The sequence below is a fragment of the Bactrocera dorsalis genome, chromosome 4, assembly GCF_023373825.1.
Source record: "Bactrocera dorsalis isolate Fly_Bdor chromosome 4, ASM2337382v1, whole genome shotgun sequence".
Classification (NCBI taxonomy): domain Eukaryota; kingdom Metazoa; phylum Arthropoda; class Insecta; order Diptera; family Tephritidae; genus Bactrocera; species Bactrocera dorsalis.
This window is the reverse complement of record NC_064306.1, coordinates 50,771,840-50,843,928: the sequence shown is the minus strand read 5'-3', so window position 1 is coordinate 50,843,928 and position 72,089 is coordinate 50,771,840. Positions and strand designations below refer to the sequence as shown.

At 38.6% G+C, this 72,089-nt stretch overlaps 1 protein-coding gene across 1 annotated transcript; it reads right to left on the bottom strand.

Annotated features, from left to right (window-relative positions):
- Positions 1-37,394: 37,394 nt before the first annotated feature.
- Positions 37,395-42,063, bottom strand: LOC105227510 (uncharacterized). Its single transcript, XM_011206870.4, has 4 exons — positions 41,654-42,063; positions 41,440-41,527; positions 37,765-39,416; positions 37,395-37,697 (listed from the first exon to the last, which is right to left on the bottom strand). The coding sequence occupies exons 1-3, from the start codon at positions 41,702-41,704 to the stop codon at positions 38,029-38,031; spliced, it is 1,527 nt and encodes a 508-aa protein (XP_011205172.2). The 5' UTR covers positions 41,705-42,063; the 3' UTR covers positions 37,395-37,697; positions 37,765-38,028.
- Between the last annotated feature and the right edge of the window lie 30,026 nt (positions 42,064-72,089).

Sequence of the window (72,089 nt, the reverse complement as noted above, 5' to 3'; positions counted from 1 at the left end):
GGTGTGATGCCATCACTTTTGTCTCAAATTTTATATAATACAAATTTTTCTTCCAATAAGTTCTTTATTCATAGGTTCTCTCAACACAATTTGAAGAGCAAGCAAACCACGCCTACAAAGCGGAAGCTTAAAAATATCAGGTGCTATGACTACAGTACAAAAATATATATGTAGTTCATTGGATGTTAAAGAAAATATGGAAATTTTCCCATACCTCTCTCTAGCCACTGTATGCACGATATAGGGAAGGACTCTTTCTCAAACAGTTCGTTTTATTGATATGCCTATTTTCTTCCACAGCTTCTACTTAGTAAATACTTTGATTTTTGTTCTATCGATGATCTTTATATGGTATAAGTCGGTCAGTATGTGGGATATATCTAAAAAAATAGAAGAAAAAAATATGATAAAATTAAGTTGTATGTGGGCGCGTGATTTCTTCTGTAGAGGCTACACATGTCATTAGTCTAATTTCGAAGTATGATCTCAACAAATTTGACCAGAATACCATTAAAATAAATTCATTTGCAATTTTTCGTTGTTTTTGCAAAATATTCAGATAGTCACACCTCGTTTCATACCCAAAACATGAACCAAATGTGTTGAATCGATCCATAAGAGATATTGAGATCCCCTATTATCTCTCTGATGGGAACACGACGTTTCTCCAGCACTGCTTCTTTAACTTTTTCGATCCACCTTTGTTAATGACGAACAAAGTTGGATGAACTTCTCACATAAAGCAAGCTTTATATGACTTTACGACCTTTAGTGAATGCTTTCCGTCACTAAAGTACAATCCGATGTAGATATTATATGATCAAATATTATTCGCTTAGGCTTCGTTTGTAAAATATACAGATATAATTTTTACTATACTTTGAAGTAGATATTTAGCGTAAAATATGGTATATAAATCCTCAATGAGAAGTTTTGCAGAGTTATCCCAAGAGGTTAACCTTGACAATTGCCAGATTATTTCATCTTCGATTGCGTCTAAATTCATGAAATTTTTGGTTATTTTGAATAAATTGCTTTATATTCTATATATTGTGACAAAAAAGTAGAATAAAACGCAAGACATTTACTTATTTGTCAATATTTATTTTTTCGCCTTCAAAATAATCCCCACTAGGTGTTGTACACACATGCCAACGATTTTGCAGTTCTCGAAACATTTTTTCATAAGCAATTTTTGGGATGGCCTTCAGCTCCTTCAATAAATTTTGTTTCATCTCTTCGATCGACTGAAAATAAGTTCCACGGAGCGGCAATTTCAGATTGGCTGACACGAAAAAATCACAAGGAGCCAAATCTGGTGAATACGGTATTCATTCGGTCACAATCGTGGTTTGCTATGATGGCGCATCATCTTGTAAATTCATGAGTTATTCTGCCACAATTTAGGTCGTTTTCGACGGATGTTCTCACGCAAATTTCTCAATACGGCTAAATACATATTACTCCTTATTGACCGTCTGTCCTATCGGAACAAATTGCATGATGCATCGAAACACGAATATTGAAAAACCAATGAAACATTTTGGCTGGTTTTTTCCCTTCCATTCCGATGGTGCTTTCCATGAATGTGGGATCAGAATCCGCACGATCAAGCATGCCCTAAGATACCTGTTTACAGTACTCGTTTGAAAAAAAAAACAGCTTTATCGGGTCGAGTCGAGTAAGAACTCGTTTCATACCCAAAATATCCACCAAAATCATCCGAACATATTCGCAAGTGATATCGAGCTCTCTTGCCATTTCTCTAACACTTGTCTGACGACTTTCAAGCACCATATTCTTCATTTTTTAATGTTTTAATTAGTTGAAGAGGTCACAGATCGACCAGAACGGGGCATGTCTTCAACGATCTCTCGACCGTCATTGAAGGCTTTGTACCACACGTAGATTTGTGTTTTTGATGAAACTGAATCACTGTCAGCCTTTTCCAACATTCGTAATGATTCAGCACATGAAATTTGGTTAGAAATACCAAATTTGAGACAAATTCTTTGTTCGATAATTTTATCCATTGAAAATTGCTGCTGTAAACAAACTGTTTGACAAATCGCGCTCATATTTGACATATAAATTAAGGACAGGTTTCTATTGATATTTATATGCATAATTTCCTTCAGCAGTTAACCAAAGCTCCAGTAACCACAGATAAATCATAAAAAAATTCAACAAATTTTCAATTCTTAAAGCAAAAGTTAAACCAAAATACTCACACATTTCTATCGCAGCAGCAGCCATCAATCAGGGTGCACCATGTCGTATGAGCAACACAATAATCAGAGCACCATTTACTTTGAACGCCATGTGCGCGTAACTAACGGGATATTCTTGCACAAATGCAAATACCGAGAATAACATTAAATTGCTGTTGTTTGCTTACATTTTCGCTTGTTGTTGTTGTTTTCGTTTTCTACCTTTTTCCTTTGTTGTTGTTGTTTTCGCTTGCTGCAATTATGATTTGCGCGTGCAACGGCGCATTGACCCGTCGTGGCAAGTCATTGCACCGGTTGCAAGCAACTATTGTTGCCATAATTATGATTATCGCTTTTGTTTTCTAAGCAAATTCTTTTTGTTTCATTAGAACACATATCAAATGCATACATACATACTCGTATGCATATATCCTTATACAGGTATGTGGACGTCTAAGTATGCATGCAAGCGCATAATAAATCGTGGCACTTGTAAAGGAAGTCTTTGCAGTATTCAGGCTGCAGCATTGCGTGGCAACTCTCAACTCGGCGCACTCCGACGAAGAAAATTTCTGCCAGCGAAAGTATTTAATAGAAGAATTTTCCTTAAATATTATATATGGAACTACAGTCTAGCTACTTGCTAGTTGCATAAGTGTAACGCGAAGTATGTGTTTGTATGTGTGTTTGTTGGTGTTTGTGCTTTGCAAATTGTTGACTTTCGTTTCCTGCGTGCTTACTCTTACATGTTCATATATGTGTGTGTAGGGGAGTACTCGTATGTTTTCATGTGTGTATGCGCATATGTTGGTTCGCCGGAAACGCCATGCAAATGCGCTGCAAAAAGTTGACGGCGACGGAAGCGACTCATTCGCCAATTCAAATTTTATTTATTTATTCAGTTTTCCTGCAACTAAGTAAGTTTTAATTTCGTTTGAATTATTGCGACGCTCATGTGAGAAATTCTATGCATATACTATGTACATATGTGTGTATGTATGGTATATATTTAGTTGTTGTTCTAGTTATAAAGCGAAACTTTAATTTAGACAATTAATGTTTTTCTTGTTCGGAATTGTTGTCGCTGTAGCAATTTTAAATATTTCACAGATATGTATGATATTCGTCCAAAATACTTCTAAATGAAAGGGTTAGAACCATTATTTTATAATTTCAACATACTTCTTACATTTATTATTGTAGATATAACTTTGTAACTTATTTATATTTTTTCTAATATTTTGCGTGTGAGGGGGTGTGAAATTCCTTCCGTATTATCAGTGCTGTCGTCACAGCAACGGTATGTGCCACTTGCAGGTCATGTATGTTCAGCGTCGTCTTCTGTCGCATCGTTGTATACGTATAGGCACTACGATTCTTTGACTTTTTCCATTCTGTGGAGGTGCTCTTTGAAGTATTCGTGACCAGATAACAGCTGGGTTGTGTAAAAGTCGACTTTTCTTTACGGCCTGCGCTTTATCCCTTTATTAGTCTGGCCGTCCATCTGACGCGACTCTCATTATACCATCTTATTTGCCACGTTGTTATTGTGTCATTTTTTATTTGTTCTATTGCCCTGTTGTTATTTGTGGATATTTTCTTTAGCTTCCACAGCATTTTCCTTTCGCTGCAGTGCGGTGCACTCTAGCCACTACCTTACACCGTTTTTCCTTTTTAAGCACATCTGCCCAGACCTCAGCTCCGTATAGGACGCTGATTGTCGCCGGTATTAGGAGCTTTCTCTTTCTTGCTTGTAGTCTTTTATCTTGGTCATTAGTCTGCTCAACTGGGAAGTAATTTACACTGCCTTTCCTGCGGCCTGTTGGATTTGTACCCAGAATGTTAGACTGGGGTTCAGTCTTACGCCAAAGTAGTTTACTGGTTATTGTGCCCTAAGAATATCAGTAGTCGTTTGCATACTTATCACGAAGGGTATGCTTATTTGTTAGAAGTAGTAGCTCTGTTTTTTCCGCAACAAGCTGGAGGTTGTGTGAGTCGAGCCATGCTTACGTTCGTAATTTTAGATAACTTAAGTAAAATATGTACACAGAGTATTATTTGAAGCATTGCCTATTTAAAGCTATAACATTTTTCCATCTTTCTGTCAATTTGTTGAGTCCATGACAAGAGAACTGGGACTATTTTAGGGAGGGCATGGTCTGCAGAAGGGGCTAGACAAATTTTCCCAGCTGCTGTTTTTCATTTAGTTTTCTACCGGTCTTCAAATATGAGGCCGAGCGTTGTCATAACGGAAATTTATTGCCTCGTGTCTAGTCGCAAGCTCCAGGTGTTTTTTCTGCAATCGTTTGCTTCAAACTGATGAGTTGAGTAGGAGCTCATAATACAACACGACCTTCTGATCCAACAAACACAGAGCTTTACTTTGGCGTCAGGGATATTCGTCTTTGCCGTTGATTTGGCTGGTTGGGCAGGCTTCTTATATAACTTTTTGCCTTTCGGGTTGTCGTAATGGCTCCATTTTCATAACCACTCACAATTCGATGCAAAAATTACTTCTTTTTGTAGTGCTCTACATTGTAGCATTTCCGCCATGCAAAATGTTGTTTCAATGTTTCTTGGCTTCAATTGATAAGGCACACAATTTTCTTGCTTTTGTATGCATCTAGGCTACTTTTAAACCTTTTGAAATAGGTGTTTGAGTGACTTGTAAAGATTTTGCAAGCTCTTTATCAGTATGACAACAATCTTCATCGAGTCTTGCTTCCATTTCATTTTCTTCAAACTGTTGTGCCCGCTCAGGATAATATTCGTCTTATGAGCCAAAGGGATCACTTTTAAATCGTGCAAACCACTTTACAAGAATAATGTGGCTTTATGAGCTTCTGTGATTTGGAAAGCGGTCTTAGAGAGTATTATTTACAAATATTTACACTAACATTCGTTCAAATTCATGCTCAAAAGCGTCAAGTATGAAAAGATGATCTTTTATCAATCATTTCATCATAGGAATCGGATTTTATGATTCTCTAGTGATAAAGACCATGAGCCATAGGAGTTTTCTGTACCTAATCGATATTACGGTTAACCAAGAAACTAAATTCTATACATGAATGCATTTATTAAATTATTGATTTTAAGGTTATGTCAAATTTGGTAAAGCGATTCAACGTTTCAATATTACAAATTCAGAGCTTACTCCTTGATATCTATTATATAACAGGAGATCAAAAAATGTAGATTTGTGTAAAATATTTTTACTGAGGGCAACAAATAGAAAAAGTTGCATACGATCTAAAAAAAAAATTCATTATTTTGCAATATTTGGCTTTCATAAGGCATTTTATGTGTTGCTTATGTTGGTTGTTTGAGGTTTCGGGCCCCGGCGAAGTCGGTCAGCTTCAACCCATTTGGGTATGTTTCACCATGGAGACTGAATTTACCGACTCTTGTGCCAAATATATTCTTTGCTCACTCTGGCATCTTTAGTCACGCTCATAGAAAACATCTTTGGTCACATCGTCCTTCTCTTCCGTCGAGGCGTGGGCGCAAATCAGCAATATATTGAAGAACTTCGTTTTGATGCGTATTGTGGCTAGATATTCATCCGCCGTGGTGAATGCTAGGACTCGGTGACGGAGTATCTCTTCTTTTTCTTTATATAATCACTTTAGTAAATGCCACAAGGACTTACACGTCTCAGTCCTTGTCCCGTCCATCGCAATTCTTGGACGGCGGTAATGTCAGCTTTTACGAGTATTTTTACGTGGACATCACCAGTCGGACAGCATTACGGACGTTCCAGGTATATGCCCTTAAATCGTAATTGCTTATTTTTGTTTGCTGTGGTCGTCATCAAAAGGAGGTTGTTTTCCATTTTTCTTTAGGAGTGTTTTTTATGTGGCGGGTTCCAAACCCAGCGCACAACCATGTGGAGGGGATGTTTCGCTTTCTCACTTTAGCTCGCCTTCAAATGGATGTTTTCTGGCTACCCAGAGAATACTTGGTCAAACAACGGAAGTTATGAGCTGCTTGAGCCATATGTAAAAGAATCATTTCTGGCCCAAGTGAATGGCAATCAGAGAACTTTCCACACTTGTGTTAACTTCTACACAGGACTCCATCCCCCAAACATATAAAAAATGCATAACCCCAGTTTAAGCATGTAAAACACCTTTTCATCTTTGGAAGAGTGAAAGTTAAATTGAATATTTCTATGAAAAACAATTTATTTCATTCATAAATATGTTATAAGTGTATCGCCCTCACTTACACATGCACAATTCATTTTTATGCATAGACTTGCTTATATACTTTTGAAAGACTTTCACCGTCGCATATTGCGGGAGTTTGTCATCTTTGACGTCGAAGCGTTGTCATGTTAACAATGTAATGCATATTATCGTGCTAAACTTGTTAGAAACTAAGCAAAATAACAAAGTAAACAACAATAAACTGAAGGCGGCCACAATAACTATGTACAGTGACAACAACAATGGAGGCGATAAGGTAAAACTTGGCGAAATTGCAAGCGGTATGCATGATTGTATGTATGTGTGCGTTGCATATTGCGATTGTTGCACGTAAAGGCTTAAAACACACATGCAACCATGCATATTAATGCTTGAGCACATATTTACATATTGCAGTATATTTATGAGTTCGAACATTAGGGGTGTCCTTAATTTAGTAGGTAGTTGAAGGGCAATTAACATAGGGTAGTCGAAAAAGTATTTTAGTATTTCTAATCAAACTTCGACTTATTTTTTTTATGTTTATGACGAACTTTAATGAACAAAGTATGTACCTTTTTGGTCGACCACTTTTTGCCATTTTTCTGCTAGAGAGCCTATTCCATCAGTGTAAAACTTTTCTGGTTTCTCGGAGAAAAACTGCGCAAAGTAATTTTAACAGGCTTCTCTTGAAACCAACTTTACTCCATTACAGGAGTTCTGCATTGACTGACACAAATGGAAGTCCGATGGTGCAATGTCAGGGCTATAAGGTGGATGCATCAAAACTTCTCAGCCAAGCTCTCCCAGTTTTTGCCGAGCCATCGAAGATGTGTGTGGTCTAGCGTTGTCTTCACGGAAGACAAAGCCCTTTCTGTTTGTCAGTTCTGGCTGTTTTTTTCGATTGCTTGCTTCAATTTCATGAATTTTTGAAAGTAAAATGTAGAATCAATCGTTCGACCAGGCTGGAGCAGCTGATAGTGGATGATTCCTTTCTAAACGCACCAACACTCATCATAACCTTCCGCGGCTTCAATCCTAGCTTTACGCCCATTTGTTGAGCTTCACCACGTTTGGTCCATGATCTTTTTCGCACATTATTTTCGTATTTGATCCGCTTTTCGTCTCCTGTTACCATTCGCTTCAGAAATGATTCGATTTCATTTCGTTTCAGCAAAGAATCGCAGAAGTTTATTCGATCCCTTAAATTTTTCACAGACAATTTATGCGGTACCCGAAACATCGAGCTTCTTTTTGTAGCCAGCCTTTTTTAAATGCTTCAAAACCATTTGATCATGAATGTTAAGTTCTTTAGCGATGTCATGGCTGCTTATGTGACGGTCCTAGTCAATCTTTTCCATAATTTCATCAACTTTTTCAACGATAGGTCGACCAAAGCGAGGTTCACACCGGAATTTCCAGAACGAAAGCGAGCGAACCATTGTTGTGCTATACGAACTGATACAGTATCGTTTCCGTTATCCGATTGGAAGCACTGGAGTTATACGACTGCAACGACATCTATTAACAAAATACGAAAAGACTTTTTCGACTACCCTATATTATGTATTATAAGTGTCCCTCCTTAATGTTGAGAAAATTTCCAAGTTATGCTCATACAGGCATGCAATATGCATTTTCAGTTATAGAGCAAGCCTTGCCACATCGTACGGTTGCATGCACAACACGAAACGAAAGTATAAATTCAGTTTGACAGCCGCACGTGAGACGCTCGTTCACACATAAACCTGCATACATTCATTTGCTGCGTACAAATTTCGCATAAGATTAATAAAATTCCTTCGGAACTACCTACATACATATGTACTTGCCTATGAAGACATGTTGTGGTTCATTTGTTTGCGAGTTCGCATATTTGTTGGAAATAAAACTTAAAGGCTCGAAATGCTTACACACAAGCAAAGGTGTAATATTTTGGTATTTCCCTTGAGAATTACTTCTATGTAATTTTCCATCCACGAGTTTCGTTCAATTAAAACATTTGTTTTGATATGCTTTCTTCCGGGTTGCCATGATGTTTAAAATAATTTGATCCAGCTTTAATTCTAATGACTCTTCTAGTCATCGATCTTTTCGGAAGACTTAATTTTTTTAATTCATACCAATGTTTCACTTGGAGATCATTCAGGGCCTAGGATCTTAAAGGTATTTCCATAATCTTGATTTACGTTATAGAAGATTGTTCGGTATTATTCATTTAAAAAGATATCTGTGGGGGAAACACAATTTAAGATTAGGTCGTTTTTATTTTTGATGTTATTCATACGGGGATATAATCCTTTAAGTGTATCTCTTGTTAAAGAAGTTTATCCATTTGCGAACCTCAAAAACTCGATTTTTTGTTTATATAATTACCTATTTACCTACTTGATAATATTCTCCGGAAATTTATACAGCTGAATCTATCGACTTGAAACTTTCACACGACCTTCATAGGCCCTAATCGCCTAACTATTTTTTTTAGAAGATCTCCTGGTGATTGGCTACGGAAACAAAGGAATCTGAAACTTTTGAAAGTGAATAGTAAAGAACACTGATTTCTGTAAATGAAATACAGAAGATAAGATAAATAGATGAGGAATGCACCTCGACCTTAGGTCTATTGTGCCCTTTCCTAAAGCACAACGATCCACTTAGCTCCAGCATATTGATAAATTCCAATATACTAATATACTGCTAGGTGCTAGTGAGGTGATGTGATCCCTATTTGGAACCCATGTTTCAAACAAAGGGCCTTTATGTTGTGTCTGTAGACTGCTGTGCAGTCAATTAGCAGATATTCTGGAGTTTCAGACTCCCTGTCGCAGAACTGGTAATTTGCACAAGAAGCTAGGCCCATGATAAATAATTCCTTCTTGCAGTGGCCAGCGTAGAAGGCGACAAGTAGCTTGAGTTTGTTCCTAGGGAGGTTATAACCCCCCATTAGCAACTTGTCATGGCGCATGACTTCTTCCTTGGATGCTGCGGAGCGGGCGAGCCCATCAGCCAGTTCATTCCCGGCTATAGCTTTGTGACCGGCCACCAAGATGGCAAAGGTATGAAGAGTTTGGTGTGTGGTCCTGTGACTCCTGCATCCATTTCCTCTGAACTTTTCAAGCCGTCAGTGCACCGCTTGATTGTACTATTCCAAAGCAGTAGCACCAGAGTCGAATCATTCTATTCAGCCTTGCTGCTAATGGTAATTCTGTCCTTTGAGAGAAGAGCCAATGGTATTACACCATTTAATTCCTTTATCTGCTGGGATGAGATCATCTCAATTCTGCCACATCCTTCCGCTGTCGCTTGGAGCAGTGTCTGTTTGGCTACTTGACCGATAACTACCTCAAGCAGGTCTTCAAGTGATGCCGTCGCAGCTTCGATATTGGAGCCCTACCGCAGTCTGCGATGCTTTTGAGGCCTAAGCCACCGCCCCATACGGGATTATCGTTCGCACGTTCATGTTGTACAACCATCTGATAATCCTTGACTTGCAGTCCCAGGATTTACCACCTAGTCGATTGCACGTCATTAGTGCTTTAGTCACGTTGAAATCATGCTGCTTTCACCGCAGAGTAAAATCCAACGTAAGACCAAGTTATTTGACCATGTCACTCATCTCTACCTCTCTGCCCCCAAGGGTTAGGTTCCTGAAACCAGGCAGGACCCGCGTCTCGTAAACGCGACGATGGTCGTCTTAGAGGGATTGATGTTCAGCCTAATCCCACTGCACCATTCTTTAGCCAGGTTTTAACCCTTTTGTATTAAGCAGAGAGTGTTCTCGAATTCACCTATGGCTATAATAACAATATCATCCGATAAAGGGCTGGTAAAAGGTAACAGTATATATGTGTATATTAATTGCCATCTGAAATGGGTGAAGGTCTCCAAAGAAAATCTATCTATGAGAAGTTAATGCCGATATCCTACTGGATTCTTCATCGCCCACGGTTAAATTTTTCATCCCTCATTCGGTAGGCGATATTGATTACTTTTCTCAAGTGTTATGGCTGCTAAATGCTTTTATCAAGAGTGAAGCTACGGGATGCAGACTATTACAAAGGGGTCTAAGCTCTATTAAATGGAACCAATATTTCTTCGTAGGAAGCATACATTTTGCTCTTTTTCAATGGATATGCTTAAATTGTAGTGGGGGTGAATAAGAAAAGCCTAGCGCGGACCATGTAATGGCATACTTGGCTCATACATATCGTACCGACGAATGCAAAGCCATCGAATCCCCAAAATGTTGTAAAGAATAACCCGATTTTGAGCGTATTTTATAAGACTCAATTGAGTTTAAAGGCAATCTTCATCGCCTCCTTAATCCTGTTGAAACCAGCTGCTTGAAGTAGCAGCAAATCAGCACATAACTGTCAATATTGTCAATCCCTGCTGTCTACAATATTCTTCCACACACAAACACACATTTCTCCGCCTTTGGGCTAAGCCTTTGCATTGCTAATTTTGACTTACAATGCGGAGAATACAAGGGCCCGCCGCATTCGGGCGTTGCAAACGCAGAAGGAAGCGTAGGCAACAACAACAACGACAAATTGCAAGCTGCAACAAGCAAACAAAGCAATGCCAAATTCGAAAAACAAATTTGTTGCTGGCTAAACAGACACTGGCAGCAACAACAATAACAATAACAACGACAAATCTCCCTATTGCATAGACATGAAATATTTCCGCCTTCTTCACTAGATTTCAAGCTGCGATAAACTGCATATTTATTCGAACTGAGTAGACAAATTTGATTTGCTATAAATATGCATGCAGCAAACCAAACAAACACACATACACATATCCACATATGTATATGTATTTGTCCCTTCATATAAACATGTGAGTGCGGCGCTGAACGTCGTGCAAAGCCACAAAGTGAAGTTTATCAGTAAATTTGGTTTACACAAAGCGCATATATACTTGTTATTGTTGTTGTTTTTGTTAATGCGACTATGAATATCAGAGCCAAGTATATTGTTGTTGGCAGTAATGTGTTGGCATGCAACTCCCTCAGTCAATGGAGCCACAATATTTTCGACTAGTAAGCCTACGTTGTGTTTGCTGTTGTTGTCTGCTGCCTATTCTCTGTTGTAGCACAGTTTGCAAATATTTATTATACCCTGTACAGGGTTTGTCATGAATTTTGTAATAATCGGAAGTGAATACCGCAGAACCTATAAAGTCGCATAGCTTTTAAGATTTTGATTTGAAAATTTGCACATGTTCTTTTCTTCCAAAGAACCTGCTCATTTGTTGAAACTGACAATATCTGATCACTATAGCATATAGCTGTCATACAAAGTGGTCGATTAAACTGCAAGCCTTGTATGGGAAAATTTTGTATTTGGCAAGATATCTCCATGAAATTTTGTATGTATTATTTACTAAAACAGCGCTACATTTTGTCAAAGAAACTTTTTGGATCGGGCCACTATAGCATATAGCTGCCATACAAACTGAATGATCAAACTTAAATCGTTGTATGGAAAACTTTTTTAGTTGCTACGATATCTTCTTGAAGTTTGACGTATATTATTTTCCAAATCAGTGCTACTATCTCCATGGATATTTTTCAGATCGGACCACTATAGCATATAGCCGCCATATAAACTCATCCATCAAACTCAAGTTTTTGTATGAAAAAAATTTTTATTTGACCAGGTATCTTCCCGAAATTTGGCATATATTATTACCTATAGCAGCGCTACAATCTTCCAAAAAAAATTTTGATCGGGTCACTAAAGCATATAGCTGCCATACAAACTGACCGATCAATATGAAAATAAATATATTTTTATATGCTTTTAAGCTTAAGAAATGCACCTGTGAAGGGTATTATAACTGCTGTGCGGTATAACTAAACATTTCCTCTTGTTTTTGTTGCAGATTAGAGAAACACACATCCACATACACACAACTAAATTAATGTGAGTTAAAAATTTCCGGCAAGCAACAATACTTGGCTGTGGGCAGCAGTTTGCAGCTAAAATTGCTACGAAAAATATTCTTTTGTGAAAGTGAAAAAAAATTCAGGGAAAAACTATTCATTTATTCATTTAAGCCGGCACGAGTGCATACTTTTGCGACAAATTGAGAGTTTTCAAATAAAATGTTCATTTAATTTAATCTCTTTGATACCTAAGATTACATTATATTACCTTCAAGGTAGCTGCTGTCAGCTCAAAGCCAACGCTGCACACATATGACATGAATATATGCATGTATGTATGTGTTGTTGCTTGAATTTTTAGTTAATATTTCCACTTTCAATGTTATTGCTTGCCTTTATGACCTTTGCCACTTGCTATTTGCAGTTACTTTGGCCCTTTACCGCTTGTTTCCTGCTCTTTTTCTCCACTCGCACACATGCTTTCCCCCTCTCGTGCACTCGCTTTCCCCCTCTGGTGCACTGTCTTTCCTCCGCTCACACGCTTTCTTTCCCCCTTCGCACTGTCTTTCACACTATATGCATAGATCTGCGCTTTGCTTCGCTTTTTTCCTTTGGTACTACGTGGCGTATGCGCAACATATAGAATTCCAAAGTACCTACTAATATGGCATGCTATATGACCTACTTTGGCTTGACTTTCAAAGCAGACCGTGGCGACGCGTCGCATGCGATGATGCTGCTGTCAAATCGCCCCAAGATAACCAAGCCATGATTGTCGCAAATGTGACTTTTTTATTGACAATAATAGAAAATAAACAGCCAGAATCAGCGTTTCACTTTGACTGCTGAATATTAAAAAATAAAATCGCACATAAAAATGCACGTATGTTTGCTTGTACATACATACACATGTCCATATGTATATATTGTATGTATAAATAACCAGCTATATGCTTTGAATTTATGAATTATAATATGAATTTCTCGTTTTTTGGCACTTAACGCGTTCTTCTTGTGTGTGTATGTGTGTGTGTTTTATGCTGGTCACGATTCAAATTGAAATGGATTAAATGCCGTTATTTGGTCTTTAGTTCAAATTGTCGCGCTATTAGCTTGTTGCGGTTTGTTTTGCATATTGAATGTGTGATACCGTTAAGCGAAGTGTGATTACAATCGATGCGGCGCGTCCAATTCAATGCAACATGACATTAAATTGTAACTAATGTTAGACTCATTTCACTTTGGTTAATCTCCGCCACCGTTAGCGATTACCTATGCAGTTTATAATGGTTTTGGCAAGTCACGTGATTGCATATCACACTTTAAATATTTGATTTGATAATACGTTTTCGCTATAGAGTTTATCTTTTGTAGTTATTAAAAAATATTTATTTATTGCTTCGAATATTTCATATTCTAGGTATAAAATGATTGATTTGTGATAACTGAATACTAATTAATAAAATGTTTTAAATCAAATCTAACGATTTTATTGAATAAAAAATTCTAACTTGGTGGCAACTCTTTTGTATATTCTATAATCTTTTATGGCTTCTTAAACTCTTTAGTTTTATAGCTAAAATAAATTTAATATTAAATGTATATGTAATTGAATTTAGTCGAATAAAGAAAATACGGCAACCCTATTCAAAAATCTTTAACTACTATAAGCCTTCGTAAATCTCGTCCATTTCATACTCAGATTGTATTATTTCTTTCATTTATGAGTTGTTTTGACTGAAGTTTTTTAAACTGTTGGCAACTCTGCTCAAAATTATTTTCTACCCTCATTTCTACTTTAAAAAGCCATAAATAATTTGGAAAATATTGCCAATATTTAGTTATAAAATTAATTTTTAAAAAATTTCAAACGGGTGGCAACCTTTTTCAAAATTGTTTATGGCTTTTTATATTCAGTTATAAAATTTATTTGAAAAATTTTCAAAGTGGTGGCTACATTTATAAAAATTATTCATGACTTTTTAAAACTATTTTTTTTCAGGAAATTAAAAAAATTCATTTATTTTAAAAATATATGGAGCGAGGGCAACCCTGTTTATTGATCTTTTTGAGCTCTTAGTTTTCGTAAATATAATATCTTCGGCTGTATAGCCATATTATTATATTCAAAAATTAAAATTTTCCAACTGTTCCTCTAAAACATGTTTTTTAAATTCTCAAAGTGATGGAATTTTTTTTTTCAAAATTATTATTAAGGTTTTTTAATCTAATTTTAAGCGAAATTGAAAAGTTTCATTTATTTTAAAAATATATGGTATTGAATTTAACTCAAAAGCGAGGGCAATCCTGTTTATTGAATGTTTTGAACTGTTAATTTTCACAACTTTTCGGTGGAATACCCACTTGTTGGCAACTCTTCCTAAATCTTTTTAACACTTTTATTTCTATACATATAAATTTATTTGGCGTTTCTTATTTTTGATATGAAAATTTTATAAATAACTGATTTTATAAATCTCAAAATTGGTGGCAACTCTTTTCGAAATTATTTATGATTTCTTAAGCCCTTTAGTGTATAGTCAATTTGCAATATTTATTTTATTTTAAAAGTAAATGTAAATTATTTAATAAATATAACTCATAAATATTCATTTAACAAACGGCAACACTTTTGAAAAATAATTAGAAACTATAAGTTTTTCTAAATCACCTCCATTTGATACCCAAACTGTTGGTGACTCTTCATAAAAATATTTCAAATTTATTAAACCCACACAGTTTGACTTTTAGTGTTTCTTCAACATTCAAAATGTCTTGTTTTTAAGTTTCGGTACGGTTGGCAACATTTCTCAAAAATATCTCCAACAGAAGTTGTTATTATAGCTGATTTTTCTGTTACTCAATTGAGGTTTTTTGTTTATTTTGAATAAATAACTGAATACAAAATTTTAAACAGGTGGCAATACTTTGAAAACATTTCTTTTTCAATTTTTATTTAACTATAAGTTTCTTCGGAATTACTGGTTTATTTAATTATTGAATTTAACTTTTTAAATCTGGCAACCCTACTCCTAAAAAGACTGTTTGGTTTATTACCTATACTGCAATAATTTATTTATTTTCAATTAGTAATTGAAACACAATTATAAACAGGTGGCAACACTTAGAATTATATTTTTTTAATTTTTATTTAACTATAAGTTCTTTCGAAATTTTTGATTTCATTTATTTATTTATTTCAACTTTTTAAATCTGGCAACCCTGGTCCTAAAAATGATTAATTTTTATTTTTTTGATTTTTTACCAATTCTGTTTGGTTTATTGCCTATACTGCAATAATTTATTTATTTTTAAATAATAATTTAAAAAAATTGTGTGAACAGGTGGCAATTCTATATTTTTTAATTTTTTGCAATTATAATCCCTGAAATATTCTTGGTTTATTGAATTACAATTTTTTAATCATATCACTTTGAGTTCTTACAAAAACTCAGGATACATTATTTTGGGTATGAGCACGCGTAACTCAGGGAAAATTATTGTAGATGTGAATATTTCAAGGATATATTGCTTCATTTACTTATTTTCTTGATTCTTATACCCTGGATTGGGTATATTAAGTTTTTCACGAAGTTTACAACACGTCGGGCACCGTTAATATGAATATATTAGGTGCGCAACTAAGTTCTCGTGTTTGTAAGGTAATAGTTAGAAGTGAATTATTCGATGTGTTGCCCATCCCTAGACACAACTTTTTTCCATCATTCTGGCAAAGCTCGTATACTATTACGGTGAAACTGTTCATCTTGTGATGCTATCCAAGAATAAAACCATTTTTCGATGTCGTCTTATGAGTGGAATTGCTTTTAAGCCAGAGCATGTGTCTGTCATTGAATAGAAAATCGACTTAGCAACATGAGGCCGAACGTTGTCATGCAGCAGAATGACTGGTTCGTGCCTCTCGTAGTATTGAGGTCATAAGGCACCCAAGTTCCTTGTTTTTGAATCATTCCAGCGCACTTAGTCGCTTTGAAATTACTCGGTGAGTGACCAATGCTCAAGCAAGCTCTTCTTGCGTTTGACACGGCACTTGATCGAGTAATGTCTCCATGTCTACGTCTTTGCAGGTTTTGGTCTTCATTCAACTGAACGGTCGTTAATATCGACGTCGCCGTCTTTAAAGTGAAGAAACCAATCACGTCACTTTGTTTCACTCTGTAAGTTCCCACTGTGCTTTAGACGGCGATTTCTTTGACTCAACCATTCCCACGACAGTCTGGTCTACGTAACCGGGACGGACTCGAATTTTTTGCCGGCCAAGGACTGTCAATTCGGGAGTATTCTAGCACAACAACAGCAACAATTGAAAGAAGAAACTCAATATTGATCATTTGACTTTCTCGAGTCTGCAAAAGATTAACGATTAAACTCCACTTTAACCTTTCTCCATAAAAAACTCAAATGATTTTTTAACATTAAAAAACGATTTAATTTTGTGGTTCAAAGCAAAAGCTGACAAGCTGAAATTACACCAGCGATATGATAAAGTTCAATTACACTTTTGACAAAACCAAAGCGACAACAACTTCGTCGTGGCTTTAACCTACCACAACAAAAAGCACAGCGAAGATGTTCTCACACACGCGCTCTCAAATCTAACTGTACAGTCAGTTCGCCACATGTGAATGTTTGTTTACGTGTTTGAGAGTGTTAAACAAAACAACAACTCAGCAAGCAGACCTCCCACTCATTTCGGTGGCAGCAGTCAATTGGGGGCATGTGCGAACCGCCTCGGGCTCATGAATTTTCCATGCTGACTACTTGTATGAGTACTCCTCACAGCAGCTGAAGCCGCTTCATGCGTCCCTGCAAATGATGACTTTTGCGGCTGCGGCTGCGAGTAAACATGCGATATGTTTGTGTCTGGGTGTGTGGGTGTCTGTGTTGCCGACTGCCCTACAGGGTTGCATGTGCAAAAGTGCAAGGAAACCGAGTGATGCGAAAGAAAAGTTAGCCTAAGGAAAGACTTGTGCAAAAGACGCCTGTTTTATATGAGTTTATGCACGTATGTGGGTGATATGTATATGTGTGTGTGTGCGACATGTATGAAACATATCTCGAAGCGAAGTTGTGACGCGGCTATGGCGTGCTGGATCTAGTTCAGCGGGTGGACGAGCGCAGAATAAACTATAGCTGTGGACATGTGGCGCGTAGTTAGTGTGCGGCATGTTGCATGCGCCAGAGTCAACAACTGCTCTAATGGAATTTGACATGCAGCAAATGTTGCACAAACATACATACGTATACTAGATTTGTCTACAAACATGCAACATGCGGAGCTATGGATATCTGTGCGCGCAGGGGTCTTGTGGAAGAAAAAAAAATCTGAGTTGGCTTGTGTTTTTTCCCCTTCTTCACACATAAGTATGTACATAAAGGTTAGTCCTTTCTGCTTATAAAGTGCTCCGCTGGTCGCTGAGACGGCCACTCGGCTTGAGTGCATCAAACACAGTTCTGAACATACATACATACATATGTAAGATTGGTCAATGAGTGAGTAGCTACGCTGAACGCCTTTGGCTTGCATGAAGTGCAGGCCAGTTGAAGTGTTGCCGTTGCACATTTTCATTCATTTTGATGAGTGCCAAGGTGTTCATATTTAAACATCCACTTCATTTGCTGACAAACATCTTGAGGGGGTGCAGCGAACACTTAAAGAAATACCAGCGGGAAGCTGCTAGGAAATGCAACCGATATCGCTTATGTAGAGTAACTGGAGATCACGTCTTTGATTTCTTTTCATAATTTGCTTGGAAATAAATAAATACGAGTAAGTATCCTATTCCACAGGGTTGAAGGCATAATAAGATAAGAGGAACATAAATCGTTTTGATTACTCCTGTAGGAGGGCTAATCTCGGTACTAGCACGGCAATAAAATATATTGAAAAGGCGGCGTGGAAGATGAATATGGTTTTTGTGACGTAAAGAAGTGGCTTTTGAGAACTGGAAACCTTCATGTAAGAATAATTTTGATTAGATGGTTTAATCGAAATTGACCCGGACTCTTCAATTTCAACTGCGCGAAAAAACTAAATCATTAAAAAATGGAAAAGCATTCAGTGAAGATCGTGAAGTTATCGGAACTCATATCAAGTCGCTTATTCACCAGCTTATGGGGTCATTGGTAATTTCTGAACGGGAGAGTTAACTTTGCTTGTTGGTACTAAAACTCTTTAAATTCCATAGGACATATACATATATGTATATATACTACATACATATGTATATAAGCATGCTCTAACGCCCAGCTTACCACCTTCAACGCATGTCTTTCAATATTCTTCGTACAGTTAATGCTGCGATGTGATGACTTCTGGCCTGATTTTCTGCTCAATGCTTTAAAACTATGGCGTTCTTTCGCCAGCAGCAAAACGAAACGATTCAAGCCGACGCACACATGCACACAAATGTACATATGAGCTTTCGTTACGGATTGAGGTAAAAGTTCGCATGTTGCGTTATTTCACGGTTTTGGTTTCATTTTTATTGCCACACTTTCTATGGAAGTCTGGCTCATTTACCTGCCGTGGTGAGTTACTTTCTTATGACCGTGTGTGTGTGTGTGAATGCGCGTGTTAAGTGCTTGCAATTCGAGTGCAACCGTCTGTAAATGAATTTTGCACTTTAAGATTTCTTTTTTTTTTTTCAACTTTATTTTTTGCTCAATTTTGGCTTCTTTTGTTTGCCTTCAATTTGTTGAAAGTGTGGAATTGTTCGGAAGATGCTGAGTGTTTATGACAGAAGTTATGTTTTCTCACTCAGCTGCAAACAACGATGAAGGCTTTTTGAACGTCTAAAGTATTTGAGTAGTTACCCATAGTTAGATCACGTGCAAATCATTAGGTCTATTAGTTGAAGTATGAAGAGTGTTTACTGTTACTCTGAATGTAAATTTAAGTATTTGCACTCTCTTCCATTAAACTGTCTTAGAATCCGAGATCTGCCTTTGCCACTTGCTACAGTACCAATATTTAAATTGTTTTTCTAAGCTCTAATGCTGCTGATTTACGTGAATTTGAATGTAAATTAAATCTCTCTTCTTGTTTTTCCTAGCTCTTATGCTGCTGCATTGCCCAGAAATGGAACAATGACTTATCCAGTAGTAGCCACGCCCTCAAGTTCGCATGATTCTCCTACTGTCCATTTGAAATATTATACTTTTTGTCTAGCTATGTTGAAATTTTTGGTCGATGAGGTCTCAATTGTTGGCTCACAGACAGTGTGTTTGGTTTTAGAAGAGTGATAAGTGTGATTTTAAATAAGACAATACTTTTTTCGGAGTTGGTCCTTCCGGTAGATGTTATTTGATATATACTCAGTTTGGTTTGCCATTTCATTTATGAAAACTTTTAGAGTAATGATAATCCACAAGCCGTTGTTGAAAGTACGTTGCATACACAAAAAGTCGCTGATGGAATCATTGATCCAGATTTCTTCAAAAAATGAATCCCGCCACTATGTTACTGCAAATTGGGAACGTCATAGAGCCATTATTAATGATTTTTTCGTGCCTGCTTCCCGGAGGATGTTGTTGTAGACGACCTTTGGTTCCATTAAGACGGTCATAGAGCCATCAAAACAATCAAATTATTAAAGGAAACCTTCAGTAAGCGAATTTATTCGCCCCATGGATCTGTAAGGTGGCCTCCAAGATCCTGCGATATTACAATAATATACTATTTTTTTGGGGGTCATGCTAAATACGTTACGACCCCAATCGGTGTAAAAACTAGTCGAAAATTAGCCTTTTCGGTCACTTACCCGAAATAATTTTTAAAACACAAGGTTAGGTTAGGTTAAACTGGTAGGCCAATAAGCCACGAATAGACCAGTTTTTGTCCTTTGCGAAAACAGATGGAGTTCTGTTCTTAGGTCCAAAAGAAGTAGTCATTTTTTAGGATGCTTGTGCTTGACGCGAATTTCAACAGACTCTGCGGCCCACTCTCGATATCTCGTGCACAAGAGATGCTCCATTGTTTTTCTGGTGCCCTGCTCTAAACATTTCCTGCAGTATATTGGCCGTATACCATTCTGTACAATTTCGTCCACTATTTCATTACTCTCGGTGCTTTTGTAGCTTGGCACCTTGGTGCTGCCCTGCTTTTCAGGACACTTCTGGCCGATTTGCGATACGAGGTTACTGCCTTGATTGCTGATTGCCTGTAGGTGCATTAAGGGCCATCTCCGCTGCTTTTGCAATAGCAAAGACCTCAGCTTATGCCTTACTCTGGACCGTATATTCCCGCACCAACTCTATCCCATTTTCGAGCCATCAGTATAGATGTTTAAAGTTGTAAACAATAAAGGAAAACTTATTTTCATAATGAATCTAAATTCTATAAGATATATTTCTTCTTGGAAACCACATGTCTAAAAAGCTATAAAATGAGAGGTAAACAGATGTGGATTTTAACATACATCGATTTTTTCAAGATCATGTCATAGGCTTTTAGATTTCATCGTGCGAAGCATCAATTGGTCGCCAAAGGTGTTGTTTTCCTGATTACGAGTTCGTTCCTTGGTTCCGATTTTATTAATGATTGGGAGCCTAACGATTGTCGATATTTATGGACGAGTGACCAAACTTTGCATCGAGCTACTGTGAAGATCCTTTATCAGATATTATCAGGAGACTTCTACTCAATGAATAATGATGTCTTTTAGATAATGGGTATTAGTAGGGATTATTAAAAAAGATAACGCATACACTTGTTCTAACTTTTAATCTGAAAGAAAGACAACTTGGTGAAATACTGTGAATGCAATTGAGGTTTTAGGCATACGAAGTCATCTTAGGTAGAATCCTGTGTCGAATTTTACCCTTTATAGGGTCTATGTATATTGAAAGTAATAACAAAAAGTACTCTTACGACTTAACCTTACTTTTCTTACAACAATTTTAGATGCTAAAAATCCAGATAATGCTGCAATGCGGTTGCCTTAATTAACTGAATACCAAATGTAAATATTTTGATTAAAGGCTTTGATTGGAGAGTACTGCATTAGCTAACTCACAATTAGTTTAAATTCCAAAAGTATGCCGGCATTACTGACGTATGAGTGGAACAGATTTTCTTTGCGCACAAAAGTATGCAGGTAATTAAGAATGCATTGCAGTGTTTTTTTTTTTTTGCAATGATTCAGCTAATTTCTCTTCAACGTTTATTTGGATATGTGTTTTACTTACACTTACTAGTATGCTTGTTAACCACCCTACAGCACTTGCGCAAACACTCATACTTCCACTTAAATAATTTAGAATCGCTTCACTGCATCGTCATCTGTTATTGTTTGCACAGTTGCATGCCACCATTTTTTCATTTATTTCGTTTTTCCTTATATTTTTATTTCGATGTTGTTGTTGGAGCGGCATTGGAAATCGCTATCGTGTAAAATATGCACACAAAAACTGTTTTTTTCTTTCCGACAACCCATGCGGTAAATTTGAGGTATTAATACTTATTTAAATAATTGGTTCTTCGGTTAACCTGAAGAAAGCAGCTGCACACTCTTATAAAAGATTGTACCTTCTTTATTTGGCTCTGCAGCCGCAATTATTTTCTCCAACAGTAGATTGAAGAAGTCAGACGATAGAGAGTCTCCTTGTCTGAAATCTCGCTTGATATCGAACGGCTCAGAGAGGTCTTTCTCGATCCTTGTGGTGTTACTCAGCGGAGCTTGTGGTGTTACTCAACGTTATCTTACACAGCCGTATTAGCTTTGCGGGGATACCACGTATGTGCTGTCGAAGGAGGCTTTAAAGTTTACGAAGAGGTGATGTGTGTCGATCTTCCTTTCATGGGTCTTTTCCAAGATAGTGAAAACCTGGGTAGTAGTAAATTTTCCAGCCACACTGACAAATTCCGATTTAGACCTGTTAAGGCTTTTCTTGACGATGGGCTTTAGACCTGCACACACTACGCTCGATAAGACCTGGGCAGAGCACAATTAAATTCCAATCGGGCATGCTTTCGTCCGACCATATTCTACAAAGAATCTGATGCATGCTCCTTATCTCTTCGTCGCCGTGATGAAATAGCTCGGCCGGAATCCATCAGCTCCCGCTGCTTTGTTGTGTTTCAGACGGGTAATTGCTATTCGAACTTCTTCTTAACCGGGCAATGGAACGTTCGCTACATCGGGTTTCTCAATCTCTTTATACTCACACATTTCCGTCACTTTCTTGTATGTCTACATATGAGTCTCGCTTCCCTCTTCAACTCTCAGTATTTATCGGTGACTTGGTATCGTGTCGGCACCATTTTTCTGAGATTTACAAGGAGTAATCTCTTCTTCTTCTTTATTGGTGTAGAAGCCACTTACGCGGTTATAGCCGAAGGTAAGGCGGTAAGTGAGTTTAATCTACACCGTCTATAAAGACTAGGCGAAGAGGTCACAGGTCGAATTATGGAAAATCAACCCAATTTGGGGAAGAATAGACTGATTTTTCATTATGACATCGCAAGAAATTGGTCGAATTAGGTGATGAACTGCTGAGGCCTGCGGACCCCAAATGTATTTATCAGACTGGTTAAAGAAATCGGAGCAAGACTAAGTTAGGTGTATCCACCTAAATAGAGATTAATTTGAGAAATAAATTTCCACTTTTCCAAAATTTTCGTTTTTCTTTTGTTTGAAAAAGCTTATTAAACCGCCGTGGCATGTGAATAGACGCTCTTCTCACTTACAAATACACAAGCAACCATACACATATTCAACGTTTATTTAATAGTCTGTCCATCTTTGCTGCGCTTTGACTTTTTTCACTGTCTTTTTTCTGATTTCTACTTCAATTTTATTCGCATTTTTTCTATTAAGCTCCCAATGGCGGCACCTCCTCGCCTCTCACTCACGCTCAGCCATTCGCACGCTTTGTCAGAAGAGTAGAAGTATTTCAAGTTGTGTTGCCATTTTTGAGTATGTCAACCCTGACCTGAATGGCAATCAAGCCATGAATAAACTAGAACTATGCGCATTTGTAATTGTTTGTGTTTACTCTCGTATGTGTATGTGTGTGTGTGAGAGTGTAAGTGCGCGTGAGTATGTGTAAAGAGATTTAGAAAAAGGACAACGCAGCGCAAACAACTTTTATGAAAAAGTGGACGTTTAGTGTGAAAAGAAGCAGGCTGCTTTTTGTGTATTTTTTTGTATTTGAAAAAAAACGGGTGTCTAAAAAACGACAAAAAATGTACAAAAAAAAATTATGCAAACAAGAAATGCAAATATAATGAAAAACTAACAAAAGACTATCACATAAAGGCTGGAAAAATACAAAGAAATTAAGTGAGGGCACAGCGTAAAAAAAGCAAAAACAAAAAATGATAAAAGTATGAACTTAAAATGCACGCACACAAACATACGTAAGTGCTTGCACACCTACATATATGTATATATATAGGGTGATTTTTTAAGAGCTTGATAACTGTTTTTAAAAAAAAAACGCATAAAATTTGCAAAATCTCATCGGTTCTTTATTTGAAACGTTAGATTGGTTCATGACATTTACTTTTTAAAGATAATTTCATTTAAATGTTGACCGCGGCTGCGTCTTAGGTGGTCCATTCGGAAAGTCCAATTTTGGGCAACTTTTTCGAGCATTTCGGCCGGAATAGCCCGAATTTCTTCGGAAATGTTGTCTTCCAAAGCTGGAATAGTTGCTGGCTTATTTCTGTAGACTTTAGACTTGACGTAGCCCCACAAAAAATAGTCTAAAGGCGTTAAATCGCATGATCTTGGTGGCCAACTTACGGGTCCATTTCTTGAGATGAATTGTTGTCCGAAGTTTTCCCTCAAAATGGCCATAGAATCGCGAGCTGTGTGACATGTAGCGCCATCTTGTTGAAACCACATGTCAACCAAGTTCAGTTCTTCCATTTTTGGCAACAAAAAGTTTGTTAGCATCGAACGATAGCGATCGCCATTCACCGTAACGTTGCGTCCAACAGTATCTTTGAAAAAATACGGTCCAATGATTCCACCAGCGTACAAACCACACCAAACAGTGCATTTTTCGGGATGCATGGGCAGTTCTTGAACGGCTTCTGGTTGCTCTTCACCCCAAATGCGGCAATTTTGCTTATTTACGTAGCCATTCAACCAGAAATGAGCCTCATCGCTGAACAAAATTTGTCGATAAAACACATTTCGAACCGAACACTGATTTTGGTAATAAAATTCAATGATTTGCAAGCGTTGCTCGTTAGTAAGTCTATTCATGATGAAATGTCAAAGCATACTGAGCATCTTTCTCTTTGACACCATGTCTGAAATCCCACGTGATCTGTCAAATACTAATGCATGAAAATCCTAACCTCAAAAAAATCACCCGTTATATGCATATACTCATGCACTATGTATGTATGTATGTATATATGTGCATAATTGCTTTGGAAACACAAGGTGCAGGCGTCACTTTTATTTGGTTTGCAAATCTGTAAAGAATATCATATATCTACTCTACTCTTAAATATCACGAGGTCCTGTCGGTAAGCCAATGACTTTAAATGTATCGCTACACTCATTATTCACAGCTTGCGAAAGGAATTCTGAAATTTTCATGAAATCTAATTCAGTTTATCCCTTGGCATCAGAGAGATATATATGTAGCAGGGGATCTCAACATTTCTCATGGATCGACTGAACATACATTATTTTGGTTAATGTTTGAGGTATGAAGTATGTGTATGCCAGACTCGTATTATAAGACCTGAATCTGTGAAAAAGCGATCTCGAGTAGCTGGAACACTATATTTATCAAACGCATCATTACTGGTAATGAAACGTTAGTTTAAGATTATCATGTCGAAACTATCCAAAAGTGTAGCGAAAGGCGCTCCAAAAATCAGCCGAAACTGAAACCGAAAAAACCGAAATTTACTGAAAGCCATCACAACCGAAGTTAATAGCAAGTGTATGGAAAATTGCTTTGAGCATTGGCAAGCTTGTATTGGCTCAGAAGCTTATTTGGAAGGCGTTAATAAAGAAATTGTATTAAAATGCCTGAAAATGTAGTTTTTTCTTGTCAGTACGTGTCAAATTTGCATACTTTTCTCGATTTTTTCTCACGAATTCGCATAGGAATTTATCACGCGCATATTTTGCACGATTACCCGACCCTCAATTAAAGCTTTTTAAATTTAGGGTAGGTTAGTTTAGGTTTTTATGAGCGAGTAGGGTAGTGTTAGCGCTAGGACTACTACATACTGCCATTTGTGAAGGCAAAAAAGCTCCCATAGCTATAACTGAAGTTAGGAAAACCCTCTTTGAAGGTGTGATTTAGTTTTAATTTCGCGAAGAGGGAAAAACAAATGAAAAATTGGGATGATACTGTGATGAAACCAAGTTACTTATTTAATCAAATGCTGTCAAGTAGAAACTAGCTTCCAAAATATTCTTTAAGATTGTGGTTGATCAATGAAAGAACGCTTCATTCTTCGATATAGCCTCCATCTACAGTGACAAATTTGTTGAAATGGTTCCTCAACATTTCGTAACCCTCTCATTAGATTTAATTTTCAAGGTCTTAAAAATAGAAGTATGTTTTTATTTTGATCTCCTTATTTGTGTAAAATCTTTTTGAGCGAAACAATTTTTGAATCTGAGAAAAAGGAAACCATCGCTGGGTAGAAACCCTGGAATTTACAGTGTTGCTGGAATAGACTATGGCATAATTGCTTCCATTTATTGGTCGTATCATAAGCTAGCTGTCGAAGTGTTAATGTTTTTTGTGCTTTGTAAAAATTGCCTGATAGATATGAATTGCCGTGAGCTAATTCTCTAAGTTGTATTTCTCTATATTATCCAATATAATTTCATGAATTTTCACGAATTTTTCTGATGTTTCTGGCTCAAGTAAAATACTTTTCAGCCCATGTACTAAGATTTCGTTGACTTAAGTGACTACCCTCGCATTTTTTAAGGCTTTATATATCATAAATATAGTATATGTGCATATAAATACATATGTATATACCATATATATATGTATATACGTATGAAGGAAAAAATATTAAACGCGATTCTTTAATGCCATCGGTCGCATCTCACATCCAATTTTGCCTGACATAGTTTTGCTATACAGACCTTTATTTATACATTTCTATGTACATACCTATGTGTATATGTACAATGTACATACATACATATCTCCTTATCTATACAAATAAAATATATAAAAACTATATTCTTTTTGTATCAAAAATAGTTGGCCATGAAACTGTATAAAAATACTGCATCACAAACGTCTGCTTTCAATTGATATCCAACTTAATTGACGAATATCGACACCGAGACAATGAAATTCTACAGAAACAGGTCGTCTAGTGTTTTCGGTCCACAAAAAGCATATACTATATACATATATGTATGTATGTACATACATTTTTTTATTTTTTTATTTATGTTACACTTTATTATTTATCTTAGATTTTCGCAAGATTTTGTGTTGTTAGTAAAATTTCGTAATGCGACCCAGGATATAGTGATATCCCAGGAAACTGTGAAGCAGTGGAATTGACCAGATCTGATACCTCCCTACAATTGTACTCCGAAAGCAGCGAATTTCTATTCTTCTGGCTACTTGTAAGTATCTAGTCGACATATATGTTATACATACATTTAGCTGAGCCTCGGTGGACTTAATCCCTGACTAGCTCAATAAGTAGGCAAACGTGGCTTGAATGGAATATGGTCCGCACAAACCGACTATTACATTTTAAAAGGAATGATATATAAACCCTACAATCGTTAGCATAAACTTACATAAAGTTGAAATCATGAAGAATTTTTCTATTACTATTTTAACGTGAAAACATCTCTTTTCTACACAATTACAATTGCAAAGCTTTTGAGCTTTTAATAGTTAACTTAATAAGCTCCTGTTATTTATATAACATTTTACAATTTATATACATATATATATATTTACACATTGCTCTTTATTCATTTGGCTAAGAGGTGCTAATGAAAATCCCTTTAAGACCACAAATCTTAAGCAAATAAATTGAAATGAAAAGGATTCGAAAGCACAAATATTTTGTAAAATTGCCTGACACACATGCGTTTGTATTTAGGTACATATGTCATTGAACGAGCATGCACACATAACGGTAAAAAACGTATAACAAACCAGACATACTACTATTTATTCATTCACTCATCTGAGATTTTGAGTTCAAAGCACACGCATTGTTTCGAAAGATATGCACTTTTAGGCGAAAGCTCAACGCCAAATCCATGCAAGCCGTTTGGACAAGCACAGTTGACCTTTCTTGCATAAATATATGTGTATTTAGTATTTTTATGTTATTTAGAATAATATTTGTCGTCTGTAAATGTACGAAAATAATAAAAAATTACTTACTGATAGATATGTATCAACCGTACGTAGGTTTATTATACCCAACACGAAAAAGAATGTTTCAGCGATCATTTTTTTTTTTGCGTTTAGATTTGACACTTTACAATTATTATCTGAAATAGTCTCTCAAAACTTACTGCTAAAATACGTTTATACTCTTTAGAACTTAAATACTGTATTACGGCTTAGGTATGGAAAAAGTTAGGTTATCGTCGGCTTACAACCCTTATTTCAAGTTATTTTAGTTCAGACTATCAATTATTCACATTTGTTCTTAATAAAATATCAGTTTTATTGGTTGAAGCCTTTAAAAGTTCTCACCAAAAGATATTGTCCATACAATCCGTAATACCTGAAGGCCATTTATAATAATAAGTGCGTCTGGAAGGGATATTTTCTGCGCGAATGGAAAAATGCTAGGTCGTTCCTCTCCTGAAGACCGCTGATAAGATCAGGAGCGATTCCCGTCCTCATTGGGCATGAGTCTCCTTCCAGCACATGGAAAAGTGCTGGAAAGAGTTATGGTGGAACGGCTTCTGGTGCTAACCCGGGGTATAAGGTCGGTTAGGCAGTATGGGTTCTGTAAAGAACACTGTATTCAGAAAACATGGTTTTATATGCAGAATGAGAGAATTAGTTAAAATGTCAATATGTCCTTGGCATAGTTTTTGCAGAATGCCCGATAGAGTCGGACATTAGGGATCTGTGTGGTATGGGGATTAGCTGGACTGATAGGACATTTAGATATTAGCGGTGTGAACTCCACTAGTCGGAATGCCGAACAATTCGGGTCGTTTGCGCTTGAATTTTTTAGGCAGCGAAAGCGTTTAACTGGGTATTAGGGTTATCTTCTTGTTTAAATAATATTTGCGTGCAGCGAACTGGGTCCAACCCCTGGAAACCAGCCTATAACAGTATAGGAGCCCAATTGGCAGTAGTTTCAGCTACGATGTCTGACAGGAGACTTTATTTTGGTACCACAGAAAGCAGGAGCTCTTGGAGTTCGCTCCAATCTGCTCATGCGGACTGGTCCCTCGGGGAGAATCAACCTGAATGCGGGAAGACACTTTGTCAGCTGAATGTGTGGAGCTGGATTGCAACCGTGTGCGAGACCCAAAGTACTTTTGATCACTTGAAAATAAACTAGTTTCTAATTAAACTTAAACCTGTTACATTGGAACTAGTTTGTAATTTTTACCAACGATTTTATATTATATATCGAAACTAAAGAACATCATTTATCTAAAAAAAATAAATATTGACCATTGAAAATGAAGCAGTTCAGCTGAAAACCGCACAAAAGCCTGCCAATTATAGTATACAAGTAACTCTAACTAGCCCTGAACTAGTTACATGCAAGCTACTTCAATTATTTTTCCAATTTGATATTAAAAATCGAAAATATATAAATAAAATGTATATTTTTCCTACTCTGTAGGGTATACACGTCAGTACTTTGTCTGATTGCAGCTCTCCTTCCCAGTGACAAATGACATTTAAACGCTCTTTGTATTAGTGTTGCAGCTTGCTCGGATTTCTTGCTGCTGCTGCTGCTGGTACTACAGCGTCCTTCCACACTTATGTGGTCATTTTAAGTTTTCATTTCATTTGATTTGACACCATAAAAGTGGAATTGCTTTTAAGTCTCGTCGTACGAAATTCATATGTGAAGGATTTTTGCGGATGAAATAGAGCTCTTTTGTCCATCACTCTGTTGGCTTGCTTGTTTGTTTGGCACAAAGGTTGATGGCTCTTTACAGTTAGAGAAGAACCGCAACTATGTTCATGAGAGCAACAATCAAGGGTCGTGCAATCACAAACATATGCTTATGTATGTGTGTTTTTGAAACATATCCGAGGTTGGGTGGAGTTTCATAATGCTTTATTATGCTATAACCTCGTTTCTATTTTACTTGTAATACAATAAAAGATGAATTTTACAGTTATTTGTCTGTTTTTAATTTTGCTATATAGTTTATTAATATATTTTATTACGATAACTTGATGCGTGAGAAAGGTTTTGTAACGTCAGATGTTGGTACTGATAATGGAATTATATCGGGAAGAGGTGCGGTTGCAAGCCGATTTTGCTCATTTATTAAGTTTGAAATTATGTTTTATTGATTGTTTTATGTTACTGCACTTGATTGAATATTATTATATAGTTTCAGTGATGAAATTTAGTTAAAAATGTAAGGTGGTCTACTGAATCCTCAAATTTTTTGAGTAGTTTCTAATATCTCATGATCGTGGCTCGATGCGATGGTGCATTATCGTCGTGTAAAATCCATGCTCCAATGCTTCTCCCACAATTCTGGCCGCTTTCGACGGATGTTCACCTTTTGTTCCTTCGGAACAATTTCATGATGTACTAAACTACGAATATTGAAAAAAGACAATGAGCATCTCCTTGTTGACTTGTTTGCATGTCAAACTCATAAATCCATGTCTCATCTCTCAATGAATGTGGGATCGGAATTCGCACGATCAAGCATGTCTAAAAAGACCTGTTTACGGCATTATTTTTGAAAAAAGTTCAGCTTTAACGGGATGAGTCGAGCAAGAATGCGTTTAATAGTCAAAATGTTCACCAAAAACATTCGAGCGGCCTCACGAGAGATTTGGAGCTCTCTTGCCATCTGTCTAACACTTGCCTGACGATTTTCAAGCACTATATCCTCCAATTTTTTTTTATATGGCTTTTGCTTTTGATAAAACTGATGATAACAGATCGCGAACTCAATTTTGTTCAGCGATGAAGCCCATTTCTGGCTCAATGGCTATGTAAACAAGCAAAATTGCCGTATTTGAGACCAAGAGAATTCTGAAGACTCTCCAGAGCTGCCATTTCATCTAGAAAAAAAACGGTTTGTGGGCCAGTGGTCCATATTTCTGCAAAAATGATGCCTGTGAAAATCTTCAATGGTAATCGTTGGCGCGCCACGATAACCGACTAATTGATGCGAAAAATTGAAGCTCGTGATCTCGGCGACATTCGGTTTCAACAAGACGGCGCCACTTCCCACACATCGCATCAAATAATGGGTTTATGGAGAGAATGCTTCGATGAGCAGATAGTTTCATGTTTTGGGCTGGTCCATTGGCCACCAAGATCGTGTGATATCAGCCCGTTAGACTTTCTTCTGTAGGGATATGTAAAGTCTAAAGTCTATGCGGACAATTTCACTTCGATTCATTCTTTAGAGCAAAAAATCATGCGTGTCATTCGCCAGTTACCAGTCGAAAAGCTCGAACGAGTCATCTAAAATTGGACTCAACGAATGGACCATATGAGATGTAGCCACGGCCAACATTTGAAAGAGATAATCTTCGAATAATAAATACCAAAGAATGTAATAAACATTCCTCATTAGATATGAAGTTTCTGTGCTTTTTCTTTAAAATGGTAGGGAACCTCGAAATGGATCACTTTTTATAAGTATAAATAAAATGTTTAAGGCATCGCTAAACAAAATCGACTAAATTGTTTTCGAAGCTCAATTTGAACGACTTAAAGTTCTTCTAAATTTTTTTTTCTAAAATTTAAGTACCATTTTTTACTCGTTTCGTATAACTTGTCAAGTACGATTACAGGCATACATAATCATTAAAAATCACTTAAGCAAGCAAAGCACATGCACACATGGAGTCATGTGTAGAAGTTCACGCAAGTGAGGAAAGTTCTCTGATCGCCATTCACTTGGGAGTGGCCAGAAACGATTCTTTTGCATATGACTCAAGCAGCTCACGACTTCCGGTCTTTGACCAAGTATCCTCTGGGTAGCCTAAGAACATCCGTTTGAAGGCGAGCTAACGTGAGAAGGCGAAACATCCCCTGCATAGGGTTGTGCGCTGGGTTTGGGACCCGCCACGTAAAAAAACACCCCCAGCGAATATTAACAACAAGCCTCGGATGAGTGACCCCCCTTTTGATGACGACCATGGCAAACGAAATAAGGACTACGAATTGAGGGCATGCACCTGGAATGTCCGGTCCCTTAATTGGGAAGGTGCCGCTGCCCAGCTGGTTGATGTCCTCGTGAAAATAAAGGCTGACATCACCGCCGTCCAAGAAATGCGATGGACGGGACAAGGACAGAGACGAGTAGGTCCTTGTGACATTTACTACAGTGGCCATATAAAGGAGCGCAAGTTTGGTGTTGGATTCGTGGTGGGAGAGAGACTCCGTCGCCGAGTACTATCATTCACTGCGGTGAATGAACGTCTAGCCACAATCCGCATCAAAGCGAGGTTCTTCAACATATCGCTGATTTGCGCCCACGCCCCGACGGAAGAGAAGGACGATGTGACCAAAGATGACTTTTATGAGTGCTTGGAGCGCACGTATGAGAGATGCCCCCGCCACGATGTCAAAATCGTGCTTGGCGACTTTAACGCCAGGGTGGGCAAAGAAGGTATCTTTGGCACTACGGTCGGTAAATTCAGCCTCCACGACGAAACATCCCCAAATGGGTTGAGGCTGATCGACTTCGCCGGGGCCCGAAATATGGTTATCTGTAGTACTAGATTCCAGCATAAGAAGATACATCAAGCTACCTGGCTGTCTCCGGATCGAAAAACCACCAACCAGATCGATCATGTTGTGATAGACGGAAGACACGTCTCCAGTGTTTTAGATGTGCGTGCGCTCCGAGGTCCTAACATCGACTCGGACCACTATATTGTTGCAGCCAAAATTCGCACCCGCCTCTGTGCAGCAAAAAACGCACGCCAACAAACACAAGGAAGGTTCGACGTCGAGAAGCTGCAATCACAACAGACAGCCGAACGTTTTTCTACTCGGCTTGCACTCCTGCTCTCTGAGAGCACTCATCAACAATTCGGTATAAGGGAACTGTGGGACGGCATTTCAAACTCCTTACGTACAGCTGCAACCGAAACCATTGGTTTTCGGAAAGTGCAAAAGAACAGCTGGTACGACGAGGAGTGCCGTGTCGCAGCGGAGAGAAAACAGGCTGCCTACCTCGCAACGTTACGATCGACCACAACACGTGCGGGATGGGATAGATACCGAGAGTTGAAGAGGGAAGCGAGACGCATTTGCAGACAGAAGAAGAAAGAGGCCGAAATGCGTGAGTATGAACAGCTCGATAAGCTGGCCGACAGGGGTAATGCTCGAAAATTCTACGAAAAGATGCGGCGGCTTACAGAAGGTTTCAAGACCGGAGCATACTCTTGTAGAACCCCCAAAAGGTGATCTAGTTACCGATGCCCAGAGCATACTTAAATTATGGAGGGAACACTTCTCTAGCCTGCTGAATGGCAGTGAAAGCACAACACCGGGAGAAGGCGAACCCGATTCCCCAATCGATGACGATGGAGCAGACGTTCCATTACCCGACCATGAAGAAGTTCGAATAGCAATCACCCGCCTGAAGAACAACAAAGCGGCAGGGGCCGATGGATTGCCGGCCGAGCTATTCAAACACGGCGGCGAAGAACTGATAAGGAGCATGCATCAGCTTCTTTGTAAAATATGGTCGGACGAAAGCATGCCCAACGACTGGAATTTAAGTGTGCTATGCCCAATCCATAAAAAAGGAGACCCCACAATCTGCGCCAACTACCGTGGGATTAGCCTCCTCAACATCGCATATAAGGTTCTATCGAGCGTATTGTGTGAAAGATTAAAGCCCACCGTCAACGAACTGATTGGACCTTATCAGTGTGGCTTTAGACCTGGCAAATCAACAACTGACCAGATATTCACCATGCGCCAAATCTTGGAAAAGACCCGTGAAAGGAGAATCGACACACACCACCTCTTCGTCGATTTCAAAGCTGCTTTCGACAGCACGAAAAGGGGCTGCCTTTATGCCGCGATGTCTGAATTTGGTATCCCCGCAAAACTGATACGGCTGTGTAAACTGACGTTGAGCGGCACCAGAAGCTCCGTCAGAATCGGGATGAACCTCTCCGAGCCGTTCGATACCAAACGAGGTTTCAGACAAGGCGACTCCCTATCGTGCGACTTTTTCAATCTGCTGCTGGAGAAAATAGTTCGAGCTGCAGAACTTAATCGAGCGGGTACAATCTTCTATAAGAGTGTACAGCTGCTGGCGTATGCCGATGATATTGATATCATCGGCCTCAACACCCGCGCCGTTAGTTCTGCTTTCTCCAGACTGGACAAGGAAGCAAAACGAATGGGTCTGGCAGTGAACGAGGGCAAGACGAAATATCTCCTGTCATCAAACAAACAGTCGTCGCACTCGCGACTTGGCACTCACGTCACTGTTGACAGTCAAAACTTTGAAGTTGTAGATAATTTCGTCTATCTTGGAACCAGCGTAAACACCACCAACAATGTCAGCCTAGAAATCCAACGCAGGATAACTCTTGCCAACAGGTGCTACTTCGGACTGAGTAGGCAATTGAGAAGCAAAGTCCTCTCTCGACAGACAAAAACCAAACTCTATAAGTCTCTCATAATCCCCGTCCTGCTATATGGTGCAGAGGCTTGGACGATGTCAACAGCGGATGAGTCGACGTTGCGAGTTTTCGAGAGAAAAATTCTGCGAAAGATTTATGGTCCTTTGCGCGTTGGCCACGGCGAATATCGCATTCGATGGAACGATGAGCTGTACGAGATATACGACGACATTGACATAGTTCAGCGAATTAAAAGACAGCGGCTACGCTGGCTAGGTCATGTTGTCCGGATGGATGAAAACACTCCAGCTCTGAAAGTATTCGACGCAGTACCCGCCGGGGGAAGCAGAGGAAGAGGAAGACCTCCACTCCGTTGGAAGGACCAAGTGGAGAAGGACCTGGCTTCGCTTGGAATATCCAATTGGCGCCACGTAGCGAAAAGAAGAAACGACTGGCGCGCGGTTGTTAACTCGGCTATAATCGCGTAAGCGGTGTCTACGCCAATTAAGAAGAAGAAGCAAAGCACACAGATAACGTACTCGCAGTTTTACATATGGCTGTATGTCAACATGAAAATATCTGATTTAGTACATGTTCTTCCACACTCCTGCAAAATGTGTTTCCTCGAAGAAGTAGCATATATGTATGTATGTGTGCATGTAAATATATCATACATATCTCATCTTCTAACGCAGATTTACATTCAGTAGATAGCTCTTACAACTGTAGATATATATATGTACATATATATATGTCTGTCTGCCAGCAAATGTTGGAATGAAATTTAAAAAGTCAACACGAGAGCAAATTGCGTTAACAGACGCGCCTTTTTCGTGTCAAAATATTTACATTTCCAAGATCAGCGAGCGAGTAAAAAAATCAATCCTCTTGAGCGCAGCTATCTAATCAAAATCAGCAAAGTAAAGAGTTACGCACATTCATCATTTGCTTGTTTGTGCTGTGAGTCTGCAGTCAGAAGGTTAGAGTATTAGCAGTGGAAAGCGAGAGTTGATAGCAATGCAGGTTATTGCTTTAAAATTTTAAATTTAAAAGGAAAACGATAATCTGACTGTTATTAGCTAATGAGCTCTTTAATGTCGAAAGCATTATCTGAGAAATGTTTCTTCTGCCCTTAAATAAAGACAAGTAAAATGCTTGCAAGCGTTTTATAAAAGTCGTCCGTTTTAGTGACTCTTGCTGCTACTGACCTGAATAACTTAAAGTCTTCATATGGGGCGACAAATCCAAATTTCATAGAACTATGGGGAGACCATTTATGGATATATTTCGTGATTGAGGGTATATAGTACACCAGTTGTATGGATTTCTCAATATTGAAGCCAATGTTCCATTTGGTTAGCCACTATCCTAGAGCCGTCATAAACATTTACTTTAAACATGAAGATTATTAAATTGTATTAAATATATTAGTTTTTATACAGTTTAATATCATGGAGGAAAAACTTCAAATCGACCTTCCAATATCAAAACCTATTAAATTAAAAAAAAAAAAAACACATTATAAATCGTAAACGGGAGGGTGACAAGCTTGATTGCAATGTATAATACTTTAGTCAGTTCGTGTATTGAATAGACAAAACAATGTGGGCAAAGTTTCGAGAACTCTCTCTGTAGTGACTACAATGTCATGATGCTTGAGAAGCAACTCCAGGCCGATCAATCTATTTGAAGCATGTTCGTCCTCAGTGACGTTTTCATGCCGCGAAGTGTCGAAAAAGAGCGTTCGTAGCTCGCATTCATCACAGAAAGTATACAGAATATGCGAAAAAAATTATGAATTATGGAGTATAGGTCTACATAGCAGTTCTTCTACGTTTCCAATACATTAATCGGTAACTTGTTGTCTTTTGACTTCTGCTTCTGCCCCCAATGCCAGTGCCAGTGGTCAAGTTCACCTTTGAGCTTCAAATTCACGACGCTGTCATTATGACATAAAGACTTTGAATCGATCTATCAAGCAGTCAAAAAGATTTGGTTTTCAAAGCACATACTTTTTCTGGAAGCAGGAAACTCAGTTGAAATCCATCCAATATTTCTCTAGAAAAGCGCTTCTTCAAATTTTCGCCCATTGTAACAGAGGAATGGAGACTGAGATCCTGTAGTATTCTTCACAACTTCTCACGCATAAATGTTCGCGTTTAGTTTGTCTCCCGCAGATTATTGATTTTTCTTTGTCAACGCTTTGATTTCGGAACGTTACAAACAGCATATCATATATGATGCCTTTGCCAGATCGATCGATTATGGCTAATCAGCAACTTCACATAACACCATTTTACTCAATTGAGTATATAAAAGGTGAATCGAAGAAGGCTCTGATGGACGAGGGAAGAATTTTTCAAGTGCTATGATGACTGGAAAATTCGTTGGCATAAGTGTACTGCAGAAGGAGGAGATTATTTTGAAGAAGAAGAAATGGACATAAATAGTTCACCTTTTAATTTGATTACAGAAGTATTGTCTAAGGCAATAATATAGCATATAGCTGCCATAGAAACTGAATCATCGGAATGAAGTTTTCGGTTCGGTTTAGTCTTAGATTAATACTAAATTTTTCTCATTAACCTGGTATTCCTAAAGTGGAATGACGAAAAATTAACATTAGATTTGCAAAAAACGCCAAACTGTTAGAAACTGAATAAAAGAGTTGCAAAGAGAACTGATATCTAGCGTATGTTCCGTGAGAGCAATAGTTCTGAGCAACACAAAGCCTTTAGAATCTTTTATGAGAGTGTACACGTCTAGTCTATCACTGACCTATATAGAAATTAGTCATAATCTAACAGTTTTAGAGAAAATTTGTTTTACTTAGCGTTTAGAACGGTATTTTCGATCCATCCGTATGAGTCCTGGTCATCACAACGTACAAGGGTCTCTATCTATCCAAGTGGAATTATTCGTGGCCTGTTGAGAAATCAGCCTATCTACCTAACTTAGTGTTTTAGAAATGCTTAGATTCTTTCAGCTAAGAAATAGAGGAACATCTTTCTTCTCCCTTAAGACTTTTCTGCTTAAATATATTGTGCTTTTCATCAAAACACTGTGTTTTTCATTTTAAACCCTCGCGCGGGTGTGAGTGAAAATTGAAACGTTTAATACCCTGTTTGTATTCCCCAATAAATTGGCTCAACATTTATTTATATTGAAATAAAGTTCAGACTGATTTAACTTTTATAATAAATTTTTAAATTATATATTTTTTTATCATTTTGTATTTTTTATATATTTTTTCAGGAGCCAATTTACAAACTTGCTTCCGTTAGAGAAATATTTGTGGCAGCTTAAAAATAAAAACGAACATAATTTGAACCACTTTTGTAATCGTATGATTATATTTAATCATTATAATCACTGCAACAACACATATCAATTTACGGCAATTATATCAAATGTAAGTATAATAATTTTTCGTTAACATTTCAAAAGATCAGCCTGAGCACATTCTTACTAACATTACTCCATGACTATCGCACCCAAAAATTAAAATAAATAAATAACCAAATGGAGAACAATTAATTTATATCGTCTGCTTTTTTTCAATGGAAAATTTACGCATAACAAATTGCTGAGCCAACATTAGAGAAGAGAGTGAGAACAATGCGAGCGCTGGAAGAGAGAAAAATACACAATTAGTGACCGCGACAGCAATACTGACAAAAGTTTATTACTTTACCGTTATCATATCGCAGGACTCCATATGTATCTTTACATTGGTTTTTGATTCTTGGTCTTTTTCCTGAGCCTTCCACGCTACGCTACGGTCCTTCTCTTTCTCTACGTTCTTCTATTCACCTACTTACATATATACCGATGTACATATGTATTTATTCATAGCCTATTATTCGTTAATTATCGTCTTACACTTCCTAAAAGGATCTCTTGATCTTACACATCCAGAAAGGGGTATTTTATCGAAGAACACTCTTCATTCGCACTCTCAAAATTTTTTTAAATGCGTGCTATGGTTGAAACGCATTGTGTATTGGTGTTGCGGAGCCTTGCCTGCCCATTGTGATGTAGGTGACTTCTTGGTGATCGCCAGCGGCGAATTGATTTGTACGGTTACCGAACCATCCGGTTCGGGAATTTCAGGCATCGGCAGACTTAATGGCGCATCTGGCGTACTGTTGTTCGCGGCTCCAGCGGCGTTGAGTGTGGATACTTCATTCGTTGCATAACCCATTTCGCCCATTGTTTGTACCGCTGTTGAGGCGGTGTTTTGCGCGGCGCTCGCCGCCTGAGATGCCGTCGTAGGGCTTGTAGGCGTCGATGCTGCATCGCTAACGGTTTGTAAAGCCGTTGTTTCCGTATCCACTAGACCGTTTTGTTGCTGACGTGTGACACGTGCCAGATATGAGTGTTCGAACTGAGGCGTCTGATGGCGTACAGCCTGATGTGGTGATTTGTTCGACGTCGGAATCTTCATTTTGTTCTCGAACTCTTCTAAGACATGTTGACGTGCCGGTTTCTTGCCCACATTACCCAAAATGGCATTACGTTTTTCCATTTGACGCAACTGTTCGAACTGACGCATCTTACTGGCGGTCTTCATGCGTCGATATTGTTCCTGCAGTTCGGTGTTGGCGATGCCGCGCTGATTGAAACGTGACTGGAAGAGTTCCTGCGATGGCGGATGATGCCAACCGCTCATGGGATCTTGGCTTTTCGGCTTTTGTAGCGCCATTTTGTTGGAACGTGTGCGACCGAGTGCAATGCGATCTTTTATCATACTATTGACGGGCATCAGATCACGCTGTATGGCCGATGTGGTTTGTATTACATGTGCTGGTAGCGATTCCGTGGTTGCGCGTGCAGCCATGTGCTGATTTCGCGCCGATACCATGAACTTCGGCATAATCGAGTTCGTAGCGAAAGCTTTACGTTCTTTCGCTTGCGTTGCATATGTGCGTAGTAAATAGTTTAATTGCGCGGTTTGTGTAGAGGTGCGGCGTCGCTCTTCGTTGCGCCGAAAGATGCTCGCATTCGAACTGCTGGCACTCGAACCGAAGCGTCGTGAACCATAAATCTTGTAGTTGGGTGAAGATTTCAGCAATCTGCGATGTGCAGACAGATTTGCAACGGCGCCACGGCGATTATTTGCTGCCGCATTGCTGGCTAACCGTTCGCCTGCGGGGTTAACACCAGTCCCTCCACTAGCACCGGCTGTCGCGGCAGCGCCACCCGTCCCTGTTGCATTGGACGCTGCAGCACCCTTTTTGCTGCGTGTCACATTTATACTGAGCGGTACGCGTGTGCGCTCTTGCATTTTGAGCGCACGAATGGGTCCTCTGTTCTCGGGTTTCGCTGCTGCGATTTTATTCTGGTCTGGAAGTTTACAGAAGTGAAACTTGAGTTCGTGTGGCAATGTGACCTAAGTCGTTTCATAAAATACTGTAAAGACATCTTTCTTTTCTGCACTGTTTTTTTTTTTAAATACATACGGATACTACCCCTTATCGCGGCCCTTGACTACTATATCATTTTTCTACCTCTATAACTAAGGCCTGATACTACATCGATATGGAGTAAGGAAGCTCCCTAAAATATCATTAACTTTGTAAACAGGCATCAAGGCGGAAAGTTGGCTTGGCTTCAGACAAGCCTTTAGACTTGATTGGGTGACTTCGCTTGGTGATTTTACGACCTTTGCCTTTTCTACTTCACCTTTTAAGTGAAAAATTAGTCCACAGATCTTGCAGTTGAATATTTTGTATGATCTGACTGAAGCCGTAAAGTATTAGGAAAGTAAAATAATAGGGAATCTTTGAAACAAGAACTTTTACTCAGCGGAAAGATTTGTATCGTTGAAGAAAACTGCTTAAAGACACAAAGGATAGCTTTAATATAAGGGTTGTAAAGTTTAGAATCTTTCAGTTTAGCTATTGAGGTTAGGTTATGTTTTAGGTTTTGGAGAATTTATTAGAAGATTTATGACTAAGAAACTTTGTCTGCAGATTAGCTCGATATATGAATGTTGTAAACAACCTAAATTTAATTTGGGGTCTACTACGATAGGTGGATAAGAGTTATATATTTTTTTTTTATTTTTTAGACTTCGCGAGCCGAGATCTTCTGTGATGAGCTGACTTTAACTTTCTCAGACTCTTTAATTTCTTGAGCATCAAAATTACCCGATCGGTTATCTTTTCGTTTAGTGTGAGCTTAGGTCTATATTTCGAAACCCTGGATACACTAGATAATATTTCGCTGACTTTTAATCCTCGTCAATTAACTTAAATCTAATTTAAGATGAAGTATGGTATGAGTTCGATAAGAGCTAAGGTCTATACTTCATGATGTTGGAATCACTAGGTAATATTTCGCTGACTTTTAATACTCGTTAATCAACTAAAATCTGATCTTAAAGATTTGATTATTTTCTTAACTTTAAAATAACTCACGATAACAACGGAACGGATCCGGAATCGTATCCCACAAGAAATATATTTCGAAACCCTGGATCTACTAGATAATATTCGGCTGATTTTTAAACCTCGTCAATCAACTTCAAACGAACACAAGTGAGATTATAGTATGGGTTCGGTATGAGCTCAGCTCTATACATAAAGATCTTGAAACCACTAGATAGTATTTCGTAGACTTGTAAACCCATATAACCTAATAATAACCGATCTTATAGGATCTGACCATTTCCTTACCTTTACACTAGCTTAAGAAAGCGTATAATCCATAATAGTTGGATATACATAATCGGAATGAATCTGGAATCATATCACATCTAGAGAATATGGAATGAGTTTGGTATGAGCTAAGGTCTATACTTAAAGATCCTGGACTAGTGGTTCTCTAGACGTGATATGATTACGGATAATATTTGGCTGACTCCGGAACCATATCACATTGGAAGAGTTTTTTATAAGTTCGGTATAAGCTAAGGTTTATGCTTCAAGATCCAGGAACCACTAGGTAATAATTCGCTGTGTTTTAATCCTCTTTACACAACTAAAATCTGATCTTAAAAGAACTCATTATTTTCTTAACTTTAAAATAACTCAACTGAGAGTAATCCACGACAGTTGGATCTATATAATCGGAACGGATTTGGAATCGTATCCCAAAGACCATTGGTATTAGAAATATATCCAGGTTTCACCACATTCATCAGAGCTTTTGACAGCTTTTGTCAAGCTTTTTCTGATAGAATAATGAAGACTCTGTGGCACTTGATATATCTTTCCGTAAAATTACAGTGAACTTCTGAATTAATATCACAACTTTTATCGAACACCATAACCTGGGAACCATTAAAAGTCACAAATAATGAATTAAAATGCCCAATTTTTTAAATTTTTTTCCATTAGGACCATAATCCTCTCACTCAACTCACCATTCTTGAAGTTGTTTTGCGATTGTTTGTAAATTTTTTGTATACAGGTGTTGACAATTTCAGAAGTATTCTTCGAAAGTATCCACGGCTATAGCGACAGTGACACACAGAATTTGGACGATTGCAAAAAAATCGAAATGTAGAAAAGCGCAATATATTAATTATAAAATATTTTTTCAAAAATTATATTTTTTTGCCGTGCATTATTGCTCACCTTTAATGTGATATTGCTGCGTATAATTTTGTTAATGTTGCTGCTGGTCATTTTTAATTTGATATGTTAAAAAACTATTTTTTATATAAATATTAAAAGAAAAATCACGAAAAGTATACAAATTTTCAAATATTGATTTTTTTTGAATCGATGACGAAAAATTTTCTGATTTTTCCAACCAAGCATATGTGAGATTACAAGAAATTGTACAGGTATTGTAAGGTATAATTAACCAGCACAGTAAACACACTTATGTACGTCGCTATGTGTGCATGTAAATTTTCAAATTTTCAATGCGCAGAGCAAACAAATTTTCTACTTGTATTGTTGTGCCGCATGCAATATCGTGCCGCCGCAAAGAATCTCCAAGCACAATCCAAAAACCAAAAAAAAACGAAAAATCTGTAAATTACGACAAATTTTATTGAACGTAAATATGTTTGTACACGCACAATGCGCTAATTTGAAGGAATTTAAATATAAATATCCAAATATTTGTTGATTGATTTATTGAAAGATTTATCGTAGCTTATTCAGCTATTCGGTAAATTCATTCGCATGTATTTGTGTGTATATGTGATTTTCAATAAATTGCGGTTTAGTGTGTGATTACTGACTTATAGCGTTTGCATACATGTTCATGTTTATATGTCACATTCATAAATGACATTTATCCGAGAGGAATTTTATATGTTGAAGTAATGAATGAAATTTGTCGATTTCGCATCCTTTTTTGGTGATAATATTATATTATATGCATATATGTCAAGAATGCATGCTTGAAGGTATTATCACATTCGTTTAGCTCAGGTAATCTTTTATGATTGCGGGTACCCAGTTGGAATACTACACAGAGATTTGAAATAACACATATCACGTTGTGAATATAAACTTAGGCCCCATGTAAACTGATATATGGTTTTTTGTTTACTGACTCTCGGAAAGTGTAAAAATTTCTAGAAGTATAACGAAACTTTTATCTACATATGAAATCAAAACACGAATAAAAACAATCTCCAGTAGTAGATTGAAGAAGTCGCTAGGTATCGTATGGCTCGGCTTCCCAATCCTAACGTCAGCTTACACAGCCGTATTAGCTTTGCGGGGATACCAAGTTCAGACATAGCGGTATGGAGGCAGTTCCTTTTCATGCTGTCGTAGTCGGCTATAGAATCGGTAAAGAGGTGGTGTGTGTCGATCTTACCTTTACTGGTCTTCTCTAAGATTTTGCGTATGTTAAAAATGTGGTGATAGCTGATTTGCCAGTATGATTGATAGAACCTTATATGTGATGTTGGGGAGGTTTATCCCATGGTAGTTAGGGCAGATTGTGAGGTCTTCCTTTTTGTGGATTGGGCAGAGCACAGTTAAATTCCAATCTTCGGCGTCCGACGATATTCTATAATGAATGCTCCGTTGCTCTTCTTCAAACGACTAATTGCTATTCGAACTTCTTCCTGGCCGGGTATTGGAACGTTCGCTCTATTATCATCGATCGAGGAATCAGGTTCACCATCTCCTGATGTTATGCTTTCACTGCAACTCAGCAGGGTGAAGAAGTGTTCCCTCAATAATTTAAGTAAATACGTCTCGCTTTCCTATTCAGCCCTTGGTATCTATTCCATCCCGCACGTACGTTGCGAGGTAGGAAGTCTGTTTTCTCTCTGCTGCGGCACGAAACTCCTCATCTTGCTAACTGCCTTTTCTGAGAACCAATGGTTTCGGTTGCAGTTGTACGAAAGGAGCTTGAAATGCCGTCCCACAGTTCCCCTATACTGGGTTATTGACGAGTGCTCTCAGAGAGCAGGAGTGCAAGCCGAGTAGAAAATCGTTCGGCTGTCTGTTGTGATTACAGCTTCTCGACGTCGAACCTTCCTTGTATGTATTTGTTGATGTGCGATTTTTTCTGTACAGAGGCGGGTGCGTATCTTGGCTGCAACAAGATATTGGTCCAAGTCAATGCTAAGACCTTTGAGCGCATGATCGATCTGATAAAATAATTTGACGATAAAGCATTTAAATATTGCTCTTCATCAGGTCACACGATTGGCACTCCTCAGAAGCTCTGGGTGCTTGATTGGTAAGTACTTATGCTTCTAACTTATAGTCCAAACTTGGCAAGGTAATATCTTCCTGTTCTTGTATATGATGAATAGTTTTGTTAGTGAAAATCGTATATTTGAAAGGGGAGTGGGACTGAGAATAACAACTGTTATTTGAAACCTGATCATTATCTTTTTACTCCTTTGCCGACTCTGTGTTTTATAAGGTTTGATGTTACTTCAGTCAGGAAATAATGAGACTTCACTATTTTATGTGTATTTTATTAACTGACTGGCTAATGGTCTTTATCTATCTTTTACAAAACCTTTGAGGTTCATCAGATATAGTTCTGCAATTTATCTCCCGAACTTTCAAATTGTCTTTACTTTAATAAGTTAGTTAAGTCTGACATAACTATTGTTCATACTACAGTGCTTAGCAATATGGTTGACCCTTAGAGCTTTAATGATCTTACTTTTATTTGTGAAGAATTGTATTTCTAAGGGCGCGGTTTAGTGTTTTTTATACTCTTTCTTAACATAAATTTGTTTAAGGGTTTATTATAGGCTGCCTAGAGGTCGGACCTTTGAATAGCTGCCGAAAATTCTGCGAAATCAAAAGATTTGTTGGTCGGATATAAATATGAATTGATTTGAGAAAGTGATATATGTTTTGTACAGAATACCAATTCGGTATATTTTCCATAAAATTCAACGGAAATGAATCCTAAAATTTATAAAGAAAATTTTTTAAGGATTCTTTTGCGCCTAGTTCTTGTGCATTAATCGAAAACATGATCTATTGCTAATGTGTGCTTATTCAATATTAGACTTGTAAGAGTGCAAGCTCGCAGAGAAATCACCAGAGAATGCAAAGTCCCAATTTCTTTCGATTAGAAGTCGGCTTTCCTATATGCATCTTGTTGTGTTCTGCCCTTGAACTTTTGGCAGCTCAGCTGATCAACAACCAGAAATTGTGCGATATCCTGTCATCCTGGTGGAATCATCTTGTAATTTCCTTCTTATTTCCGGATTTTGCCAAACTAAGACTTTGACTCACCTGGATTTTGGTGAAGCTTGCGAAATTGCTGGGATAATTGATATAAGCCGTAAGCATAAAATGCTTCGTTGACCGATGAGGATTTGGTGATCCACTTTTATGAGTTTATGAATAACACAAAAGACGAAGATCTGTCCAAGTCAGATCCATCGATTAACTTAGCAACCTCTATTGTTGATAAGCGATCAAAAGTTCAGACAAACACCAAAATTAGGTTTTCTTTTGGATATCATAAGTGAACTATGGCATTTCCTACAGGGTAACATCGAAGAGTGTTAGTTATGAAAGTAGAAAAATTTGCTTTGCTTCATCTTGTATACTTGACTGATTCAGCAGCTGCTTTGCGCACTTGAAAATGCTGCAGATGGATTTTTAATGACAAATGCTGTAGAATGATGAAGAAAAGGAACAGTGGCAGCCGAAATAAGACGCTCATAATACGAAGAAGAAGTTGCTTAGGAAGTGTGCCGTAGGAAGGGTAGAGCGCTCGCGGCAGCGTACTTAGCTCAGCGCGCTTATTTTCTTGTCATCAATAATGACAGTAGCAGCAGCAGCGGTGACAGCGGCAGTGTCAGCGTGCCAGCGTGTGCATGACAAACGCCACAACAACAACAGCAGCAGTTCTAAGAAAAACGCAAGTACTAGAAAATGCATAAAATCTTGCGCTGAATGAGAATGGTGCGGATGCGGGCGCTTGATAAGCGTTTGGACGGCAAGCGCGCGATTTCCCGGAAGAAAAGCGCGCTCTCGGCAAGCAGCGATAAGCAACCGGAATATGTAGTGGCATTGCTGGCGGTTCAGAAACATGACAGAGATGCTGTGACAGCGCTAAAATGTTGTGGAAAAGCGCGAAAAAATCTTTTCTATGATAAACACAGCACAGCAGCGCATATGTTGACACAACTTATGCCAAAAAGCGTAGCGTAGCTGTCATTCTCTTCTAAGCAGCGTGAATTATGCAGCGTGTTTGGTGTGCTCCGCAGCGTTTTTCAGCGACGACATGCATTTAGCTCATGGCCACCATTTGCCACACTCGGAACTCGGAACTTAGTGTGCTTGGAATCTGCATTGGACGAAAGTGTTGTGTCGGTAAGCAAGTTGTTTATGCTAAGTGATGCGAGTGGAAGTTAGTCAGCGCAAAGTTTTAGTAAATCTAGTTTGGCGGCGGTTTGTTGTCATTAAAATTCGGGAAAGTAATTTCCGGTGTATTTATAATGAAATGAATACATAATATTCCAAAAGAGTATATTTGCTGACTTTGTGCCAGTGTTTACCAATTTGTAGACCCTGGTTTCCATTAGTAAATTTGTGTATGTTTGACAAATAAAGGATTGTAAGGTTATGGAGTGATGGCTACGAAGTCATTGAAAATGAGTCTTTTGGAAGTCTACTTAATCATAAGTATTTGAATGACACAAAGCATTTAGAAAAGTCGTGACAACAAACGAAAAATTACCTCATGCAAGTCACGCATCCACCTCTGTTAATGACGATATCTTCGTCCATCAGACAGAAGAAGAGGATGTCAGAATCTTTTATGGATAATATTTTGCGGAAAATCTTTAATGGACCGGATGAAATGGAGCAGTAACCCTAATACATAGCTGTTCCCTCAAATTTGTGCAAATCAGTTCGGAGAACTTTTTTGGAAGTAGAATCTGCTCACATCCATATCCATAGGTTGGGTTAGATGTCTGATCCCTCTATATGGCAGAAGGACCACTCTTACAGTTTAGATGAAAAACTCCTGCAATTGGATGTCTACTATCCGAAAAGCTGATGCAACTGGTATATGGTGAAATGTTCAATCTTATCGCATGAATCCCAGTCGGTGTCCGGCTAGAACTCCAACAACCATAAAAAGATCGAATTTACTGAGAGTGAAGTGTTCACTAGATTTCTTTTGATTTACCTTGCGACTGCACAGCTGATAGTAGTTGACCAACCTTTGCTTAGTCGGTCGGAGACTCAAAGATACAGTAGTGAAGCACAAGAATGCAACGGAGTTTCTACCCGTTTTCATTCTGCAGTTATACATCTTAGAGTACCTTCTAGCAAGCAAAACCGACTTGCAGTTTCTGGCAATATCGCTGTGGTCAGACACACAAATCTCTCTAATTATATACATAGAGGTACTACGCTAGAGATAAAGAGTCTATACCCTTGTATCTTCACTGGTCTTGAGCGTACAGTCAGCGAGCTCAAGCCTAATATAATGTCGCTGCCATACTATTGGAGGGAATAATCAGCACTCTGAGCGAGGCAGTGCTCCAAAATAGCAGATCTACTACTAGCAGATCAGATCAGGAAGCCTAAAACTGGAGATCGTGGATAGTCTCCGACAGTGTACTACTCCACAATATCCTTCTCGCTAAGTTTCATCTGTAGAAAAGCTCACCGCCTATCTTCTCCAGTGAGGTTTTCCCTCTTATAACTTCATAGATGGTATGTGAGCAGTGCAACAAAAGTCAGGACTAAGCTCGGCGACTTAGTAACCCATATCTATAACTTTGATAAGAAGCTCCTGCTCACTTCTCATGGTTTCGGAATAAGTTACGTTTAGTACTGCATTATTCATCTTCAAAATCTCAAAGACTTCTCGAAAATCAAGATAATAATAATTGCAATAGTTGGTCCATAGCATGTCTGTCCAAAAATTTTAGTTTTTAATTCATTGCATCCTAAAGCAATACAATTAAACTCATATATAATATTGATATATATTTTCGTATGTATATACATATGCATTTAATTTTTCCACTTTCCGCTCCACATCGCCGCGAAGCAATGAACTAGCAGCAACTCATAAATGTAGCCACCTGATGACGGGCAATTTCATTACGATGCTTATTGTCACTTTAATGGCACACGCATACACACACAGCCGGAGACACATCGTGCATACATAAGTACGCACACGGATGTGCAAATGTAATTCCACTTCTGTCAATTGCCAACACTTTACTTTATAGCTGTCATTTTTATTGTAAACAATGTTGTTATTTAATTGTTTTACTGCACACACACATAAAAATACTTGCAACACTGCAACAGCTAGTGTATATGTATTATGCAACTATATACATATATATAAGTGTACATATGTAAATTAAAGTTTTTGCGAGCGTTGCAATTGGTGTTTGCCTGTAAATTCAATTATGAATGAATTGCGTACGAGTCTGTGGTGCGTTTGTGGTGCCCGGGGCGTATACGTAACCAACAAATGAGTGACACAACATGAAAATGTGAGGGCGAGTTGGCAGCGTTTAAGTAAATACAAGGTAGATGTGGGCCATGGAAGTGCGGTCTTGAATTATTTGTGATATTTTACACTCTATGTCGGTTAGCCATTCTTTGGTATGAGAAAGGAATAAATTTTCATTGAAATATACCTCTATGTATAATATATTTATTAAACTGCTATATTATGTGTAATGTGTATGCTGCTGTGTATAAGTAAAGATTATAAATAATGGGAAAAATTGCAAAATAATGCAGGAGACTAAAGAAATTTTTAATAAGCTTGTGACATTTTTTTAGGAAATATGACTTTGAAAAAAAATTAAATTTATTTTCGTTTCTAAAAATTAAAATGTCAACCACAGGATTGGAATCTTAGCCATTTTGGAATCTCAGCATAAAGTCACGTAGAAGTTCGAAAATCTTTATATGAGGTATATGGGGGCTCAGGGAAGTACTGACCCGATTCAAGCCATTTTTGATACACAGAATAACTATTGTTAGGAAAAGATTCTGTCTGAATTTCAGTTGTATATCTCACAAATTGACTGAATTTGCATTAAATTTTGTTTATGGAATCAATTTTCTGCTGCGGATACGTTGAGGATGGTGCAGAAATCCTTTGGTGATGAGGCTATGTCTAAAAAAATGTTTACGTGTGGTATAGTGAGTTCCAAGCCGGCCGTGAACGTGTCGAAGACGAAGAGCGTCCAGGGCGACCATCAACCTCAACCGACGAAGCTCACGTTCAACAAATCAAAGATTTGGTGTTGAAAAACCGTCGATTAACAATTAGAGACCTTGCTGATGAAGTTGGCATATCGAAAGGCTCAGCCAATACCATTTTGAAGGATGTTTTGGGCCTCAAGCGCGTCAAATCTCGACTGGTACCGAAAACATTGAATTTTTTGGAAAACAGTTTGAAACGATGCTTTCCGACTACCAGGGTGTCATGAAATGCATTATAACTGGCGATGAGACTTGGATCTATACTTACGACCCCGAAACAACCGATCAATCGAGCGAATATCGTGCCAAAAGAGAGCTGAGACCAAAGAAATCGCGCCCAAGTCGCTCAAAAATCAAGGTCATGTTGACTGTTTTCTTCGATTGTCGTGGTGTTGTGCATTATGAATTCCTTCCAACCGGTCAAACAGTCAACAACGAATATTATTTGAACGTTATGTGTCGTTTGCGTAACGCTATCCGCCTAAAAAGGTCGGAATTATGGAAAGACAATTCTTGGTTTTTACACCACGATAATGCACCACCGAGGGCAGTATCGTAATTCGTAATCATTTCGCCAAAAACTCAACCCATATCGTTCCGCAACCACCGTATTCACCTGATCTGGCGCCGTGTGACTTCTGGCTGTTCACCAAGCTCAAAAGACCGCTCCGGGGACACCGTTTTTATACGATAGAGGAGTTTCAAGCCGCAGTGAAGACGGAACTGAAGGCTATCGCGGAAAGTGACTACAACCAGTGTTTCGAAGATTGGAAAATCCGTTGGCATAAGTGTATTGCATCGGGAGGGGACTACTTTGAAGGGGATGAAATTGATTTGGAAGAATAAATAAAGAATTTTCAAAATAAATACAATGTGACCTTATTTTTTGGGCACAAGTTTCTCTTTAGGTGAAAATTTTTCAAGACAGGCATTAATTATTCGAAGCCATGTGGGTGATAAGGACCTCCCATTCAAGCTCTTCGAACTCCAAGCCTCATTATTGATGTATGTGACCTTTGGTTGATTTGGCGGGACACAATTTTTCCTCGTATTGACTAAAGCTGGCCGCATCTGGGTGAATGTTTCCTTCAGACGGTCCAATCGTTGACAGTGCAGGTCAGAATTAGGACTTTGAAAGTAGGGAAGCGACATTATTTCATGTCAATCACCATAAACATATGGCAAAACCTTTCATAAATCCTGGCTTCGTCAACATTTATGCCGTTACATCGCGATGCGTTTTCTTTAGAAGGTGCCACAAGGAACCCATTTTTCAACATCAGTAACGTTATTGCGCTTCAGCAGCGTAGATGGTAATTTGGTATATGGAGCTCCTTTTTATACCCAGCCTTATTTAAATGGTTTCAAATGCTTTTCTATGCTATGCTTAGCTCCTGGGCAATGCAAATAGTGCTTAGATGATGATGGGCTTCGACGACTTCTATTATTTTATTGATATTTACGACAATTTGCCTTCCAAAGCGTGTCCTAATCGTCGGATGGGTCCGAGAAATATAAAATTGTGTATAACAGGTTGTTAATGTATAAGGACCACAAAAATTATTTAAAATTGCACCTGCCTTGTGCTTTCGGCTTTATTAAAAGAAAGCTTAGGGAGAATCTTTTCTTTACTGGTGTCCACCTTTGACCCGTACTACAATAATTCTTACTCACGCAATATTAAACCTATCTGAGAAGTTTTTAGTACAAAAACTATATTCCTAGCACCATTTAGTCTAAAGCGATCGTGCTTATTCAACATGAGATGCAGGTTTCAAATCAGAAAGCTTTTCAGTTTATATGGTGTACGAGTAAAGTCAACCACAGGGGCGAAATTAAGTTTTCGGAATTTGTAAACTTGGTTGAAACTGTACTAATATGGCGCTCCTGTACCAAAAGTGTGGCTTAATTCTTCAATATTATTATTATATATTTTTGGAAAACTTAGTTTTGTGGGTTTCGGGAATACGAAGAGAATATGGAATATGGAGAGTTTTCAAAAGCCAATGACCATTTTTTGGAGTAATATACAAAACAAAGTGGTTGATATCAACACTGTGTAATTTTTCCTCGGAATGTTAAATTGCACTAAAATTAGCTCCACTCTAATGCATATCTAATTTAGCTTAAAATATTCATTAGAAATTCTCCACAAACCTTTGCATATTTCACCACAGAATATTTCAAGTATTTCAGCAAAATCTCAAAAACCACATAAAATATTTGAATGTGACTAGATAACGGTACTTGCACAATGATTAGCCACTTAACCAAAATTAATGCGATTCAATCTAATTACATTTCTTGCCATTATTTATAGCTTATATATTTCTACGTACAATATAATTGTTATTTTAGCTTAGTTTGTGCTTGTACGTTTGTGTATGTGTGTGTTTGTGTGCATAGCTTCAATGTGCATTGTTCACTTGTTAGACGCAAGTATTGTTTTGCATGCACAATCAATTTCCAATTACCTGCACCTGATTACCTAATCAAGTGATCCATTGTGTCCGCAATGCTTTTCTTCCGCTTCCACTCGGCCATTGTCCGTCCACCAGCTTGGCATTGAAATCGCTAAATTGTTTATTCGCTGCTAGAAACCTCAATCCATTGGACCATTTGCATGCCTGAGTGCTTCTTAGCGTTCTCCTTGGTCCGTCCACCTCCGCTTGCAATGCTTAATGTCTTTCTTAATGACGCTCGGAATGTTTTCAATGCATTTTTAATCGGTCATTTGAATTTTCATTATTATTTCATTTCAATTTATATTTAATTGTGCATTTAGAGTAAAACAAATTGATCCTGTGTATAAAATATTGCAATTAGTGAACGCTCTAAGACGATGTGTTAGTTGAGTAGTGTTTCGGTGGAATGGGTTTTTGAGGTTAGTGAAATCGTTAGTTTTTAGAAAACTGAAGTAAAATGTTATGAAATGGACACAATATTTACTTTATTATACCTAGTGTGAAAAATAAATCCCGGACTACTTTTCTTTGAAGATATTGTCCGTAAAATGACCTACGGTAGGAAAAAATCATAAATTGATAAAATGATGAGACTTTGAAAAAAAAAGTTGAATTTTACGATCTTGCCATTAAAACTAGTAAAAAGCTCATTGTTCAGGTTTTTAATCTGTTAGGCCAATAAGTCACGCATGGACCAGCTCTGGTCCTTTGCGATACCAAAAGGAAGCCATTTTCTTCATCCATGAGGAGTAGTCATCCTTAAGGACACCTGAGTCCTAACGTGACCCAAATTTTAACAGACTGTGCGGCCTCACTATCGATACTTCCTCCAGTGTATCATACCGTGGGGACCCCCGATACTTACAGCACAGCCTTGCTAATGTAGGACAAGTGCACAAGATGTTCCATTGTTTTCCTAATGCCTTGCTTTAAACATTTCCTGCAGTATTCTCGATTCCCTATTCTGCTGACGTGTGCCGCCACCAGACCAGTTAGTATTCCGACCATGTTCTTACAGTCCCTTCTATCCAGTGCCAATAGGAATTTTGTGTTTTGCACATGAGTTTTGTAGTTTTATACTCAGGTAGCTCGTTCATCGAATTTTGATCTTCTTACCATCTTCTGTCCAGATCGTCGTTAGGACAAAACATGGTTTTCCCAATGTTGATCACGTTTTCGGATGTTAGCCGTACACCATTCTTGGCAATGTCTTCTTTTATTTCATTGACTCGATGTCTTTATGACGTGGCTCCAGTAGAAGTGAATTTTCTGGAAGCTTCTGGCAACACTTTTTACTGCTGCCCTGCTTCTAAAGACATTTCTGGCCGATACGAGGTTACTGCCTTGATTGCTGCTTGGCTTTGTGCGTAGATGTTGACTCTGGAATCGCCTGCAGGTCTTTAGAGGCCAGCTGTGCGGCTTTCATAATAGCAAAAACCTTAGCTTGAGATCGTCCATTTTCGAGCCATCCTTAATGTTTACAGTGTTGCGCGAAGCTAACATGCCTTACGCCAGCCATCTTTTTCTATATTTACTTTGAACTTTCTATCCCAGTTGAAAAGTGGGATCATGTAGTCGGTGTTTGCTAAACCGCCATTACCCACCGAGCTATGCCTGAAGGTTCCATATGTAAATTTTTCTGCAGCCAGTAGTTGACCCGCCGATTTTGCTACACAGTTTTCAGCGAAGAGGTCAGTACGTGGAAAGTTGAATAACAACAGCCGCCGTGGGAGTTGTTCTTAAAGCTTCCGTTATACGCTGTGCAGCGAACCTATGAACCCTTTTCATTGGATTCCGCTAGGTGGATTTCCGTATGCCTGTCCGCCATACTACGCACAGTAGAGCAGAATTGGTCTTATAATATCTGTATAGCACCAGAGGATGAGAGAGGGATAGAGCCCCCAGGTTGCGCCAAACATCTGCCTACACACATATAAAGCATTGCTAGCTTTTCTCACTATTTCTTCCAACTTGCGCCTTTCCAGCAGTTTTCTATCCAAAACTACCCCAAAGCACTTCGTGCGGTCTTTGAGAGAGAGAGAGCTGTCTCCCATTTATTGGAGCGAACCTCCATAGAGGAGTTTTGTGCTTTATTGTGAACATAAGCATATTCGTTTTCTCCGGGTTCCCCAGACGCGCTTGCGATGTCCTAGGCTGGACTGTATTGAGAGTGGTGGTCATAATACTGCTAATGGTCTGTAGACAGCTACTCGTTACTAAGATGGCAATGTGGTCCGCATATGCCACTATCTTAGAGGCTTCGCCGTCCAAGTTCTTTAGCTGCTTATTCACTACTAATAGCCATAGAAACGGAGATAGCACTCCACTTTGTGGACTACCTCCACAGACTGCCTTGGTTATTCTAGCGTCGTTCTATTCTGCGCTTATCCTTCTAGAGGTCAGAAAGCTTCTGTTCAGCGTTGTATTGTAGGATCAACACCTATTCACTGGATACTAGTTTTCGTAGATATGTCGCTGAACGCTCCGGAAATGTCCAGGAATGCTTCAAGATCGTATTCCTTATATTTAAAAGTCTTCTCGGTATTAAATACCAGTGTATGGATTGCAGTTTCTACTGATCTGCCTTTCGTTCGGTTATAACGGCTTCTCAATAATGACTTGTGGGAATGAGATAATTTTGTTTATTAACGTAACCAAAAGTGGACTTTGACGTTGAACAAACTTTTCTTGTGAAAATCGAAAAATATTTATTTAAATTAATTGAAATTTTGAGACTCCGGCAACCCTTCTTATTTAAAATTTAAACGGAATTTTACTCTAAGATTAAGTACAAATAACGGCACTGTTAAAGTGATGAACCTTTTGTCTTATAATCTTTAATAATACTTTACTTATAAACTTTCATAATTTCCCACCCTCCAACGAGAGACACTTCTTAAGCGAATTGGACGACTAAACACCAACGAAGAACATGTGTTCGCAGTATCTTAACATACACCTTCAAACATACACTCACACTTACTCACTTGTGCTCATAAATTACTTTATTTACAAACACTTCGAAGCGAGTGGCTTTGTAACTTACGAGACACACACACACATTGGCACATGCACATACACACGCACGCAGGCAGTAGTATTTGCCTTGCAGTTCAACGCCATTTATCATATTTGCATTTAGTAGCAGATTTTCAGAGCAAACAAGTGACCCACAATGGTGTCTAACGGTAAAGTAAGGAAAAATGTTGGCGGCTTGCGCATTGCCTCCAGACAGCCCTAGGCTAGCGTAAAGGGTCACACCTCGATGGAAGCGGGCGCTGCGTGCTCGCGTGTCTGCCGCGCATAACCTATGCCTATGTCGAAGCGCTCATGTGTGGTTGTCTGTGGGGCCGCTGGGGCGTATGCGTGACGTTCAACACATACTGCGACACAGATGGTAACCTCGCCAACCAGGCTCACTAGAGGCGACCGCAGTCGGCATGCCATTTGCGGAGTTGATATGCTTTCGGCGTGTTTGGCAATATTGCGTTGTGCAGTGTTGCCAATAATGCGGCGTGATAAATTACGCATACAGCCAGTATATAACCCGCATATGTGTACTGCGGGAGGCACGCAAAGTTATGCAACAATATTTGGGCTAACACGCGAATGTAGTTGCGTAGTATGTGCTTATTCAGGAGTTCCGTTGAATTTTTAATCCTCCAACTCTTGCAATTAAATATTTAAGACATGGAATAAGACAAATTCCTTTGATATATCATTCAATTGGTGATTTAAAGATTGATGTGAGACATTTGTTGTATCAGAAGTTGTTGTAAAACTTTTTTGGTATAAAATATAGAAACGTTCTTTCTTATTGAGCAATTTTCCGATTAGTAAAATAATTCGCCATAGCAAAGAACAGGTAGATATCACTTGATGCCTGGACCGGACTATGAGGTGGATACATATGAAGTTCCTAACCAATCTCCTAGAGTTCTGGCAAGTCATTATCGGCATGATTGGGCTGGACAGGACAGCTCACAATACTTATTTCATTGGCCAAAGCTGTCCATTTCTGAAAAATGGCTTCCTTTAGACGGTCCAATTGCTGATAGTATAGGGGCGAATTTAGAGTTTGGCGGTCGGGAATACTTCGTAGTATATGATTTCGTGACAATCCAACCAAAAACACAACAATTTTGCCGTAACCAGACGGAAATTCGGTCCAATAGTTTTTTTCCGTTAACTCGTGTGGGACCGATTCATAGAACGATTTTTTTTGTATCCAGTTTTATTTAAATACTAGTGCCAGACGGTTTCTTAAGCAATATCTAGCTCCCGAGCAATCGAAGCAGTGCTAACAAAATGGTCGGACTTGACGATTTCCATTATTTGATTGATATTTTGGGCGTTTAGTCTTCCAGTAAGTGGTGGAACGGAATCGAAGGAACCAAAATTGCGCGTGATTTACAGTTACAGTATCACAATTGTACACAGATGTTTACCATTTCCATAATTCCTTGGTTTTGCATCAAATACCATTTAGAATAGTGAATGTACCATCTGTTCTTTTGCCTTGTCCGAAAACCAATGGTTTCATTTGCAGTTCTATGTAAAGAGCTTGAAATGCCGTCCCACAGTTCCCATATACCGAGTTGCTGATGAGTTCTCTCAGAGACGTGCTTCTGTCTACCACACATGATCCATTTGGTTGATGGCTTTTCGTTCCGGTGACAGGAACGCGCTCGATGAATTTTCCTATGCTGGAATCTAGTACGACAGGTCCACATATTTCGGGCCTGGACGAAGGAGATTTACCGACCTTTGTGCCAAAGATACCTTTTTATTCACCTTGGCGTTAAAGTCATCAAGAATGATTGTGACATCGTGGCGGGGACAGCTCTTATAGGTGCACTCCAAGCACTCAAAGAAGACATTTTTGGTCACATCGTCCTTCTTTTCCTTTGGAGTGTGGGCGCAAATCAGCGATATGTTAAAGAACTTTGATGCGGATTATGGCCAGACGTTCCTCCTCGCTCGGCGATGCAGTCTCTCTCTCACCAGGAATTCCATACCGAATTTGCGCTCCTTTATATGGCCACTGTAGTAAATGCCACAACTACCTATTCTTCCTTGTTCCGACCATCACATTTCTTGGACGGCTGCCAGCCTTTACTTTTACGAGGACATCAACCAGCTGGGCAGCAGCACCTTCCCACTTAAAGGACCGGACATTCAACGTGCATGCCCCTAATTCGTAATCCTTAATACGTTTGCAGTGGTCGTCATCAAAAGGGGTTCTCTCATCCGACGCTTTTGATAATTTTTACTTGGCGAGTCCCAAACCCAGCGCATAACTCTTAAGAGCCATCAAGCGGATGTTCTTTGGCTACCCAGAGGATACTTGGTCAAAGACCGAAAGTCGTAAGCTGCTTGAGCCATTTGTAAAAGGATCGTATCTAGACAACCCCAACTGAATTGGACTTTCCTCACTTGCGCGAACTTCTACACACGACTCCATGCTCCTTCTTTAACATCACTTTCCATTTTTTCCATTGAACTTTTGTGCCTTAGAAAATGAGATTTTATTTTTGTTTTGTAGTTTTCAGCTTCGAGCAAAAATTTTGCCAAACAAAACAATCGAAATATTAGCGAGATAAAAAATCGAAAAACAAAAATCCTTAAAACCACCAAAAGCTTTTTCGCGCGCTAATCATATTAGTGTTTGGCGCGTTGCGGATGTCCGGCGTATTTGCGCCTTTTCCTAATTTAATTACATCCAATTTGGCATACTGTCGGCTTTCGGCACCCTGCCGCTTGCGCTGTTGCCGCCACGGTCAGCGGAGCTGTTGTTGCCACTGCTGACGATTTCGTTCGTTTCTTTGCCAAAAATTGTTTAGTTTATGCTCTGTTATTCCTCATAATTATCCGGTTCCAGCTGTCAGCGCCACGAAATGAGAATACTTGTTTGTTTGTTGTTACGGCTATTTTTTGTTGTAATTATTTTTGACATGCCAGCCCGAGAGTCAGCGGCGACGAGCAATGCAATCAACGAAATTGCTCATTTTTAGTTCTCCGTTTCAGCACCAACGCCAATTTGGGGGATTTTATTGTGTCTGTTTGTGGGTGTCGGCACGGCACTAGGTCAACTATTTGCATTGGAATTCTAATGTCTTGAAGACCATAAACAATTTAAGATTTTTTAGATGGATATTCAATATTTTTAATTTATTTTATTTTAATTTCATTTTGTTATGAAGTGCTTATGTTGTTCTTCTTCTTCTTATTTATTGGCGTAGTCACCGCTTACGCAGTTATAGCCGAGTTCACCCATCGGACATTCTAAGTGTAGTTCGGTCAACCTGGTTTTTTCCAACGGAGTGGAGGTCTTCCCCTTCCTCTGCTTCTCCCGGCGAGTACTCTCAAAGCTGGTGTGTTTTCATCCATTCGGACGATACGACCTAGCCAGCCGACCCGCTACCTCTTAATTCGCTGAACTATGTCAATGCTCATCGTTCCATCGAAAGCGGTATTCGCCATGGCCAATGCGCAAAGGACCATAAATCTTCCACAGAACCCTTCTCTAGTAAACTCGTAACACCGACTCATCAGATGTTGTCATCGTCCATGTCTCTCCACCAAATAGCACGACTGTAATAATGAGTGACTTATAGAGTTTGGCGAGAGACTACTTTACTTCTCATTTGTCTACGCAGCCCGAAGTGGCACCTGTTGGCAAGAGTTACTCTGCGTTGGATTTCGAGACTAACGTTGTTGTTGGTGTTAAGGCTGGATCCAAAATAGAAGAAATTATCTATGACTTCGAAGTTATGACTGTCGACACGGGTAGGGGGGACCCCCTTGGTGCAGGGGGGGAACCGAATATACCCGTGGTAAGGCATGCCTGTCGTAAGAGGCGACTAAGATCCTGGCCGCCAGTCCAGAGTTGTGTGGAAACTCAACTGGCAGTAACTTCGGTTATGGGGTCTTACCAGAGACTTAAACCTGGTACCACGGGGAGCAGTAATGCCCTTGGAGGTAAAACTCCAATCTGCTCATTGGGTTTGGCCCTTTGTGGAGATTCGTGGTGGCTGTGGTTAAAACCCAAATCGCGGGAAGATCTGACTTTGTCAGTTCAAATGTGGAGTTGCATTGCAACCGGGTGCCGGACCCAAAGTACGGCAGAGGTTTTAGATGGACCTCGAGCCCTACCAAGGTGGTTAGTGTGTCCATGCCACACGCCGATTGGTACTGGAAACCTGTCCCAGTTTTCAGGGCGCTGATCAACGCATTGTATTGATCCGTTGTGCTTCTGAGCACCGTGGATTTAAACCTTCGCAGGTAGGATCCCACGTAAAACACGAGACGTCGTTGTCGACAGTGACGTGGGAGCCAAGTCGCGAACGCGACGACTATTTCTTTGATGACAGGAAATATTTCCTTGGCCCTCGTGTTTATGTTGTAGTTCTTGTCATTGTTGTCTTGGTTTTGAGGCTATCATTCTATATTGCGAATGCTATTAATGATCTCAATGAGAGGTCTGAAAAATATTGCTAAATTGAGACTGATTTTTGGCGGTCCCAGGTCCGCTCATATTAAGCGGTTCGGAAGTTAGTATGAACCTTTTTGTGGTGGTCTAGCCTTGAAATAAGGTATCATGTTCAAATATACAACAAAAAGTGATCTGCTATTACTCAAGGTGCGTTAAAAGAAATCCTAAGTTTCACCACCGTAGCTGTCTTCTTAGAATTATTGGCCTAAGTCAATAGAGAGGAGTGCGTGATGACAGATATTGACTTCTGCTTAATAAAAGTAAGGGGTAGGACTGATTTCGATGTAGAAAATAATAACTTATTCAGGATATACTAGGGACCCTAAGAAGTCACTTTAAGATGCTGCTATTTACTAATCTGCATTGTGCGATTTTTGAAATAACTTTCCATAATTTCTTTACCGCCTAGTCAAATTTGACCCAGACTGACACAAAATCAAATATTTTCACTACTTTAATATAAATCTGTATTATCGTCTGCAAAATAGGATTATTTTAAGCTAATGCTTAATCCAATTTCATTTATTTCTTATAAGCTTTCACTAGGACGACCTTCGTTGTCCACAGCTAATTACTTTCAAGGGACTCGTGGTCCGTTCTCCGAAGCGGATTTTGAAGTTTCGAAAATAATAGAGCCATAAGGGGCCAGGGTAGCGAATAAGAACGCTTTCGAGTTTGACCAAAAAGTCAGTCACTGTTATGCTAAAATATCACTGCTCTTTCTCGTGGTGACAAATCCATGAACTTTATGTCCATAAATCGACGCATAAACGACGTTGACCGTAGGTTTCAGTTCATTTTGGAGTGCTATTCATAGAGTTGTTGAACCGTTGCAACGTCATATTTTTGAACCCAATTCTAGTCACCAGTAATGATGCGTTTGTTGAAAGTAGGGTCCTCAGTTATGTTGTCAGGCATATCTTTTGCGAACTCTCTTCGACTTCTTTTGGACGTAGGTTTCGAAAAAGATTCAAGACACTAATCAAAATATGTTGAGTCAATCTATAACACATATGGATATCCTCTGTTATCTCTCTGACATGACGTTTACGTCATTAGCAAAGTTGAACGTACGACTCTCATGAGGTAATTTTTCGATGACTCCATCAAATGTAGACATTCATTGAAGGCTTTGTGCCCCTCAAATATTTATAATATGTTCCTGATAAAGAAGACTCCCAAAAACTCTTCTACAACATTTTGAATGATTTCATAGCTGTGATTCCATTTAATAGTCAAAATTCTTTATGATTTTTTTCCATGGTAAAAATGTTTAGAAAAACTATTCATGTCTTAAATAAATAGTTGCCAAACGAACATAAATTAATTGATATAAGAAGTACAAAATTTTTACCAATCTAGTACGTGTATGGTAAAAAATATTTATTGAATCGGTTTGCGCTTTGCGTGAGTAGTGTGGTATAGTCTAGCATACTAACAGCAGAAAAAGAAAAAAAAGTAGTTCCCAACGTTCGTTCCAACCTCACTTTCACGAATTGCATGTTCATTTGCTTATCAATTCTCGTAAACATGTGGGCACACATCTGTCAGCACTGCAGCAAAACATGCTAAGGCTGCAGAATGTCGAAACATTAAGCTGACAACTCCGTTCCGGTGCAAACGGAAGCAGTCTTGACGGTGATAATGTTCCTAAATTGTGGAAATGGCTTTCCCGTCTGGCAGCTCAATGATGACAAAGAGGTTAATAAGAATTCAAATTTATATTGCGTACATATGTAGAAGTCTAACTCTATGATAAGAACTAATGAATGAGGAATTTTCGTGAGCAGAAGGAATGCAAAATTTCCCTAGCAAACAAGCAGTATTCATATGCTGCTTTTTAAAACGATAAGAGGAAAAAAATGACTACGCACAGACATATCAAGCCATGCGTACGAGTAAATACGCACATAAGCAAATATGGGTATTTGTACAAATAATACCAGCAACATTGTTGCTATGTTTTATATCAAGTCCTGGAATTTATGCTGACAAAACAACAACAAGCGTTGTGTAAATAAAAAGCACAACAACTCGACAGCAACAAATTCGCTATCACTTCGTCTTCGTTTGTGGTGGTTTTCAGCTGTGATTATCAGCTCAGCTGCCAAAGTGAAAAAAACCAAATCCATAAGGTGTACAGTGAAACCGTTTAGTATTTATATTTTTTTTAAATATTGACAGATCATTCTATAAATTCAGCTTATGATTTTCCAAGTGCAATTGTGATTGCTTTTAAAGGTCGGTTGTTAGATCGAGAAAGTTCGTTGATTTGAATATTCGAAGAAATTTTTTATTTTGCGAAACAGATCGTTATTTTGCCTGTAGCTTTCGTCTAATGAAGAAAAAGCTTAATACTAAGTTGTTATTATAACATAAAAGTAAGAATTTCTATATAAAGGGTGATCTATTTCGAGGTGCCCTACTTTTTCCAAGCCAAAGGGCAGAAACTTCAAATTTAATGGGGAATGTTTATTATCATTCGAGAGAACATTCTTTGGCATTTAGTTTTCGAAGATTATAACCTTCAAATGTTGGTTGCGGTACCACTCAGATGGTCCATCCATAGAGTCCAATTTTCGATGATTCGTTCGAACATTTCGATTGATAACTGGCGAATGACATGCGTGTGTTTTGCTCCAAGGCCTAAATCTAAGCAGGGTTGTCCGCATAGACTTTAGATTTTACATATCCTACATAGGAAAATGTCTAATAGTGAGATAGCAACAGATATCTGTCGAGTTGACAGTCCTTGGCCGGATAAAAATCAGGTTCACTTCCGGCTACGTAGACCCGACTGTCGTGGAAACGACTCGTTGTAGCTCTCTGGTTCGATGGTTCATCTTCAAAATTAACGCACTTGGCCTACTTTTTGTAGACCTTAGTGAGTCTTTAAAATATAACTGTCAAATCGCCTTGAGGTTTATATAAACCTAAGCGGTTTAATTTATATTTTCACCTGCACACTGGGATATCCTATAGTTTGATCTCCTCAGTATTAAGGCGTTGATCTCCCAAACGCTGGACCACCAAGAGGGAATTTTGAGATATTTCCACTTGTCATCCTCCAAAAAGCTTCTGCAACTGGCATCCGATTTTGGAGATTTTTAATAGTGAGGAAGCTGATAGGGGAACGACAAGTTAAAACCCCCCCAAACCAGTTAGAGACTAGTCTTACTAAAGGCAAAAGTCTGTCTGGAACTCTTGCGATCGACCTTGAGCCAAAAGCAAGAACTGAGGTTTCACGAAACCCAGCAACTCTGTGGTAGAACTCACGAAGAGAGCGAAGCACTCAATCGGGTCTATTCTATTGATAGTAGGGCTAGGATGCCTTTTCTTTCCAGCTCATCAGCTTTGTAGTTGCCTGCGATTCCGCTGTAGCCTGATACCCAAACTAGTCTTATCATAAAGTAATTCAATGTTATTGATAGCGCGGTTGGGCATTCCTTAATTGCACGGTTAGCAGACTGCCAGAGCAGTAAATTTTCCGATACCTCAATGTTATTAACTTCGCCTTGGAAACCATCACAGTAGTCAGGTAGACTGAAACTGAGGTTGATGGAGGTTCCTGACAATATAAAGTTTTGTCTAATTCTTAAATAAGCTCATTGGCCTTCTCCTTTAGCAGCCGCTACCAGCTCACATCAGCTGTTCAGATATGTTATCAGAGACAATAACGCCAGAGTTTGACTTGACGACTTGCAGTCAAAGTTGGATGAGATTACCAACCTTAGAAGTAAAGAAAGAAGGAGCCTATGGAAACATTGCTTAGTGGTAATATTGGTAAAACTCTCGGAAAAATCATGTTGTTTCCAACATCTAATAATATAAAGAATGGATTTACTGCAGTTATTTGTATAATCTCAAAACTATTTTTTTTTTGCCATAAATGCTCGAGCTTTCCAACCACCGTGCGCAGATTTATTGTGGCAACTTCTCTTTAATCATATGACACACCCAGCGCCATCAAACGTGACAGCCTGCACCTGCGTCTCTTGCTTAGCGCTACCAGCGACTGTAAAGCTTGATGTTCACACGAAGAGCCCGCGAAGGCGGTGGGCTGTGAAGAGTGGCTGGTGGCGTGCAAGGCTGTCGCATAGCTGTGCAGGACATCGTATATGTTCGGTGATAACAATCCGTGGCAATAAAGTCGTATATCATGTCTGCTTTCATGCCAATTTGTTCGCGTTTTTATTGCTACTTACATGCTTACACAAGTGAAAGATACGAAATTCTGCATTTTTACTGTTATTGGTGCTATCGATGTCACATAAATACATCTCGCTGCCTGTGCCTCTGTGGCTGTGTGTGTGTTCGTGCACATATTTGATTTATGTGTGTATGTGATTATTGTGACGCGCACTTTCCGCCGATTTTGTATTTGTGTTTAGTATCTATGCCACAATTGGTGGCAGCTTGGGGGAGAGTGAGCGTGTGTTGTGGCGTCGGCGTTAAGAAGGTTAAAGTGTATCGTCCCACGTTCGGCTGCAATTTGTCAACGTCAGCGTGTGTTGTGAAGCGTCTGAACTCGTTTTTTTCCCATCGCGATTGCAATATGAAGTATCTACATTTAAATACACATGTTCACGCGGTCATATGTACATATTTATATCTTTAATACATATGTATGTTCCAGTACATAGACTTGTACTTGTTTATATATATTTTCGTATATACATATATAAATTTGTATTTTTATGTGTCAAATGCGACAAATCGGACGTGGAGACTTCATAATTCGCCGTTATCAGCAAACGCTCTTCATATTAATAAACTGTGCGAAAATATATACATACAAGTATATATACACATACACATGCATTTATACCAATGTTCACCAAGCGAAATTTTTTTATTTGGTTTCTAAAAAATATGCTCCAAAAAACTCACCTACGTTCGGGAGTTCATACTCGTATGTACGTATATATCGTTCAATGAGTTCCGCTAAAAAAGTACCCGGAAAAAGTAGATAAAACGCAAAATATTTAATTATTCAATAATACTTATTTTGTAGCCCTCAAAGTGATCCTCATTTCCAGTCCTCTAAACACTTTTCATAAGGAAAGGCCTTCAGCTTCTCCAGCGAATCTTGTTTTATCTCTTCGATCGACTGAAAGCGGGTTACACGAAACGGCAATTTCAGTTTGGGAAACAAGAAAAAATCATACGGAGCCAAGTCAGGTGTATGCGGTGCTTAATCGATAGTATTCATTGAATTTTTGCTTTGAATTCTGTCTCATTCAGTGCTCGATGGGAGGATGCATTATTATCGTGTAAAATCCAATCTCACGCAAAAGTCTCAAATAGAACACACCTTATTGACCATCTTTCCATTTGAGAATGGAATTCGCACGATCAAGCATGCCCAAAGAGACCTGTTTACAGTACGCTTTTCAAATTCAGCTTTATCGGGACGAGTCGATCAAGAACGAACGCATTTCATACCCAAACTATTTATCAAAATCATTCGAACGGAATTGCGGGAGATGTCGAGTTCTGTTGCCATCTCTGTAATACTTGCCTGACGATTTTCAAGCACCATATCCTGCATTTTTTTTTTAATATTTTCATCAGATGAAGAGGTCGAAGATCATCAGAAATAAGGCATGTCTTCACCGACCGTCTTTGAAGGATTTGTATCTATAAATTCTTTCTTCGATATATTTTCCATGATAATCAATTCCGACAAATGAGCAGCTTCTTGGGGAGAGAGGGATGTCCAATATGTGTTTTCACATGAACACCTAACGACCATGGGCTTACCTCACGCTACTTAACAACAACGCTACAATATATGGATCAGCATCCCAAATAGCATTTATTATTTGGTTCTAATTTATCAGGTGGAAGGGACATCTTTTCCACCTTTGTCGGGTTTAAGGCCGACCTAAAACCTCTGTCGTGCTATGCGTGCAGCACCCGTCCGCAGTGCGACTCCACGCTGTACTGTATTTTCAATTCTACCGGCCTCTAGGCTTAAACCACAGCCAGCACGAACCTACCCAAAGGCCCAAACCAAATGAGCAGATTGGAGCGAACTTCAAGGGATAACTGCTCTCCGTGGTACCAGAATGCAATCAGACCTTGTAGCTTTTGTGACTACCAGTTGAGCATCCATTAAACTTGACTTTTGTCGCTTGAACTTCAAATGTCATTCAAAGTCATAATATCATTGATAGCTAAGTATTGTAGCATTATTTTATTTACAACAGACATTTTTGGTTCTTTGCGATACCAGATGAAGTCCATGAGGAGTAGCCATCCGTTAGGATTGGTGAAAGCTTCCCCTATTTAACACCATGAACTGGATTTGAGAGAACCTGTCCGCTAGACTGCTTTCCAATAGAATTATCAAATAATACCTCACTTATTCTACCTTACTAGAACCAGTCTTCATAACCGTTATACCACAAGCGAACTTTACGGTATCGTAATTTGTATTTCAGCTCTTGGTTTCTGGTTGAAGGTGGGATCCCTAAATTTAATTCTCTGGGCAAACTGATAATTGTTTTAAACCTAAAGCGTGATCCATTTCGAGGTTCCAAACTTTTTTAAAGAAAAAGCACAGAAACTTCAAATTTAATAGGGAATATTTATTATCATTCGAAGCAACATTCTTTAGCGTTTATTTTGAAGATTATCTCTTTCAAATATTGGCCTCGGTTACGTCTTAGATGGTCCATCCAATGAGTCTAATTTTCGATGACTCGTGTGATGTTTTGCTCCAAGGTCTGTACCGAAGCGGGCAAATGTGTAACTGTGTTATATTACACCATCTTGGTACCAAACGACCGGTCCGAAACGTGGAATTATCTGCTAACCTAAGTTTTCTCTCAATAAATCCATTGATCGATGCGACGTGTGGGAAGTGGCGCCGTTTTCTTGAAGCCGAATGTCCCTGAGTACACGATATGCAATTTCATAAATTAAATAGTCGGTTATCATGTCGCGATAACGATCGCCATTGACCGACATCATTTATGAAAAAATATGGACCGATTTGCATTGGCGACAAATCACACCAAACCGTTGTTTTTTCTAGATGAAATGGCAGCTCTTGAATACTTTGGTTGTCCTTTCCAAATGTGCCAATTTTGCTTGATTATATACCCATTGCGACAGAAATGAGAATATATAGCTGAATAAAATATGGCTCAAAAACATCGGATCTTCTTGGAACTTTTCAAGAGCCCAATGAACGAAGCGGTGTCTCTTGGAAAGATCGAGCGCTTCAGTTCTTGCAGAAGCTGTGTTTTGTACGCTTTCAATTTATGATATCGACGTAAAATGCGTCAAGTCGTTCTATATGTTAGTCCGAGTTGCTGCGAACGACGCCAAGTCGAACATACACAGTGTTCTCGTATATTCTCAGCTACGGCTGCTATATTTTCTTCACTGTGCGCTGGACGTGGTACATACGGTCGAATATTAACGACTCGACTCACAAAAGATCTGTCAAAAAAAGGCTATTGGAAAAAGTACCCCTATTTGGATCATCCGTTAGTCCATTGTGTGCCACATATTACAGTCGAGTATCCAAAGTACATTACATTAATTCTCTGTCGTCAATATTTTTGTATTCCGACTAGGTCTGCAATAATAAAGCGGATATTTTGTTTATACATTTTCCGAAAATAGTGTTTGTGTGGCACAAAGCAGTAGTATGAGGAGATGGTGGTGGCGCTTTGTATCGAGTAAGTGCTTGAATGGTTGATCACCGCGCATATTTTTCCTCTGTTCGCTTCGTTGGGACTTGCCTTTAAACTTTTTGACCACAACCCGCGAATAACAGACAAAGTGCAACCAAAAATACAACAAAAGCAACAGCAACGCAAAGTTAACTTTGTTAATGGCAGTCCCAAAGCATTTTGGCCTCGCTGCACTTTTATTGTTTACAAGCATGAAATAACCCACCGCGGCGTAAGTGAATACTCAATGCAAATAAATATTTTATGAATTCAGATAAGAAAGTTATGATGCAACGGGTATTGGTGTTTATTATTGTGTTGGTGGGTAACTCTATAATTGATGGATTTTATGTGTTTTTAAAACTGATGTTCTCGAAGATTTCCCATAGTTTAAATGCAGGCTTCAATTTTTGTTTTCCTTTTTTTCAAGAAGGTGAGACTGCCATGCAAAGGCTGATGTTTTCCTTTCACTCTCAATTTTTTCTCTCACCTTCCTTCATAAAACTTAGACAACTTGTGTCCGTCAAGTTTTTAACCTTACCACACAAATGCCTACTGGACAATTCCCAGTATCCAAAACACCTTGACCCAGTGCTAGAACGCATAGATGCCAATGGAGATTCAACACGGTACGAGTCTAATGTGTGCGTGGTCTCTAACCAGCTTGGCTTTGCACTCCCGATATGACCAGGCAATGAAACGTTTTAATGATGAAAATGCTATTTCTACCAAGGACGGACACTCTTTGACTAGGTTTTTCCCGATCTTCGAGTTCTTGAAGTAGGTTTTTAAACACCAAGGTCTACAGCAGTTGAAACGTACCCCAATCGGCGGGATGTGGATCGGTAAGTAATTGAAAATCAGATCCTTCTGTCGTCGAACAAAATTTACACTCTATAAAGTCTCGGGGCAGAAACGTTAACGATGACGACTGGCGATGAAAAAGCACTTGGAATATTCGAAAAATGTGCTGATTAGATCATGTCATTCCAGCAAAAAGCTTCTTTGACTCGAAGACCATGAGTGGATAACGGGAGAAAGGGTTCCCACCAATCCAATAGAAGGACTAACTACATAGCGACCTGTCTGCAATTGGGATGTACAACTGACCTAAACTCGTAAATGAAAGATAAGCAACTGGCGAAATTTTGTGTTCTCGACCCAGATGGACCTTCGGTTGTAGTGCCAAAGAAGAAAAAGAAAGTTAAAGAATCATGAAATTTAAAATCGTTTTGCAGAGGTTGGCGGGGTCTCGCTGTTAACCTTTCAAGATGACACTACCCCAGAAGACTATATTTGAGGAACTTGAGGTTCGATTTTGGTTCATATATCGAGGGTTTGAAGGCTTACGGATCCATTGCTGAATATAAATCACCGTCAGTCCCCTTCGTTCATCTAATGGTTTTAGGTATGCGATATTCTTCCAATTATGTATTGAGTTTATGCTTCATTTGTCTGAAATTTAAGGCACATACCTAAGCGCTACCGTTGGCGCTGGTGGCCATTGGTTCTAACTTCAGCTGAAGGCAGCAAAATTTGCATCAGGCTCGTGAAAGGAAAACCTACGTTCGTCAGTGAAACGCGTCCACATAAGTTTAACATGTTGCTTTTATTTTCGCGGTGTTGAGAGATGCCTTGAATATTTTGTAAAGAGATTCCTTGTGAATATGTTGCTATTCTCACCATTATTCCGGACCAGCCCAATAAGCAGCCGCCTCTTACAGCCATCTTGTGTTGACTTGTTCACCCTTTGTTTATCTTTTCGGCATTTTTGTTTTCACCTTTGCACAGTTCACCACCAATATACCGGTACCCAGGTTGTTGTGTATCATAATAATGAAAAGCTGCTTGGGGTTTCGCCATTGTTGGAGCACTTAATTCGCCAATTCGCCGTTACACATACAACGAAGTGTGAAGCGGTTTGTAAAGGCACACATACATACACAATTCATCTGAATTTATGTTATGTACTCTCACACACATGTATGTATGCATTTTACTTCCCACGCAAGTGGAAGTGCACATTCTTCGGAGGCTTGCTGAAATATCCCAAGCCACTTTGGTGCGTTCCTCTCGAAATTTATTTTCGTTTCCGCTTCTGCGGCTTTCATACGTGCTTGCATAGACCGGGGTATATGAAGTTATCTACAGTGCGGTAATATATTTACAAAAACATTACTAAAATTACAACAACAATTTACGTGTTTTGTTAAATCCTTCGAGGTGTTGAGCGCGTCACTTATAATGGGTTTATTAAAATTTTACACAGCGCCATTAATTTTGACCTTTACGGCATAGTGGTTCAATAAGTAAACATGGCACAAGGGAGTTAAAAACCCCTTAGAGGAGGTGTAGGTAATACTGACCCAATTTTACTAAGTTGTGATGCCAGAGCAGGAACCTTTTAAATAAAATATGTCATGGATTGGCTGATTTTTTGTTAAAAAATTATGTATTGACGCTGAGGTCCACTCATTTGGTATCTGAGGGTTTGAAAGTTATGGTCCAATAATCAAAAATGTATTCCGAAAATAACTTTAGTGGTTGATTTCTTTTACCTTAAAGTGAAAGAAAAATCGGGAAGTACCAGTCCAAAACGTTCGATACCAAACGACAGCTTGAAAACAATAACGATTTTTTAAGGAAATTATCTTCTCCGATAAGGCTCCCTTTCATCTGAGTTGTGCGGTAAATAAACAAAACTGTCAATTCAAATACACAAAATAAACATGAACAACCATTGAATTCACGTAAATTGACAGTTCGGTTTGATCTGGTGAAATGATCGGTCCATCCTTCTTTCGGAATAAAGCTAGTGACACTGTCAATGGAGAGCGATATAGTTCGATGCTAACCAACTTTTTATGGCCACAATTGGAAGAAGTTGACCTCGACAATATCTGGTTCAAATGAGACGGGGCTACGTGCCACATAGCCATGCAACAACCGAATTATTGAGGGAAAAGTTTGGAGATTTCATTATTTCAAGTATTTATGATATTGAATGGCCTCGAAGAAGTTGTGATTTAACACAATTAGACTACTTCTTATGGGATTATTTGAAGTCATTTGCTTTTTTAGAAAATAAATCATATCACTATTATTGGAGAACTCTGTACAATGCTCCTGGGGTTCGTACGATATTGACATCATAGGCCTAAACAACAGCGCTGTCCTCCTTCTTTTTAAGCCTAGACAAAGAAGCAAAATAGGTTGATCTTGGGGTGCACAAATACAAACAAAACAAAACAAAGTGCCTGGAGGCCGCATACAATGATTCCTCACGTCTTAGGAATAACTCTTGCTAAGAGGTGCTACTTTAGGATCGGTTGGCAATTAAAAAGCATATCCCTCTGTCGACGAACAAAAATTACATTCTATAATACACTCACTATTCGCGTCCTATTATACGGCTCAGAAACGTGGACGATGACGACCAGAGATGAGAAATCACTTGGTTCATTCGAGAGAAACCACTGATTAGGCCATTTCGTTTGCATTGAAGATGATGCTGCAGCGAAAAGCTTCTTCAACTTGAATCTCATGGGTGGACAATGGAAGCATGTGCAAAATGACCTGTCTGCACTTGAGGATGTATAACTGGGATGAATTCGTAAAGGATATAGGCAACTGGCTGAGTTTCGTGTTCTAGGCCTAGACCGACCGGGGTTGTAGTAGAAGAAAGTGAAAAAATCACATGGAATTTAAAATAGTTTTACAGGTGTAGAAGGAGCTGTAGTCCGGTTCCCGAAATATGTAAGAGGATTTAATGTGGTCTGAATGAAGCTAAACAACCAAGGGAAACCCAAGCAATTACTGATGCTTTAAGAATTTTTTCTTTAATTATAGGCACTCTAGGTTCTAATGAATAAAGGAAGGGGCAGTATGGACTCCCTTTAAAGCAAGAATATTATGTTTGGTGCTAATGAGATATTTGAATATTTTACAAAACCCAAACTATATTTAATTCCATAAAAGTCTAAATATGAAATTGTGTTTTTAGTTATGTGCCAACGCATATTTCTCTACCATACCTAGATGTTCCGCGCATCACTTAATCGTATGACCAATATCAACCATGCATTCAAAGTAACATCACACCACCTTGTACTGAAGTCTCGTTGCAATAAGTTGTTGTGGCATGCAACATGCCACTTGCCACCTGTATACGCTTCACATGTTTGCATTCTACTTCAATGCAACGCCGCTAAGTTCGCCAAAGCGGCGGTTGGCTTTCGGGCGTCCTAAGCAACGGAGTGCTTTAAAAGCGGCTGCCACCAATTCAGACGCTAAATATACGCGAAAAGCAGCGCCGTCGCCACCATCAGCGGCTGCCAACCAATTAAGTGTGAGTGAGTCGTGTGAATGTTGTATGTAATTAAGTTAATTAATTTTCTAAGCCTACAAAAGCGCATTGCCAAGCAAAAGCTAGCATATATGTATGTAGCAATTTAGTTGAAGTGTTTAGGAACCCGGACGGAATTGTAGCACTACTGGTGGACAGATCTGAAGAAATTCAAATGTTGAGTCGCGAAAACAGTATGACGATTTCTCCGGTTGGTTGTTTAAGTTCATTTAGTTTTGTAGAGTTTTCGAAGGACTTACGTTGTTTGGTGTCATCAATGCCTTTGTCAAGATACTCTCAGCCATTATAACAAAGTATTTTGAAGGAGCTCTGGCAGAATATTCAAAAGACCTGGGTTATATAATATTTTTGACTGATTTTGAAGAAATTGAATTGAAGATGATCCTTTCAAAGCTGAACGACACTTGTCAATTAAAATGCAATAAATATATTTGGCTGCTTGAAATCCCTAAGTTAATAGAATCCTTTAAGAGGTTACATGGGTTACCTCGGGTAAAAAACCTTTTTTCAAAAATTTGTTTGTCATATAAAAGATGCAATATTTTATTAGAATTTTTTTATTGTTACAAACATAGCCATTAAAAAGGAAATTCCGAAAATTTTTTGAAAAAAATATTTTAAACTCGTCTAATGCGACGCGATTTCCGGTGACCGCTCGAAAAAAGTATACGTCCACGTTGGCAGAACAACTCCTTAAAGATAATCTAAAGTGAAATCATGTTTTAGTTAAAACCTTAACTTTGAACAGGGACGATGGAAAAAAACTGAAATTTGGATTTTTGTCAGGCATTTTTTAAAAAATGAAAAATTCACTAAAATTTCGCAACAGTTTTTTTCAAATAGTTGTAATCCAAAGAAAAACATCATCCAAGCCTTTAAGAATTGTATATCAAAGACCATTGTAAAATTTCATTAAGATCGATTGAGTAGTTCCCGAAAAATATTGTCAACCGACTTCAAAAACACAGTTTCGAGTAAACGCGTTTGAAGACAGCGCACTTAGCTTATCTAACCTCGACCGCTTTAGTTCTCAAGGCTGTATCTCTGATACTATTACTCCGATCAAAATTTAGGACAATATTCCAGAGATATTGCTGAATTTAATAAGACCATGAAAAAATCGATTTTTTGAAACCCGTTAACCCATGTAACCCGTTAAGGATATAGTACGAACCTTAATGCTTACCTCTGTCGGATTATCAGAAAATTGCTCTACTTGTCCCGATTTTACTCCAGTATTCCAAAGTTATGCATTTTCGGCCTCAGGTCAAGTACAACCTTTATTTGTATAGATAAGTGATTTTAGATTTATCATATGTACATACGTGTATGTTGGATTGGTGATGAGATT

Coding starts and splice junctions, on each gene's coding strand:
- LOC105227510 (XM_011206870.4), bottom strand. CDS start 41,704: ATGACCAGCAGCAACATTAACAAAATTATACGCAGCAATATCACATTA. Junction 41,528..41,653: donor GCAGCAATATCACATTAAAG/GTGAGCAATAAT, acceptor CTGTCGCTATAG/CCGTGGATACTTTCGAAGAA. Junction 39,417..41,439: donor GCAAAACAACTTCAAGAATG/GTGAGTTGAGTG, acceptor GTAAACTTCCAG/ACCAGAATAAAATCGCAGCA.